The 72,089-nt window shown below is 45.5% G+C and overlaps 2 protein-coding genes across 3 annotated transcripts; both read left to right on the forward strand.

The window, feature by feature from the left end:
* Positions 1 to 17,533: 17,533 nt before the first annotated feature.
* Positions 17,534 to 24,388, forward strand: LOC142568384 (uncharacterized). Of its 2 annotated transcripts, XM_075678381.1 has the most exons (4): positions 17,534 to 17,753; positions 18,717 to 18,785; positions 19,840 to 19,920; positions 22,234 to 24,388. In XM_075678381.1, the coding sequence occupies exons 1-4, from the start codon at positions 17,705 to 17,707 to the stop codon at positions 22,485 to 22,487; spliced, it is 453 nt and encodes a 150-aa protein (XP_075534496.1). In that variant the 5' UTR covers positions 17,534 to 17,704; the 3' UTR covers positions 22,488 to 24,388. The 2 variants fall into 2 exon arrangements, with proteins under 2 accessions (XP_075534496.1, XP_075534497.1); XM_075678382.1 differs by lacking the exon at positions 19,840 to 19,920.
* Positions 24,389 to 31,943: 7,555 nt separating this feature from the next.
* LOC142568322 (uncharacterized) lies at positions 31,944 to 36,130 on the forward strand. The gene is made up of 2 exons (XM_075678329.1): positions 31,944 to 32,015; positions 35,389 to 36,130. Exons 1-2 carry the CDS (start codon positions 31,999 to 32,001, stop codon positions 36,077 to 36,079), a joined length of 708 nt encoding a protein of 235 aa, XP_075534444.1. The 5' UTR covers positions 31,944 to 31,998; the 3' UTR covers positions 36,080 to 36,130.
* The last annotated feature ends 35,959 nt before the right edge of the window (positions 36,131 to 72,089 follow it).

Below are 72,089 nucleotides of genomic sequence, written 5' to 3' on the forward strand. Positions count from 1 at the left end.
GAGAACGCGTATTGTTCAAAATGACTGACCTGATGCGGCCGTTTAAGCTTGGAGAGGACATTGGTTTGTTCCTGGTTAACTTTGAGCGAACGTGCGAGAAGCAGGGGTTCTCTCGGGAAACGTGGCCACAGCGCTTGCTCACTTTGTTACCCGGCGAGGCGGCCGACGTAGTCGCTCGCTTGGATAGAGAGGAAGCAGAGGATTTCGACAAAGTAAAATCGAGTCTGCTAAAAAAGTACCGGCTGTCTGCGGAAGCGTTCCGTCGGAAGTTTCGGGAAAATGAGAAAGGCAAAAGTGAGTCATATACAGAGTTTGCGTATAGGCTTATGTCGAACATGCAGGAGTGGCTCAAAGAAGAGAAAGCGTTTGGTGACCACGATAAAGTTCTGCAGTGTTTCGGGCTAGAACAGTTTTATAGTCGGTTACCGGAGAACGTGCGATACTGGGTCTTGGATAGGCCAGACGTGAGTACGGTGGCTAGAGCCGCTGAGCTAGCCGAGGAGTTTGTGACGCGTCGAGCTCGCGGAGCTAAGGACGGTCAAAAGGGTGAATTTGGCTCCAAGTCTGAGAGGCCAAGGTTCACGCCCATGAGATTTAAGGGGGACACGCGTAGTGAGGATGCGAGTGAAAGCAATCCGACCAAACGTAAAGAGACGGCAGCCGAAGCCGAACGCAGAAAGCGGTTCGAGATGAGGCGAGCGGGCGTTTGTTATACGTGCCAGAAGCCGGGTCACTTTTCGGCGCAGTGTCCGGAAACAACACCAAAAGTTGTGTTTTTTTCAATAGGCAGCACTGACGAGAACATGAAGCTTCTTGAGCCTTACATGCGAGACCTCCTCGTAAACGGGAAAGAGTGCCGAGTGCTTCGCGATTCCGCAGCTACGATGGATGTAGTTCACCCGTCTTACGTAGAACCCCATATGTTCACGGGCGAGTGCGCGTGGATCAAGCAAGCCGTGGAAGCTCATAGCGTGTGTCTGCCGGTAGCAAAAGTGCTTATTGAAGGACCTTTCGGAGCGCTTGAGACGGAGGCGGCAGTGTCATCTATGCTGCCACCCCAGTACCCGTACCTATTTTCAAACAGGTCCGATCACCTCCTGCGCGAGAAGGGGCTTTTGTTTGGTGAAGCTAGTGTTCAGGCCTTAACCAGATCGAAGGTTCGGGAGCTCGCTGCAAAGGCGGTAGTTGCGGGGCCGACGTTATCAAACAACGAAAAAGGGTCAGAGGCGCAGCAAGCTGATATTCAGAGCACGCCCGAACCGAATAGAATTGAGTCTGTAGCGTTGAAGGCGCCAGATACTGGAGAGGAAAATCCCGACGCGGGAAAGTTAGAAGAGCTATCTACTGATTTGCTCATCGCGCCTACGTCAGACGGACTTGATAGGTTGCTAAAAGTCAGCCGGACGGCTTTGATAGCCGAGCAAAAAAAGGATGGCAGCCTGGAAAACGTGCGCTGCCATGTCAAAGAAGGTATCGCCAGGAAAACTGCGCGTTTTGTGGAAAGAGGTGGAGTCCTGTACCGGAAGTATCTAGACCGCCGAGGAGTGGAGTTCGATCAGCTGGTCGTGCCTCAATGCTATCGTCAGGATCTGTTGCGCTTGTCACATGGGGGTTCGTGGTCCGGACACCTAGGAGTTAAGAAAACTAAGGACCGTCTCTTGCAAGAGTACTATTGGCCAGGGTGTTTTCGGGACGCAGACCATTTCGTGAGGACATGTGACACTTGTCAGCGGGTGGGCAAACCAGGGGACAAATCGAGGGCGCCGTTGAAATTGGTACCTATCATTACGGAGCCTTTTAGACGGCTCGTTTTTGATACAGTGGGACCTCTGCCGGTAACAGCCACGGGGTACAGACACATTTTGACTGTGATCTGCCCAGCGACAAAGTTCCCTGAAGCAGTGCCGCTTAAAGAACTCAGCTCAGTTGAGATAGTTAATGCTCTACTGTCCATATTTGCGCGAGTTGGTTTTCCTGCAGAAATTCAATCAGATCAGGGCACAGTGTTTACTAGCGCTTTGACGACAACTTTTCTCGAAAGGTGTGGGGTAAAGCTGCTACACAGCTCAGTGTACCACCCACAGTCGAATTCCGTTGAGAAGCTCCACTCCGTCATGAAGCGCGTGTTGAGAGCCTTGTGTTTTGAACATCAAACTGACTGGGAGCTGTGTCTGCCTGGGGTGATGTTTGCTTTAAGGACCGCGCCGCATGCGGCTACGGGGTTTTCGCCAGCTGAACTGGTGTACGGTCGCTCGCTTCGATCTCCGCTTCGCATGCTTCGAGAATCATGGGAAGGTAGGGGCGACGACCCAGTCGTGGTGGAGTACGTGCTTAAGCTCCTCGAACGCTTAAGAAGGGCACAGGAGTTGTCAGGTGAAGCAATGACAAAGGCCCAGCAGAGGGCCAAGGTTTATTATGATCGGACAGCCAGGGCCCGTCGTTTTGAGGTTGGCGATGAGGTCATGATATTGCGCACATCGCTAAACAACAAACTAGACGTGCAGTGGGAGGGCCCAGCGCGAATTGTTCAGAAACTGTCGGACGTTAACTACGTGGTAAGTCTGCCAGGAAAGCGGAAAGCACAGCAAGTTTACCACTGTAATCTGCTCAAACCTTATAGACAAAGGGAAGCAGTGGTGTGCATGATGGTAAACGTTCCTGAAGAGCTTCCGGTCGAGCTTCCGGGACTAGGCTCAGTGACGAACAGGGAAGACACCGGTCAAGTCATTAGTGACCTTATCAGTAAAGCACCGCTGTCGCCTGAGCAGAAAACCGAACTACACCAGCTATTACAAGAGTTTCAAGGTCTGTTCTCTGAGAGGCCTGGTAGGACTTCTGTACTTACTCATGATATAGAACTTACCTCCACAGAGCCAGTACGATCCAAGGCGTATCGGGTGTCACCCCGCCAGAGCGATATTATGGAGGCTGAGGTAAAGAAAATGCTACAGCTCGGTGTTATTGAGGCAGGTGAGAGTGATTATACCTCCCCTTTGATTTTAGTTGAGGTACCGGGCAAGGAACCTCGTCCTTGCGTCGACTACCGCAGGCTTAATTCCATCACTAAGGATCAAATTTATCCGATCCCTAACATCGAGGAGCGCCTTGAGAAAGTTAGTAGCGCTCAGTTTATTTCCACCCTAGATCTTGTCAGGGGTTATTGGCAGGTTCCACTTACAGAAGAGGCTAGTAGGTATGCGGCGTTCATTTCACCAATGGGAACATTCCGTCCTAAAGTGTTGAGTTTTGGTTTGAAGAACGCGCCATACTGTTTTTCAAGTCTCATGGATAAAGTGTTGCGGGGACAGCAAGAATTCGCTTTACCGTATCTAGACGACGTAGCGATATTCTCCGCATCCTGGTCTGAGCATATGACACACTTGCGGGCAGTGCTAACCCGCCTGCGCGAAGCAGGCTTGACAGTAAAGGCTCCTAAGTGCCAGTTAGCACAGGCCGAGGTTGTCTACCTCGGTCACGTGATTGGTCAGGGTCGTCGCCGCCCCTCTGAAATAAAAGTGGCCGCTGTGCGAGACTTTCCGCAACCGCGCACGAAGACCGATATTCGGTCGTTCTTAGGTGTCGCCGGCTACTATCAGAGGTACATCCCTAGGTACTCTGATATCGCGGCTCCCCTGACGGATGCTCTAAGAAAGACAGAGCCTCAAACAGTCATCTGGGACGAGACAAAGGAAAGAGCTTTTAGCGCCCTAAAGAGTGCCCTAACAAGCCAGCCTGTGCTACGATCGCCAGACTATACAAAAGGGTTCATTGTTCAGTGCGATGCTAGTGAGCGAGGCATGGGCGTTGTACTGTGCCAACGGGAAAATGGAGAAGTAGAACACCCCGTCCTGTATGCTAGTCGTAAGCTGACCAGTCGTGAGCAGGCGTATAGCGCCACCGAGAAAGAGTGTGCATGTCTCGTGTGGGCCGTTCAGAAATTGTCATGCTATCTAGCCGGCTCGAGGTTTATCATTGAGACAGATCACTGCCCTCTCCAATGGCTGCAGACCATCTCTCCCAAAAATGGCCGCCTCCTGCGCTGGAGCCTCGCTTTACAACAATATTCCTTTGAGGTGCGTTACAAAAAGGGGAGTCTCAACGGTAACGCCGATGGCTTAAGTCGAAGCCCCTAACGTAGGAATCAGCCTCAAAATTGTTTGTTACTGATGTTTTTCTTCCTGAGGCAGGATTTTTTTTAACATATTGCTTTTGTTTAGTGTTTCAAAGTGATGATATGCTTTCTAGTGCAATTTTTCAATTTGTGGACGCGTTCTGAGTGATGCTAGACTACTGTAAGGAACTAGGCAGTGGTATAAAAAGGGGAAAGAGCCTGGCAGGGCTTAGTGAGGGTTGTGCCGTGCTTGCTGACTGAGCGGTTGAGTTTTCAGCGTAGTTCTAACGCTTGCCGGGAACGAGAACAAAAATGTGAACTCTCCCGAAGTCACTTTGCAGTGTCCCGTGCGAACCTGAACGAGAGAACGAGGCCTTCTCTGTGCGCTGCGCTCAAGAAACGTCAAGGGACGCCCGACTTCGGTTATGAGCATCATCGAGCGACATCCCTCCGGACAGCGGATGCAGTCCCCTGTCCATCGGGATCTCCTTTCCCCGGCGGGGCGGTCTGTTGCGTTTCGCCTGCGACACGTGGTTTTGCCGGCGCGACGGCGGCGGGGCGGCGGACATTTTGGCCCGATCGTCGTCACCGCAACACTCATCGCCAGGTGTTTCCAGGCGCGTCTGCGGCGATGCGACCGCCTAGGGATTTCGTTCCAGTCATTGTGCCCGAAACAGGCGAGGCCAAAGCAGGGATCTCCTTCCAGTTATTGGGCCCGAAACAGGCGATGCCAAAGCAGGGATCTCGTTCCAGTCATTGTGCCCGAAACAGGCGATGCCAAAGCAGGGACCATCTTCTCGTTACAGTCATTGTGTCCGACCGGCAGCGCCACGACAGTGTGCTGCGCAGCGCCACGACCAGGTGCTACGAGATCGTGCGCAGCGCCACGACATGGTGCTACGGCATCGCTACGACAGTGTGCGTCACCATTAGCCCATTGTACATTCACGTGCTCGTCTTTTGAGGGGTTCCTTCTTGCCCTCAACTGCGAGAGTATAAAAACAGCTGCCCCCGGACGCCAGAGGAGGGCTCCGATTTCTTCTGCTGAGTGATGTGCTCTCCCGTCTCTCTACTTCGGTCAAACCTGACCGCCAACTCTTTGCGATGTTAAAATAAACAAGTTGTTTCGTTGTTACCTGTCGACTCATGCTTTGCCGGGACCTTCGGATGCTTGCAGTTGTACCCCAGGCCGCCAGGCCAACGCTACCCTTGGGGCTTGCGACCCAGGTACAACCACGGGCGTCAGCGCCGAGTTCCCATCAGATCGCTCCAGCGTCGCGATCCAAACAGCACACATGTGCCAGTCAAACTCCGTGGACCGATCTTGCCACCACGGCATGGCTAGTACTCTTGAATCCGAAGTATCCCGCCCTAGTTCTTCTGGTGTCCCAGGAGTGTCTACCATATAATAATTCTGATGTTACTTCCATAAAAACCGATGGGGAGCACCAAAGGGCACGATGCCACGTCCAATCTAACGGACAAATAAGGAAAAATATGCAGGATTACGTAGAAGCACGGTCTATACCAACGCATAATATAGTCGCAGGTTCGCCCGAAATGCCAAACATCGATTGGGATAGCAAATTAGTAGACAACCATAATAATTAATCTTAGTAGCTCTATCTGCCGGGTAAACTTGTAAACACACGCTTACTAACTAAATTAGCCAGCATGGTCGCACCGTACAGGCAAACAGGCACACATCACACCTATCACACCCCGGTTTCTAGCGTGCGACGGAAGGCGGCGCGCTTTCTACCTGCTTTCCTCCCTTGCGCGCGCAAGATTGAGCCACGATCGTCGGCTCGCTCTCGCACGCTTTCACTCCCACGTACAGCATATGGCGCATGGCGATGGTGTTATGGCCCTTGGACTTTATAAGGAACATCACGGCGACGGCGACAAAAATGCGCCTGGATTTTTCATATAATCGTTAACCCCATAAAAGTTCAGATAGTGAGCTGGCGTTGGAGTGGTGTTTTTCTCACCTCAATATTGCCACTGATGCATGTGTTCACCTGTGTTTGAGGACACCATAACATTGCACAAACAGAGCGACGACCGCACCCTCCTTATAGCTGGGTCTGCTCTTATTACACATGTGCCCGACTTATGCGATGCGGGAGCAAGCCGTCATTGTCTCTATCGGACAAGGAAATTCGCTTTCTTTGATGTATCCACGCGCATAAGTCGATAGCAGTGTTGTTTATCGTTTGAATGGTACAAATTCTTATGATATATCACGGACTCGGGGACTAGGTTTGTATGTTTCTACCTAGCAGTTCGCTGGCCTACTTGGGTCACTGGGTAGTGCTTCGTCAAATGGGCAGTGCATCGGTCAACTGTACTCCGTGAACAGAGTCCGAAACCAACCATTGCAACAACGTGGGACACCGAGTATGTTGCAATCTGTAGGTATGTGCCGCTCTTTAACGTACTCCTTTCACGCCGGCATGAGTCACTGTAGATGCGAGACTGGGTAGGTACCGCTCTTCAATGAAACTGACGCCGACATAAATATGACGCTATTATTTTTCGAAGAGTAATCAAAGACGGTTACAGAGACGTAAGAAACAACCTCTCATTACACATGTTCAAAATACTCCAAATGTGTACATGCTTGCTCATGCGAGTTGGGTTGCTCATACAAGTTGGGCTCATACAGTTAGGTCCATTGTTAAAGGTAGCACACACATGGAAAGTTTGAGGGAGCCTGTCAGGATTCGAGCCTCGAATCTTTTGATCCGCACTATGACGCGTTATCCGTGGCGCCGCAGGCGCAGACTGAAGTCACGGGTACTCTGCAATATACAGAACCCAAGCAAAGTGTAAGGCTGGCATGTGATTTCACTTTTGAAATCTGTTTAGTAAAGTGCAGCCTATGATGAATGAACTTTATTGAGAGCAGACGAAGCGGTTGGCTCCTCTCCCTTGCAGGTGGCCTATTCAGTCTAGGGAGCTTTGTCACCTGGCCGCGTGCCTGTCGCTGTTGAGCAGCTGACGCTGGTCGTCATTGCTGATGTAGGTGACATGCTGGTTCTCCCATTGCTCTGGTGTGGGGTGGGGCATATGGGCGATGTCGGTGTTTCAGTCTCATTCCCATATCATGTGGTCTGAAAAAGAAAAACACTTGCACTTATCCTTATTCTTATGAGAAGTGTCCTCGTTTGCGTAACTAAAGCGGCACTCAAGGATAGAGTGTTTGCGGCTCAAAAGCAGAGACCTGCTTTCTCGAGATTCTGGAAATGATAAACCTTCGATCGAGTATACAGACTCAATTCATGTTTCTAGCTGTCAAAAAAAAAACAATCTATCTGTGAAGTGCGTTAAATTTTCGGCCCTCGCTCAATTTTCGCAATAGAAATCTATTCCAGATTGTTAGAAGACTCTCCAAAGTCAAAGGTAGCCGATATTCTGTGGTTGCAGAATATCGGCTACAGAATGTTGGGTATTCTGCAATCTAAGGCAATAATTCTTACCGACGTGTCGGTTTGTGCTGATTTATCCTCTATTAAGCATCCTCGTGTATACGCATGTTTTCAGCACTTACGCCGTGCCGCTGGAGTGGCGTACGCGTTTTGCACTGCTCTGGCCTCACTTTAGTCTCTCTTGATGAGTCGTTTGATTGTCTCGTATTCCTGTAAGTGAATAGCCTGTTGTGAAATATTCCTTCTGCACACGGCTTTAGTTGCATGTGCACGATTAAAACACGTTTTTATTTTTGATGTGCGCTGAGACATAATCCCTGCTTTCGTCCAAGAATTTTCAACACCTATAATTTTCGTGGGACAGGAGAAAATTCCTTTCACGACAATGCGAGGTGATCTTAATAGGATTCTTCTGTAGAATTTGCGGCAATGTTTTTGCCTTCATATTTCTCGTCTATCTGTCACTACGAGGTAGACCAGCACATTTTGTTATATATCATAAACCACTGACCGTACTTTCCTGCTGCCATTTCTTTTTCCTGCGGAGACTGTTCTCCGTGTTCGCTACTAGTCATCTAAGTTTAGCATTATCGACATCGAAACTGTTCTCATTTTTGGTGCATGGTGTTTAGTTCCAGGGCAGGTAAATGTTTTTTTATCAGCTTTCAATAAATTCATTGAAGCCTCGGGAAGGTTGCGCTGTCACGGCTTGACTCCTGGTGCTATTCTTCTTTTCCTTTTATATGGCTAACCTTCCGTAGTTTCTTCGGCGTCCGGCAGCAAAAACGTACTTAGCCATTTCTAACAAATCCATACGGGTGCAGTGCGGCGGCGCAGATGTCAAAATGCGGAGCAGATCGGAACGCTCACTGTGGAGAATAACTTGACGTCAAGGTTATCGTGGTATATAAGCATGAGAGGAAACGGCGCTAAAAAACATCTGTGTTATCAACGGGGCGGACACGTATAGTTCGTGCACCCGAAGAACAACATGCCTACGAGGAGCGCCGGAGGGAACCGGAACGAAAATTTAAACGGCGCCGGCGCTAAACAACCACCGACGAAGAACGTTCCCGCGATGCTGAACGAAAACGACAATCGCGAGCCCGGGCACCTCCGAACGAGCAACTACGCCAGACTCGCAACGCAAAAAACGACAACCATTCCACTCTGCGAAGATGTAATGGCAGCGAAAGTACTTTGCTTTTCGTTTGATAGCTTTGACTGTCGTCAGCTTTCGCTGCCATTCCATCTTTACAGACTGGAATGGTTGTCGTTTTTTTTTGTCAATATACCTAATAAACTTACGTTGTTCCTATGATACCCATTGTTGTCTTCTGGATTCTTTGTGTATTTCAATTGTTTATTTTAAATGCACTACTCGTGTCACCATGCGGGCATCAACGCTAGCAGGAGAGCCCAATACCTGGGACGTTCATTAGTCGCATAGTATAGTGTAATCGAGTGCAGGCAAGTTTTTTTTTTTCATTTAGACGTATTCTATATGCAGCCTCCATATCTTCACAGAAACCTCGCCGCGAGGGAGAATACGGCCATTATTTTAATCCGCAATAGAAAGAGAAAGCAGAGGGCAGAACAGCCAATCGCGCTTTTGGGCTTCGTTTTCATCTTCCGTGTGGACAATTCTCAGCGTGGGTGTGAGTAATGCTTTGGAACAAAACAACAACAAAGAAAACAGTATTCATAGACTTTATCTTATACGAGGAAAAATGGGAAGGTAGACGCCTTTTCTTGCAGCTATCGCGAAATATTAGATGCGCTGCTCGGGCAAAAATAATGAAGCCAGAAAAATATATTTACAAATAAAAAAAGGAAACGACGCACAATAGATGCACCAGCACAAGTAACAAGCACACACATAGTGTTGCTTTACGGGCATCAGCACCGGAAGCTTAGTCCAATGTCTGGCAGAGTTATGTATCAGACATTTATGCACCATCCATATTGGCGCCTATATGCTGAACCTTGCCAGGGACAACATAACCGCGATCTCAATACGTTGAAAAAAGAAAAAAGAAGCGCAATACAGAACAGAAAAATCAGGTTAAATCAGGAAAAATCAGATTAGCGTCCAACGAAGAAATATCGAGAGGCACTTACTCTGCTTATCAGATTGTATATTATTATATGTACCCCGCTGTGCGATTCGCGCTATTTTTGAAAGTTATCCTCATGATTAGCAACACGCTCTTCGCATGACGATTGGAGCGCCAACTTTGTAATTCAGTCAAATAACCGCTTGTTCTGTCGTTGATGTACTTTTCATTATTTCCTACAGATCACTTAGTTAAATTTCTGGATATTTAGATTACCTTAAAGGCAACGCTGCTCATTTGATGTTACTTTGGTCCTGTCCCAATGACGGGAGGAGAAACACGACTGCCACTTTTGATTTGTTATTTACATGTCGTAACTTGCGTTTGCCTCCATTGACGCAAGTCTGAGTGTTGTCAGTTCTCGCGTTCTTCCTCTTTCGTTTGCAGGATTTCTTGATAATTAAGAGCTCAGTAATTGGCGCACTCTGCCAGATTATTCACTGATTTGTTCGCGTTCGGTATCCGCCATTCTTCATGATGAGAACATTGACAACGACTTTACTCGGTTAGGCATTGATGGTCCTTTTCTTTCGTATCTTCATTTATATTTTATATTTCGTAGTTTTTTTTAATCATGAATATTTTTCACATTGCAACACCACCCGGTTTTTATATCTATCCTCCGCGGTGGGTTTGCGACATTTTCGTGAAGTATCATCATCTTCTTTTCTGCGCGTACTCAGCTTCACGAGCACTTCGATGGCGATCGAACCAGGTAGGAGATGAACGAAATTTCTTTCGTCTAGGGTTATGCGCTACCTCAGCTGTAGAGCATTCCTCTCACTTTCGGCACTGAGAGGGGGACGTTCGTAGCCATTAAGTGCCTGGTGTTAGTTTCTTTAACGATTGCTTTGAAGGGTGTCCTGCGAATGCGCATAGCGAGGTTTAAAGAACAGCGAAGCGTCATGTGCCCATGAAATCAATTGTATATTGTTTGTAGTAATTTGAAGCACCCTGGATCATTTGTTTGATTTTACTAAATATTGAGTAAGTAAATGATTTTTAAAGAGTAGGTTTTAGGCCGCGATATAGTTCTGACCGCATTCGAAAGCATCGGTGTCAGCACTTTTGCTGTGCAACGGCGTTTGAGAAGACCTTTTTGACGCATTCAGAAGAAAGGTAGCGAAATGTCAACAACACTGACGCGTTACCCAGCGTGGTAGCTTAACTGCTTGGGCGCTTCGCTGCTCAGCTCGATGTCGCAGTTTCCATACTGGCCGCCGTGGCCTAATCTTACAGCGAGAACCTCGTGTACTTAGATTTATGCGCATGTTAAAGAAGTTAATGAATTCTTGGTTTACGGTGTTTATATGCGATTATAGTGTTGTAGCCTCTAAATTTCTATTCCCGAAGAGCATCGACTGAGTCAGCTGTGGGTGACGTTCTTTGAAGCGATTTCAAGAAATGTCACGAAACCACATACATGATAGATCATATAAGCAATTCACGAAAGCCAAGTTAACGTGACTCGCTCTTGGTTTTCCACGTCAGCGGAACGGAAGCAGCAGCACCAGTGTGGTGGCGAAAGCATCGTATATTTATACCTATAAGCAGGAAGCTGTACGAAACTGCGTGTTTTCCATTCTTTTCCCGGATCGCCATGGGCTCGTTGGGACTGACATGTTGCAGTGCAGCTATCGGTGACATCGCTGGCACCGGCTGCACGACTCTAAAACTTACGGATGGAAAGTGAGGTGGAGCGTTGAAAAAACACGCGCCTATAGTAGCCGTATATTCAGAATACCCGTTTCGTCTTCAATTCCTTTTGATGTTTCGTCATCGGCTCGTGCATGACTCGCACGCCGCTGCTGCGCTGCTATCGCTGACGTCAGCCACCCGGCGGGACGCGTCATAAGAGAAGAATGGAACGTCACTGGCCTGGAAGTTCCCAGCGTACTTGAGAACAGCATTGCTACGGAGAGCCAGCAGGAGGCGTCATTGGCTGGTCTGCTTTTCATTGGATAAGCATTTCCTTGTGTACCCCCGCCCAATTTTGCCAATCCACCGATCTATCGTGCCTCGAAGTTGTGTGTCAGAGTAACTGACCCCCCGTTGCATCCATATTTATAAGTAATTCCCGTTAAAGGCTCTCTGTACAAGCAATTCACCTCTTTAGTAGGTTGAATGGAAAATTTTGAAATTATATTTTAAATTCTAGGATAAATGCCACAGCATTTCTTTCGTTTACACCCGTTACTATCTTGTCCCTGCCTATCAGTAGCTGGCCTCTGTTCTTTGCGAACGTGAATACGAAAAAGTGTCATCGCGCTGCGAAGATACGCGCGTTCTACCGCTACTCCGAAACCGCGTTGCAATATTTCGGACAGAGCTGTGTTGTAAACTCCTACGTACATTTCGTAAAATTGTACGCATTAGAGCTAGCATGAGTACACATGAAAACCGTTTTGTGATGCGCAGTCTACAAAAATTTTACGGGCTGTGGGTAGTTTTAAGAAGCAGAATTTCCGAGCAGTTTAAGCCCGCGTATAGTAAAACCGTGCTGCATCATGTAGGTCGCATATGAAAGGACAAGAAATTCAAATAGTGCGCACACTGATAAGGGTGTGAAATTATCCGCGTTTTTTCTTATCATTTGCATCTGAGGATTCTTTCGACGCCGAAGGTATTTGTAGCGTTAGGCTCAATCTAAGTACAGCAGGTGTAATTGACCACGAATTCACAGACGGTGTACGAAAAATTCATATTAGGAAGATCCATATACTACTTTAACACGCCACGTATACACTTTGTCAAGGGCAATTAATAATCTAGTGAGCACCATAATCGCTCTAAATAACGCCACGTTCCGTAAGAATAGAAACATTCAAACTTATTAATCGTAAAACATGGCCTATTACACAAGATTGTTTCAGAAGTGTTGTCTACAGACACCACTTCTGCAAGTTTTTTTTTCCTGGAGTTTCACATTGCGATTCGTCCAGCAAGTTATAATGTGGGAATATTAAAGCAGTCCGTCTATTGTCCGAGAATGGCGCTAACTGCCATGAACGACAATCAATAAGTCAGTTCCTACTAAAAATATCACTTGGTGTATATCCTACTGTAGGGGTATCACAAGTACTTTGGCAGAACTTCAGATGGTCTAACTCGGAACATACATCGCCGGCCTCGGTAGCTCGCAGGCTAATCACGTTAAAGCAAAATTTCTCTTAACGTTGTTTGTCTCGTTTCTTTTCTTGCAGCTTTAATGACTCCGGTGACTACTTCGACCTCAGGATTGGTAGTGAAGACGAAGAATTATTCGGCGAAGTTTAACATCACGTGCCTTCTCGGAAATCCACGGCCCAGAGTCCGAATTCTCCGCGTGAGTCAGCAGCAGCCTCACGTGAGCCGCCAAAAGAGCGACTGCCCACACCGGAGTTCTATGACCTTGTCTGCACCCGACCACCGTCGCACTTCCTCGAGCAGCCCTCGGCAGGGCATAGTGCCGCAGATGAACTTCCACGCCGAGAGGTGCGAGAGAACATCCGTGTTCTCGGGTGCCAGCGATAGCGACAGGCCGCAGATGGTACCGCAGGTCGTTGATTTCCCACGGGGAGCCCAAGTCGTGAGGCGCCGGCGCCCGAGCGACTGGTGGCGTCAACCTTCGCACCCTTGGCTGGCCGTGGTGCAATGGTGCCGCTGCGCCGTCGAGATTTCTTGCTTCGTTGTGTTCGTGGTGGCTGACGGCACCGCACTTCGCTTCCAACTATTGTGTGCTGCTCACCACGTGACACCTACAGCGGCGCACAACGAGGAGCCCGGTGTGCCACGCAGCGACACTCGGTGCTCCTTTCCTCACCAAGTGCTACGCGCGCGAAAGCAGCTACCTTGCAGTCGTCTGATCGAGAGTGCCTCGCAAACGTCTGCCGTCGCGCTCCCGGTCGCGGAAGACGACGAACACTGTTGCGAGCTGCGGGGCCCACTCGTCAGACGTGCACTGCTGTCTGGAACGCTGCCTGTCAGAAGGCCACCTGCTGCGTTTCTTCTGAAATATGGCGTAGTTGGCAGTTGTGCGTTGTACTGGAACTTGACAGGCTTAGCTAGCACTGGCCCCGAATTTTTGTAGATCTGACGGCGCCGGTCATACAGGGTTGCGCTGCGCACTTTTATGCTGCAACTTATTTTTCCGTGTTGAGGATATATGAAGCTAATTCAGGGTATGGTTATTATGGAGTCGTATTGGGCATTTAGCAGCTTTCGTCGAGTATGGTAGTAACGCTTTCGCACAATCCTTCATTTTTGGCAAGAAGTGATAAGTTTTCTATCTGGTCAAAGAATTGCTTCTTGATTGACTCCGGCATCTACCCAACTGGTGGGTGTCATTCTCAAGCGTCGAGGTCCCGTATTATACACGCACCGGGCCGAAAAGGCGCATGTATCAATTTTGCCGGCATAAGCACACGGCGGCAGCTTCTGTCTGCCTCCCACAACAGCGCTGGGAGCTCTACCTAAAAGCCGTCTCTGGGTAGAAAACTGAGTCTGGCGGTCCCATGCCGCCAATTTCCCTAGAGGTGGGCGTGCTTCTCATGCGTCTGGAACTCCCGCATATTTGTCTAGCACCGGGTCGGGAGCGTGCTTGCAACTATTTTAGCGGTGGGTGCCCAGCGGCACCACTCGTCCGCCTCCCCAAACAGCGGCGGTTGCTCGGCTGTTTCGCCAAACCTGAGGCGAGATACGAGGCACCCTGAGACCTTCGCAAGTCTCTGTAGGGCGCCTTGTCGAGAGCAGTACACATATAAACAACTGAGCTCCTGGTCGGGCTACATCTCTCCCCATTAGAGAAACTGGTGGGGTACCGGAGGCAGCGATAACCCACCGTGTGCCATTGCGCTCGATTCAAGGCTGCTCTCGAATTGGGCGAACTGCGTAGAACACCAAAAGTGGAGACCGCCTCCCTGCCCTCCGGCTGTTGAACGACAACTGGAATTTAGATGATGCAGAGCCTAGATGATTATGCCACATAGCCATTTTGGGGGATCGGCCAATGGTTATTAGGTGTTAGGTATTACAGGTAGTTATCTATAATAAAAAAAAATTATTGTGAGCGAGACAGAAGAGGAATGCACAATGGCAATGAATGAGCTATAACATCAAATGGGATCCCAGTATACTCTAAATAAACTAGGAAGGGTATCGCAGGAGTGAAGCTGCCGGTTCACTCTTCAAAGCGTCGTTTTACTCTCGCAAAATGTCGAAGAGAGTGAAATGCATTGTTCACTCTGTCACCAAGGAGAGAGTGAAATGTGCTTTTCGCTCTCCCCTTCAGAGCTAGAGAGTGAAAAGACTCTTGCGACAATAGAAAAGAGAGACTCTTGCGGCAATAGAAAACAAAACGTAGCGTAATCTTCTGCTTCAACTGTAGGTGGCTGGCCCCGAACATGGCAATGTATCATTCATGCACGCTGAGCAAAGAACACATCGTTTTGCTTCTAAGAGAACAGGCCGCCGCAGTTCAAAGGAACGCGTAGCGAGCGCTCTACTTTTTCACTCGGAGTGGCTCCACCGCGCGCGCGCACGCTCAAGATCGCGGAACAACACAGCACCGGAGAAAGGTGACCCGTCCAGCGAGCAAAGGCCAGCCGAGGGAGATCGTGTGTTAGCCATCTCGCGTCGCCACGAAAACACGACAGTCGTTCGTCATGCCTTGGATATAACAACAAATCCTCCAAGGTAAGTGAATTCTAACTTAGGTGCACATTCTCCGTATATGTCATGCTATCGCCAGGAAGTCGTCGCTGCGCGTAGCCGACGCGATTGACAAAGGACTAGGCGTACGCGCTGTCTCTCGATGTCAATCTAAAAAGCCAGTCGTCGCGATAACTGCATGTGATTTTATCACTTTGCCGTTGTCCGTAAGAGCTTTAAAAATCGCAAACGCTGCCAGAACTATGCTATGTTCAATAAGACGCCAGGCGAGAGGACGCTTAAAATGGTTGGTTCACCAGCCCGTGATTCCGAGCCTATGCGGAGCGTGATTAGCGTGCGTTTTGTGTGTTTGAATTTATTCAGTTTGGCAGTCTACTGTGTACGGAACGCTGTTGAACTAAGGAATCACATAACAGAAGGCGTCATTTTGCTGGCAGCATGCTTTTTTTTATATAAGTAAACCGCGCGCTTGACGGTGTCTCGCGCAGGGGGAATCTGCGACCACTGAAGTTACGTGCAGCACCAGTGCTAGTTAGAAACTTTGCCGCAGGCATTCAGCTGCATGCTGCAAGAGGTCAGTTGGGCGCGTTATCTTGAACTTACTGAAAACGCATGAGGAATCCATGTTTTATGCAGAAAAAAGTATAAACCCCATATAAGCGATCTTGCGCGCGGCAGCTACAAGCGACGCGACGGAGATGGCTGTCGCGTTCGCTCGTCGCCTACAAGTCGTACTCCGTGCGAGCGACGATTTTGAGCGACGCCTCCCCGGTGTTGCCGGCATGAGGGCTGCAGTCACGCGTGACGCGTGCTTTAGTAATTTACGTTGATGTATTTTACTATAAAAAGTAGCATAAAATATTTCCGGAGGTCTTGCAGTACGTTCTTATCCTTGCACGTATAAAAATTGAATCATTTGCTCGTTCCGCGCGACAATCGGTAGTATTTGAGCGATGTATGTACATGTACATACATCCAGTTCCGGCTTCGCGCTATTGGCTAGTCGCTCATAGCACTTCTGGGCGACGAGCGACGATTTCTAGATTTCCAGAACCGAGCCATCTGTTCAAGCGACGGCCCGTTTTGTCGCTCAAAGCCGTCGCTCGTCGCCGTCGCGCACTAAATCACTCTCACAGTGTTTATCCCTAAGACTGAACTGTTTTTGCTCATGTTGAAATGGTGTGATTATAGGTCTGGTTTTGTCTCCTGTTGCGGTTTTCGTGCACGGTGCGAAACTGAAAGGATGCTTATGTCTACGAACTCGGTGAATTGTCAAGCAGCTAGTTACGCATCGGCATCAAATATAACGGCTGCTGTGTAGAATTACAATTGCAGGGGCGCTTTGCATACGCTTATTGTTTTGGACATGCCTGTGCATTTGCTAATATGAGTTGGCGTGTCAGAGTTATGTCATATGAACAGCTAAATCAGCCTTCCTCTGGGGGTTACAAGCGTAATGTGTGCATTTTGCTATAGCATGGCAGATCAAGATGTGTTTATCGCTTGAATATTTTTAGTAGAGAAATAAAATATCAAAATAAAATGTTGCTTTAATTCCGTGTTACCAGTCTGTCGTACGCAGAACAATAGGTTGGTGTAATAAACTAATAACTGCGGTTTAACTGCAACTTTTACATGCCTACAAGAATCTAAAATGCTAGATTTCAAACTGCAGCAGTAGTCGGGTCTGTCAAAAATGAACTCCACTGCGCACCTCATGCATGAAAATAAGTTCATGCCTTTTAGTAAGCTTAGATGCAGGCCGCAGTGAACTTGTTAGTATTGAAATGTGGGTAAGCTTGCCATAACAAGCCTTGTTGCCCTTTTTTATAGGCACATCCATATATCCATTGAGCTGAAGGACAATATTTTCATCCCTACTGAGCATCATGTTTGCAGCTATAATCCTCAAATTATGGCTTCAGCAGTGGCACAACCAGGGATGGTGCGGGGGAGGGGGGGCACACTGGGCACTTGCTTAGGATGTGTCACAAGTGGTGTTTGCGATACACCAGACTCATGACAGACCTATGACGTCTGAAAATGACCAATATTCTATTCATTAGCAGGAGTATTCTAACATTCATGAAAAACAAGGATGAACTGTGGTTTGTTTGTTTTTTTGCTTAAATCTAAAAATTGAAGTTAGTTTAGCAGTTGACTGTTGCAGTCATTTGGATGTTTTGCATGCATTTCACTAGGAAGACTAAGAGCTAAAACTTTTTATTGCCATGGCCTTGACTGTCTTGATGTTGTTTTGCACCATGCCCTTGTGTTGACTTTTGCATACGATATTTTTCAGGCACCCGCTTTATATAACGCAAGAAGGCAGCTGCAAGGACACGAGGATGTGAAAGAGCCAGTGCAGCGCGACTTCACGTAGTGCAGAGGAGCCAATGCCAAAAAATCAAAATACATTGGCATGTTATTTGGACAAGAAAACTAGTATGTGGGTATATTGGGTGTACCATTTGACCAAATGTCAACAAAATCAAGATACAGTATGTTACACGAAGATGAAAATTCTCACGTGCTCCAGGCAGTCATCTTAACATGGTATATTTATGTAATGTCTCTGATTGGAAAGTCAAATCAAGTATGCTCTCTGGAGACAAACACATAGCAGCAAGTGTCATTGAAAAGTTAAAAATGTGTTTTAAGAAAGCTGATTAGTTCTGAGAAGTGACTGCTTTTTGTCTTGCCTCTCAACAAATATATCCATGTGATAAAAAAATAGTGATACAATGAAATTGCATATTTGCTTAGCCACATGATACATACTTGCAATGAGCACGATGCCTGTGTTTACAATAAAAAGCAACAGCCCATGCTTGGTTAGGTTAGGCCCACTACAACACGCAGGCATGGGTGATTGGTGCTTTTTTTATTTCTGTGTCGTGAGGTTTATTGACGTGCGTATAGGTGCAGTGGCACGCAGTATGGCTAGTACAAAAAGGGGGGGGGGGGCAGATATATGTAGCTCACTGTACACGACACAGGGCAAAGGAAATCAGTGTTCAGCAACTATGTTAAATGCCATGTACGTAAATTTTACAACGCTACTCGTTCGAAGCGCGCACAGGTGCATATTGAAGAAAAGTTTCCAGGGTAGATAATTTAGTTCGTAATTTACACTAATTTTGCTCTAACCACGAGACATAATAATTTGAATATACTGCACGGAAAAACCTAGAGCGAATTAAATTGTGTCAGCTTCGTGTGTATACATATAGTCTTTCCTATGCATTAAGTTTTTTGCGTAATGCATTAACACTTGACAGCCTATCTTATGATGTGTACTCTGTTTACATTACAGTTGTTTATTAGTTTACTCGTTTGTTTTGCGACTGATGAAATGCCAGCATATATATATTTTCAACATTTGACATAACCCTGTATGTTTTGCAGGGACAACCCAGGATGTGCATTTCTCAGCACCCAGTCAACTGCCAAAAGTGACTCAAACACAGGCCACCAGTAAATGGACATCAGTTGCAATTTCACATTATGCAGTTGGCGGCTGCCTTGTACGGAGGCTTTTTCTTTTTAATGAGATGGTGATGTCGTTCTAATGTACATTTTGACCACAAAGGTGCGATCATGTCTCACAGAGGCATATATGGTTGCTATTCTCTGCGAGGGACGTGTTCTCGTGTTTGTGAAGCATTTGTGTTTGGCAGTATTGTCGCCCAATGAGTCGGATATAAACACTAACTCGCCACTGCCGGCAAGTAGTTGCGAGAAACGCATTATGACGCTGTAAAGTTATTTCATTAATTCGAAGGAAAGTTTTGCAGCAGGAAAAAAGGTTGCCATTCCAGGTAAACATGTCTTTTTCTCACAGGTTATTTAGCCAAACTGTGGATGCATGAAATTCGTGACTTATGAATAGATTTTAATTTATTCTTTAGTAATGCTTCTAAAAGAGACTAGAAATAGCATGTGACTACCTCTGCAATCAGCAGACCATACATTTACAGTCATAAGTGGCAGTTCCATGCAGTCTCGCACTCTATATAACCTTTCCTTTCAGCAACATTGGAACTGGTGGCTGCGTTTTCAGAAGGAGAAGTGTACTTGACACTGTATGTGTGTGTGAATTCGGTTTTCTTTGTATGTGTCGGCTCACTGACAAACGGTGCAAAAATCTGTTGTACCATGACCCTGACGACGCCTTCTGCTGGTAGAAATGCGGCACTTCGTATTTTATAGTACTGCATGACATTTAAATCAAAGCTACCACATAAAATGATCAAGAAAACTAACCGCTGTTATAGCTGTTTTCCTCAAAGAACGCTTGTCCTTTATGGGCTGTGTTAATCTGAGCTCTCCACCGATGTTTCAGTAGTATTATCCCTTAGTGAGTGAGAGATTGGGGGCAATTAATCGTGTTAGTGTTTAAGTGGTGTCCTAATTATGTGCATTTGTTCCAACAAAGTTGTCTAGATTACTTTATTGTGTAGTGTAAAGCTTATGAAACCATCAGCAACTACTGAGTTGCTAACACGCATATGGATTTGTCACTATACAGGTGGAACTCGGCTGTACCACTGCAGTGCTGCGGAAATTGCCTTCACCAGCGGCTTTGCAACAGCTGTTTCGCAGCATGTCGGTATGTGTTAATTTATAATTATGTTGGGATGGGCTAGTATTATGGACCACTGCTACTCTGTATTGTGACAGATCCATATGATAAGGGATGTAATGGGCACAGCGAAAGCCTTTGAATTTTTTACTATGGTACATAAACAGGCTCTCCTTTTCGTCACTGGAGCAGGAGAGAAGGGCATGCAGGCACTCCTGAATGTACATATATTTCAAAACATGAGAGAGACATATACACACACACACACACAATTAAACTAAAGGGAGGGACGTTCCATCTTTCATCTTGAATTGAATTGTGCAGCGCAAAAATACAACACAGACCACAGAGAAGCACACATGTTAACAGGTTTGATACACACATTAGTTCAACAGATTTGATACTTCAAGTGTGCTATTTTACACAAGGGGGAAGGGAAAGGGGAGATAATCTGAAAAAAAAAAGTGGAGTGGAAAAAAAGGAATCGTGCCAAAAAGCATGAGAAGCATCGCGCAGCCAGGATCACCAGCAGGACATCTAAAAAGCACTCTGATAAAATTACATACAGGACAACCTTACGTATAGTTTGTTTCAATCAACTCAGATCACATGCAGCCATTACTGCAATCATGTTGTTTCCTTATGTCATATGGGGGAATGATGTGGGCCCAAAGAACTGTTTAGAGCTGAAGGATTATGTTCCATTCTAGCCTCATTGCCTGCTTTTTTATCATATTGTTATCAGCTGCTTATGTTAGGGACAAAAAGTAAGAGTACGAACTGTTTCCCGATTCGCCATTCCACACATGTCTTTGTGACTATATGTACATGCAGATGATCCATAGTTGAAAAATATTCAGTACAGAAGAATCTCATTACAAGATGCACTTGGTTGTAAGAGACATCTGAAAATGGTTTGGTTGGTTTTCCGATGTTTGCCACGTTAACAATACTGTATACAAGAGACACCTTTGTTACTAAGGATGACTTTTTAAGTATTCACTACTTCGAAGGGACACAACCCAGACACATTCACTTTGTGCACCTTGTGTGCTCCGAAGGGCGTAAAGATCACGCAATCCTTACACAAGTCAATCGCGCATGTCTCTTTTAGCATGAACCAGAAAAGGAGGGCAACGAGGACAGTGCAGGGCAGAAAGTGTCGGCAGTTGAAGCTGACTAGCGTCTAAGAGCACCTCAAAGGTACTGCGAGCAACAAGGCTTGCAAAGTGAAGCGTTTAAATTCCAGAAGTTGGGAAGGAAGCTAACACAATCTACAGTCACTAAAAAGCTGTGAATGTCTTCTTTAAAGGGCCCCTAAACCACCGAGGTTGAAATTTAGTTGCGGTGTTGCAGTTCTACACAATAAGGCAATAAACAGGTAGCCACAAGAATTTTTCGAAACGGTGCAGTAATAGTGGAGCTACGTGTGTTTGATTATCGAAAAGTAGTCCCCACTCATTTTACTCTTTCATCTGGTACACGCCATATAGACAGTATCGTATTTTCCTTGCCTAGTACACCTCCAAATGTTACGGGACAGGCCAACACCAACGAGCTCTATTGCTGCCGCGCTGGCCCGTCGTCCTGCGAGGGGTGGCGCTAATACAATGGAACTGTATGGTGACTCGTGTTGAAGAGCCTCATAGGGAGACCCTTCTGTTGGCGTTTCTGTTCTTTGCCCCCATTGGCTGCCCACAATAGCATCGCGCGCAACGCGACGAGGAAGAAGGAGTGTGTGTATTTGCTTGCAGGCCTTGCCGGCAGTCGTACACTTTCGTTCGACCAATCGACAGCACCGGAAACTGGTGACATCATCAGAGACAGCCTGGTGACGTCAGGACAAACTGGGGGGTGCAGGATAGGTCCAGAGAGGCGCACGGGGTCATTTTCTTCATATTGTGGTGCTCCGGCAGTGCTACGCACTCTGGCATTTGGCTTCGTCGATCGTGACGGCATTCTGATTTCGATACGCGTGTTTACTTGAAATGTTCAAAAAATGTCGAGAAGTGGTTTAGGGGCCCTTTAAGCCACCCTGAGCATTTATTCCTTCAGATATATCAAAACATACTTTAGTGATGATGCATAATAAAGTGATCTAGTCTGGCTCCTCAGTGTCTCAAAATTTTTGGTTTCGAGAGACATGTTTCCCGTGCCTCTTGAATATCTTCTGATGAGGCTTTACTGTAATATACACAAACAATTGTGTAACTCCTCCTGCAAGTATTATTCATTAAGCCCGGTCACTTATGTGCAAAGCTTGTGGTTAAGTCTTGATGTCCGTACTTTTTAGAGCTATGTTTATTAATTCATGCTGTTCTTATTGGTTCTTTGATGCAGGAGACAATGCCTACGAAATTATTGGCCCTGATCATGAGAGCCCTCAAGGGGCAAACAACATCTCTGTTGCAGAAGTGAGCCCGATACCACCTGAAGTTACCATGACAGATGACACGGCAGCAATAGATACAGAGACTGCCATGTCTACTGCAGCTGCAACAGTGTACGAGGCAAGCAGCAGCGCGTCAGCATCAGCAGCAGTGTCAGAAGGAACCACACCAGGCCTGGTAGAGCAACATGTGTGCTATCACTGACTTTTTTTGTAGTGGATACAACTCATTTGCTCAACACACAAAAGCTTTTCACCACGACTGTGAGCCAGTGTTATTGTGGAGCAAGTACAAGACTAAGTTAGGTGTTATAACACAGTACAAGCATCACTTTAATATATGCAAATGCAAACATATTACAGTTGTTGCCTCCCCAGCCAGCCCACATAGTGACAACAATGTGGAACACATGGTGGGACACACCTCTCCCCCATTACAAGATAGTAGAGACTGTCAGTGTTGTTGCTAGATTGACTGGTCTTTGTAGGCAACTAGAAGGACAACACAGGTGTCATAAGATTGTTGTTGATGTTGTTGTTGAAGAGGTAAAAAAGAAGTTTGATGGGAGCTGAAGTGCCAACTGATATTGAGCAAATCAAAAGCAACCACCTGAGAAAGCAACACTATCGAAATTTGGGTATCTATGTGCCGCCAACTCTGGTAAGAATGGCATAGGACAGAAGTGTGATGAAAATCACACAGACACTGCTGTTGCATCACTGGCCACAGTGAGCAGCGACTTGTAGGGCAAGAGAGTCAACTGAAACTAACATTATGATATAGTGTCATGATCCCATGTGACCACTTTTCAAGTTATTTTGCAAGATACAGCTCAACCTCCAGAAACGAGACTGCAACTTGTCTGTAAAAAAGCTTTCACAAAAAATTATTCATAACACTATTAACATAGCAGTATCTTTTTTTTTTGTGTCGGTTCGAGGTTCCCGGCTGTCCATTAATGCAAAAATTGAGGAAAAAAAAACATGTCGTACTTACACCTTTTTAACAAATACGAGGGGGACAGAACTTTTCTAGTCATGCATCTTCATCATACTATCAAGTTTTTAAATGCCTTTTATAATTATTATTACCAGTTATATCTGAGTGCATTGTATGCATGTAGCAGGTGTAAAATCAGGTCAGTTGGATCAGATGCCTTATCTGCAAGCGAGCCCTATATTCAAGAAATTTGAATTAAAATAGTTACGTTAGAGACGCAGTCTTTCAGCACTTTATTGCCTGTGGTTTAAGCATTGCTCAATACTTTTGTGGGTGGCAATTTCAACCGGCACAGCACTGCGCTTTGCCACAGTCACATTTGTCTTCAAAGCGGTGTTTACCATTTGTGTTGATCTGTTTGTGTATGCATAGAGCAAGTTTTTAATTTATATTTTTCTGCATTCTTGTGCTTGCACTAAGCTTGTATAAGGCAGTTACAAAATGTGCGTCACTATAACGAACTGTTCTGTTGAGCTTACACTTGCAAATAATCGTGTTCAGATGGCCGCACTTCTATGCGGGTGCACCGCTAGCTTTGTGTATGTTCTCATGTTTGTATAAAGCTTATATAAGCTAGTTAGAAAATGTATGTCACTAAGCATTGTGATATTCTCTAAAGAACTGCTTGGTTGGTTTTACACTTGTGAATTAGTATTGAGGCGGTGGTATTCCCATGTATGCCCACTGCTAGCTTTCTGTGTCCTCACGTGTTTGTATTAAGTTTCTACAAGGGAGTTACAGCATGTACGTCACTAAGCGCTGTGATATTTTTTAAAGAACTGCTTTGTTGGTTTTACACCTGTGAGTAATAGTACTCGGGTGGCACTAGTCATGTGTAGGTACACAGGGACCATTTGTATACATTATGCTCATGTAAAGCAGTTACAAAGTGTATGTCACTAATTACTGTGATATTTGTTGAATTGCTGTGATGGTTTTACACATGTGAATAATAGTGGTCAGGACACAGTACTTGCAGTGTATGGTTGAATTTATACACTGCCAAGACATGGGCTGTATACGTACCAAAAGAAATGTATGTCATTATATTGTTGTGATTATTACTGTTTGGATTTTATTAAACTGTAATAAAATTGTTTCTTGTATCTATTGAGGTATGGCAATTTGTCATGCAACCAAACTGAGGACCTGAACTTGTGCATACAAATAAACAGCTAATTTAAGAGTATACTGCTCATATTCTGCTAAACCAGTTTAACAAATCTTGTACTACAATGCTGGAAAAATGACAGAGCTGGCTCGGATGTACAGAAGAAGTTCTGCACTGGCTGAAGGACTGCCCCACACTGGAGTTCGTAATGTTGCGTTTATTGGAGTAGAACAGAAAGTGCACTTCTATTAAAAATGCGACAGTCGGTGAAGAAACATAAGGCAGACGAGCGGATGTGGCACATTTTTTTCAGGGCCCTCCATGCCTACTACTGCATTTCTAGTCTTCCTGTGCTCTGCGTATAAGCCCCTGTTCAGCCAAGGTTTTTACTCCATGACAGTTGTTCTACTGGGTTCGTAGCAATATTGAAGAAAAAAATTCAACGGTTTTCAGTTACTTTCGAGGCCCCGACACAGTAACTTCAAGGACCTCGTGCAATGTGTGTAGTAGTTTGGACAGGCAATAACTTGTTCAAGAACACCGTTAACTTTAATGCAAACAAAAGAAAACAAAACAAATCGCATTTCAGTGATTTTAAACATTTCAAAGACTGCTAATTTGCCTTTCACCGCCCACCACTAAACACACACAAGGAAGCATTTCAAGAAAGCGCTCAGTTTTTCTGCAATAGCACAATTAACTACTTGGACCTGCAACATTTGCAGTTTTTGAATACTGTTTGGTTTGACAGTGTATGGGATGTCATCTGTTGCCTCAGCTTTTCACCACCAAATAAGCAATAGTCATTTGTAATTTCCTTTTATTGTGTCTGTAGCTCTCAATTTACTCATCACGGCTTCTCTTCGAATGCCTCAACTGTTGAGCTTCCTGCTTCTGCTCCTCCAAGCACATTTGTCGCCGGTTCCATGTGCTTAAAACTGGTATCTGCAGCTCCTTTGTAATTTCAACTTTAAGGATGTCGCTTTCCTTCTATTACCTCCAGAGACAATTTTCTGTGACATGCGAAAGAGTGTCACAGAAGGGAAAAAAAGCGCTTGGCAATGTCTGCTAAGTCTAGCCAAGTGTACAAGTTTAAGGACTTTCCAATACTTCTAAAAATTCAAGGGTTTTCAGTGCCTTGAAAAATGGCATTTCAGAAATAAAGGATTTTCAAGGATCGCTACAAACCCTGGATTCCAGCACCTAAATAATTTTACAAGCTTATTTTGGCATGGAGTTAGGAAATTCATGCTTTCTAGCTAACGGTGCACTATCTCTGTACAGTGAAGCCACGAGAGCGCAACTATATTGGAGTAAAGAAAAATACTGAAAGCTTTTAATACCACTCTTCTTTTTTTCTATGGAGCTTCGTAATGCCTAGTTAAGTTTACGAATGTGCCTGGTTTTGGCGGGCGTTTCTTCGACATTTTCTGGAAGAAGCAGATGTCTAGCCCCCGTATTCAGAAATGTATCTTAATACAAAGCTCATGCTTGACTTGATATAAACGACGCCTGGTGCGAACGTCCCCCAAGACGCTCACTGCCTTTCTTTTGGTGCGTTCACGACTTGCGTCGTTTAGATCAAGTCAAGCATGGGCTTCAAGTTATGATGCATTTCTGCATATGGGGCTAAGCGTGCACAATTCCGGGCAACGCACTGTGCCATTGACACTGAGAGAAAACGGGGAAAACAGAGTTAACCACTTATGCTCCTAAACTTTCGCGTACCTGTGGTGTGCGTGTATCGTGGAAGAAGAAACAGCGCAAACACAAGGACGAAAAAAAGCATCAACCACACCAGCGCTTCGTGGTGTGGCATGTTTTAGCGTCGTCTTTGTGTTGCGCTGTTTCTTCTAAAATGCTCAACCGACTAGCCGGCAAGTCCATCCTGTGCATATATAAGTTGAACACACGCATGAGTGTAGATGGTCTTCGAAGCTTTTAGAACGAGCACTGCCACAGGATACGAGCAGTTCACGCGTAACAAGTGGACACATTAGTCATTTAAACATGCGTGCCAATGCATTTGACGCCGCTATCGGCATAAGCAGTCTCCAAATGCTGGAATGCATGCGCTTCAAAACGCTAACGATCCGCTGCTAATGCAGGACAACAGCTCACAGCGGACTGAACCAAACTCCAAACTAATGCACTTGAAAAGAACGCCTACACGGCAGCGTGAGGCACGTCGAAATGCCTGGTACTGGCGTCGCAGTTGCTCACCAGTATACGCGCGAATTAAATTCACATACGTGGATGGTTGGCGCAATACTTTGTATCCGCGTATTTTGGAGAACATGGACTGGAGAAGCACTCGATCATGAGCTGAACGGCACATTTGTTATTTTCCTGCGGTGACGACAAGCCGTGAATAGTTCTCACGTTGTCGTCTACGTTGTCTTCCTTCGTTAGTCGTAGCAAGGAATGGAAATGATGCAAACGCACACGTATTCCAGTACACAACAGCACAGCACACTGCAGAGAAACCCCACCCACCGCAGCCGATTCATCAAATACGTTTGGTTTATGTATAACCTCTAAAGGAACACGACTGGGCGTGGCGGCGCTGTGGTGTAATGGTTATGATGTGTGTTTTGAATTGTACAAATGCGAGTGTACGCGGGTTCGAATTCAAATGATTTATAGAGCATTGTGATTCTTGATAAGTATGTGATTCCCTTGACAATTGTATTCTAATTAGATTGTGTGACTGTGAAATTTGCGAAGATATTTGCAGATTAAGTGTTAATTCGCTTTTTTTTCTCCTCAGTGGCGTTCGTGACGCATACGCATAGGCCGCTTCAGAGCAGTCACGCCTCACGGTATGCAGCAAATAGCCAGGAAAAAATGACTTTAAAATCCTGCATAACTTTGCTCACGCCTATTCTGAAGGCCGCTTGGAATCGGGCCAGTGTCTCTGAGGAGCCGCCTACGGAACAGTATATCAGCGGCCCTAATTTGATCTGATTTCCTGCCTGCATGCGTGACCAGGACTTGGCTAAGAGGGTATTGGGAAGAGTACTAGCACTCTGTTCTGAAGGAGTACAAGCACTCTGTTTGGGGGAGTAGAAGTACTCGGTCTGGCGGTGTACTATCAACCCTGCGGGGAGAGTATTAGCACTCTGCGGAAGAGTACTAGCAATCCCTTGCGGTGGAGTAACAAAACTCTGTCAGGAGGAATTGACCTACTCTCTCTCAAAGAGGGTCGATCTACTCTCGAAAAGAGAGTGAAATATGGGACAAGCAGCTACTCCCTCAAAGAGAGTGCCCGGCACTCCCTTAGTTTTTAGAGTGTAGTCTCAGATGCTTTCTAAATAAACGTCAAGAGCAGAAAAAAAAAGAGATTCACCGTTGATTGGTGCTTATGTATTGTTTCCATTGGCTTGCCGGCGTGGCGCCAGATAATCGTTCACCGTTTTCCATGCACTGTTTCCGCGCCATATTTTTCACCTTCTCCTTAAAAAGAAAAAAGTAGCTATTGCTTTTCTAGATGCGAAACGAAACGCGTTTTAGTGAAGCACTTCTAGGGTTTTTACCTCGATTAGCTGCTGCATGTCAGCCATTATGGCGTTCGTATTTTTTTCCTGCTAGTTAAACGAAATTCCTGATGACAGGTGACAGGGCAAGACGTTTCTCTGGCTATTTCAACCTTGAGGCAGTAGATGAGAAAATAGAAATCGCTTCTTTCGTCACCGCTTGTTTATCTAAAAGAAACTAGTGATCGATGCCTAGGATTACCAGGCGTGATTACAAAATTATACTGGCCAACTTCACTGTTCCTCAGTAAAGTCAATGCATGTGGTCTTGAATATGGCGTGCACAAGGCGTCTAAATTTGGCTTCGTGTTATCTTTGTGACTAGAAGAGACTGGAATGCACGTAGTCGTTTTTTTTTATACGTAGAAACATGGAAAGTTGTGTACCTGCTGTCGATACCAAAGCCTTTTCAGACGCGGCGTGTAGTTATGTGTCCTCGTTGTGTACTATTTATTGGCAGTTTCCCCTTTTGTTTCCTTTTGCTGCGCTAGCATCTAAACAAACACGTTTAGCCACTTTTTAATATTGGCACTACTATTGTTTTGGCGGTATACGGTGAACGGGCGAGCACGGCCGCGCTTGTCGGGCTTGTAGAAGAGGCCAGGAAATGGAAGTTGCCAAAGTGAGGTATGCGGTGACTTGCCGTGAGAGCATAGCCTCAACTACAGACGCATGATGTGAAATCACGATATCGGGTAACCGCGCTTCTTTCATTCTCTGTCGTTCAGTACGAGCTTTGCTTCCTCCTCGCTCTCATACGATGTCGTAAGTTAACTGCGATGACACTTCAGTGGCACTCTTATCTTAGCGTAAGAATTTTTTTCACTAAGAAAATGCGTAAGAACGGCGCAGCTTAGTGAATTCTGCCCCACATTACCATAATTTTTTGCTCAGTGCACGCATCAGACAGAGAGGAAAGAACATTTCGTAAGAATTTTTTAAAATATTGTAATTAATTAAAGTTTGCACCTGATCATTCGTAACTCTTACATGGCATGCTACTTCAAAAATTACTGGAAGATGATCACTGCTTGTCGCACACTCAACAGCCGACCAAGAAGATACGGAGAGACTCGGGCCACATAATGTAAGATCTATTGCAGAGTAAGATCTATCCCGCATAAACGTAATAGATCCGGAGTTTACAGACGTTAGCCCATTGTCCAGCGACCAGTTCCATAATCGAGTGCCGCACAAATCTGTTCATGATATATGGAGAGAATTGAAGTCATTTCACAGTAGAATGTCCCGTCCACAAGAATTACGAACCCTATCCAGTGTTAGTGTGTCCTGCACGCCAAAAGGAAAATATGCATTTAGAATGGTAGAGGAGCAACATCCACGGAGATTCAGCTCTATTACTAGGATTTCACACTCGGGAGTTGAAAGTTTTGCCTTATGGCAAACTTGAGACGAAATAAATGTAATTAATCCGCCACCTATAGTAGGGCGGTCTAGACAAAATGATCTGTAAAACTTTATTTGAGAATTTTTTGCAGTAATTTACCACGTTTCGTTTAACATAATTAAATTGAGGTCAAGTTGAGCAGTTAGACAAGATAAATCTACTGAAGCAGAATTTAAAGAGTGGCAGTTGCACTGAAGTACTTTCAGACACCTTATTGTTTAGAAAGTTGCACAGCCGAAACTCCTGTACAATGCTTTCTTTTGGTATAGCATTGGATTGACTATTATTAGCTTTTGAATGAGGACCGGAGGATGAATCTTCATTGATTAATTACATTGTTCTTCTATACGCTCGAGCGTTTTCTTCCACATCTGTCATTTCCAATTCTGCATTAACCAAATTACCAGTAGCAGACTCCAGGGAAGGCGAAGTCGAAGGTGCGATACCGTTACTTTAAGGATGGGTACCTGAGTTTCTATCACTAGTTTGTTGCTTAGGATCCACTGTTTGAGTTGTTGCAGGACTCGGCCGGTTAGCTTGCATCAAATGAGATAAGGAACTAGAGATGGGCTGTTATATACATTCCCCAGGGCTCATTTAGAGCCGTTCCATAGCTTTTGTAACTTCCTTTCCCACAGCGGGCATTATATTTGCAATAAGCAATATATCCGAACTAAGAGTTTGTCTACCTCTAACACGCGCATAGCCAAGCGCCCTTTCTTTCAAAATGTTTATCGCGTCCTTTCTAGAGCACCGTCGTCTGTCGACCATTTCAATCACTTGTATTTGTTGGGCCCTAACAGAAAAGTCAGAATAATCGGCTGGGTGACTTCCACCACAGAGGCAGCATCGCTCATCTACAATCATTTTGAGCATGCTTTTAGCCACGTGTACAACAACGCTGACTTGTCTTGCACTCTGCACTGCTATGGCCGTATCGCCAGCAATTACGACATTGTAGCGGGTGCGATGCCAGAGGTTCAACTCTGAATACGAGGGGCACACCTTTAGTTCTGATGGACAGGATGTTCCTGCGAATGTTCCAATCACCGGTTCTATTGGGACCCTCTTAATGTCTACCACTCGATTGCATAAACAGCAATTACTCCAGTCCCAGACAATCTCTCTAGTGCTTCTGATGCAGATAGATCAGCATCGACACCTCTGACTATTCCCTTAGTGCAAGTGAGGTGATCAGGGATGAAGGCACTCACCGGCAATGACGCAAATGATGAACACGTAACTAAATCCGTGGCACAGGTCTGGTCTGGTGATCTACACACGATAACTCCTCGGCAGAACTGTCTCAATTCCGTGATGGTCTGGTTTGAATAAGTAGCAGCACGTAGATATTTCTGGATATATCCTTGGTGTTGGTCAGCCGTATCGAGCCTTCATTGAAAGGAACCAGAGCCACCGGGATGCTGCTCACACCACCGCGGATGAACGAACCCAGAGGTAATTGATCTATCGGAATAGAGGCCGCCCAAGGGGATAAACCGTTCCCGGGGGAGTTTTTGGACATCAGCCTAGGATGAAGCAGTCGTAACAATAATTAAGAGCTCAATATTTGCTGCTGGTGATTGGTCAAATGTGTACGGGCTTTTTTGGTGAAAGCGAATGCTTATGCTACTGCACATCACTTCGTTCTTGTACTACCGCTTGTTTGCTACTTTATTCCTTTCCTATTTTTGTAACAGATTCCAATCCTTTGCCTGGTTGTTCTTCGCCTTTGTATTTTTTTCAGTATTATTTTCTGGTGTTTGCACATTGCGCATGATTGATACAGTGTTGATTCTCTTTGCTTGGCAAACTGGTTGCAATCTTTCCTCGGTGGTTTTGCTTCATTTCGTGTGTGCAGCATTTATGTTTTCGAAATGATAATTTTAACCTGTGTGTGACATTTGCTTTAAGTACTCTGTCTAGAAGCTTATTGTTTCGTGATTAATTTTTCTTTTTGTTGCTTTTTCTTGTAGGCACAATGCGCTTGACTGTACACTGTTAAACTTTCTTACGATATTGACGTTCCTTGTAAGAAAAACTGCTTAGACCGCATTCATGGCTTTAGACCTACCCTAACGGATGTGGCTTGTTTGCTTTTTTTTATTTTTCTGTATTTTTTGTGTGTACGTGCGTGTGCACAGCGCACATGTTTACATAATGTCGATTCTTTTTTCTTTAAAACATGATTATACCTTTTGTAATGCCCTTCTGCTACGATCTCAGCTGAGTGTGGCAGTATTGAAAATAAATAAATAACAAATAAGACTAGAAAAGCCTAATCCCCCCCCCCCCAACCCCAAAACCTGGCCAAGTGACGTTCGCAGCGAGCCAACATGTCGGATTTCAATTTGCCGCCTTCCATTTTTCCCCTTCGTCGTCTTTGTGTTGCCTCTGTCTTTCTTTCGTGTGCCGATTCAGTCCTGCTTTGAGGCACGCGTGCGTAACGTCATTCTAATGTAAGTTGCTGGCCTCTCTCTGGCTCTTTATGTTTTTTTTTAATATTGAATCCCATGGTAAGTATAATAATAAACGCCGACAGCACGCTACCACCAATAATTTTGGAAGTAGAGAGCAGAGGAAGAAGAAACTGATGCCACGTCAAAGAGCGAAGAAGCGAACCACTTTGCACGGTTAGGGTCAAGCCTCAGTTCGATTTCAATGAGCCATCGTGCGAGGTAAGTCGTGCATGATCTTTTCCTTTGACTGGACCAGCGGCTAATTCGCACGCGGCTACCGTTTTGAATTTTCTGCTTGCTTTTCGAGTTCTCAGGTGTACCGCTATCACCATTTAACGTCATGTTTCTCCCAGAACTCCCGCATTCATGTTATAGATACATGTTATAGGGCGAGTCAAACATACGCTCATGTGTTTCATTAGACATATGTATAATCACATGACAACGTTGTATTACTGATATGATACCGCTGGAGAGGTAATAATTCAGACTAAAGATTTAAAATACAATATCAAAATATTTCTCTCGAACTGCTCACCGCTTGAAAAGCAGCATAATTCGCGACGCTTTCAAAATTTCGGCATATACTTCTGGTACGTGGACACTGCATTGTCGTGGATACAATTCTATCTCAACGGTTGTTTTCGACATTTCGATGCCTCGCAATTTCCAAGAATGAACATTTCCCTTCAAAGATCCTCACCATCAATATTCGCAGGTTGTTAGACCAGGGAAAGAGCTTGCAATTTTGTCGGCCCCTTGCTTCCCACCCATCTTATCACAATTCACTATTCAAGATTTCCCTCGCAACAATGCAATAATCATGGGGTCGAGAATCACGCTAGAGTAAATAGTGCATGCCCTCAACTCTTTTCATCACTGGTACCCCCACGGGCTCATTAAGGATTTAACAATATCGCTTACCATTGACAGTCTTACAGCTTCACGAGCACGACTTGCACGCACTCCCGCTTGCTCTGATGGTGGCTTGCTGCTGTATGTTCAGCGTTATTTTGGGTAGCGACGTCAAGTGAGGCACGTGACACTTGCCTGAAGTGCAAAAATGAAGCTCATGTGATACTATCTAACAATTTTGGGCACAGTGTATAGTAAGATGTTGACTTTATGCGTGCAGCCATATTTCATACTCATGCGCGTGTGTGCGCGTGTGTGGGTGTATGTGCATGTGTGTTCGTGTGTGCGTGTATGCGTGTGTGCATGTGCCTGCGTGTTCGCGTCCCTGTGTGCGTGCGCATGTGTGTATCTGTGTGCATGCGTGTGCGTGTGTGTGTGCGCGCGTGTGTGTATGCGTTGTGGAGTCTCTCACACCGTGCTCTTGGGACAAAGGAACGACAACACAGTAGTGCAAACAGTCATAAGGGCATTTATTGCACCTTTCATAGATCAATGCCTGCTAGCCGAGTTGCTATCCACAAAACATGCCCATGGGCGCGCGACAAATCTAGAAGTCCGACTCACCGCGACCGGAAAACGAGCGAATATGTTCGCCCCATGCTGGATCCCAACGCCTGGTCGTTCGCGCGTACCGTCACGCGAACGGTGTCTAAGGTAGCCACGCGAGACGGTCTCGCAGAAGCATGGGTCGCTGCACGCGCGGCACGGCACGTCCGTGCTGCTTGCTGTCTCGAACCCCCAAGAGCGCAAGCGCCTTCCTTTCGGCGCCCAAGTAACCTCGCCTGTCGGCGGCGTTAGCAGCGCAACACTCGCGCCATCTCTCGCACTGCGCCCCAACCACATCGACCGCCGCGGGTATCACGCAGGCCACGCGGCGAAGCCGCACTACAGGAGGCGCGCTATGCGGGAAAAACATCAGGGGACGCGCGAGAGTCGCGCATCCCCACAGCGTGTGTGTGTGCGCGCGCGTGTGTGTCTGTGCGTGTGTATGTGTGTGCGTGTGTGTGTGCGCGTGCGTATGTGCATCTGTGTGTGCGTGCGCGTGTGTATGTATGTGTGTGTGCGTGTGTGTATGTAAGTATGTGCATGTGCGTGCGCATGTGCGCGCGTTTCTGCGTGCGTGCGTGTGCGCGTGGTATCTGCCTGTGCGTGTGTGTGCATGTGCGTGCGTTGTGCACGCATGTGTATGTATGTGCGGACGTGATTGTATGCGTATGTGCGCATGTGCGCGCATGTGTACGCGTGTGCGTGCGCGTGGGTGCGTATGTGCGCGCGTGTTTTCGTGCGCGTGTGTGTGCATGTGTGCACGCGCGTATCTGCCTGTGTGTATGCGTGTGTGTGCATGTCCGTGCCTGTGAGCGCGCGTACGTGCGTGTATGCGTGTGTGTTTGTGTGCTTGTGTATGCGTGTGTGCATGTGCGTGCGTGTGTCTGAGCATGTGTGCGTATACATGTGTTTGTTTGTGTATGCGTATGCGTGTGTGTTTGTATGTATGAGTGTGTGTGTGTGTGCGCGCGTGTATGTGCGTGTGCGTGTGCGTGCGTGTGCGTGTGTGCCATGCTTTAAATCCTTTGAACTGAACAAAACGCAGGCGAATGGGTGCTTGCGTGCTGTGATTAGTGTTCTCAAACCGAGGCCAATACGAAGGCACATTGCTTTCAACCTAAACTAGGGGCATGGATACCCGAATGACACACGACCCCTGATCTTGGTTTATTGCATGTAAAGATAGTTATAAGGGTTATCTTAGATTATATAACTATCTTTTCTAAAGTCGATATCGGAGCAGGGTGCTTGCATGCACCCATGCCCCGATATAAGGCGCGACGGGTATTGTCGTATTATTCGGTCCGTGCTCACTGAAGATATTCGCCTTGTCCCAGGGTAGACCTGGGCTCTTGGGTGAGGCTGCCCGAATATGTAAGCACCGATACATTTTCAGCCTCTTACCTGCATAGCACAAAATATCAAGTATATTTTAGTTCATGGCTCTCCAGTATCAACAAACGGGCCTCAAATCAGAATTTGCCCTCAGGAACCGCGAACTTGTGACAATGCCGCTGCTCGACCGAAGGAGACATATAGTTATTAACGGCTCTCAGCGATTTCAATATCAAGTTTCACTGCGAAGATACCTCTACTCCAGTGCCTTCTACCGAGAGCTGCTTGCCTACTTATGAAATTTTACCTGAACAATAGCTACAGAGTGTTTTTATAAGGCGGCGCCAACACGTGAGTTCTAAAGCCAGGATAGAATTTAAAATAGGGGAAATTTCAGTCATTTCATTACGTGGGCTCAGTAGGCGGAGAAATTTTTCGCGTAGTTATTTTTTTATATACTTACGTTTATTTAGTACGCTTGAATTACGGTAGCAATGAAGAGATACCGAAGTACCTCTTAAGAAATGTATTTTGCATGCGAACACGCATGTTGTCAGATCGCTTCTCGCGACGGTGTTTCCCAAGTATTGCCTGTGCCCTGGCTATTAGTATAACTACACTTTTAACAGTAACGTCATATAATTCAGGCATATTTCATGCACGTAGGCCTGTTCTGACAATGTCATTGGCGTCGCTATTTCGCACCATAACAACTCTGACTCCTCTAGTTAGCGAAAGAAACACGTTATCAGCGTATTCTAATAGTTGGTATCTTCCTTTTTTCGTTCGCATGAAGCTCGTCCAAGCCAGGAGACGTCCTCGATCTTGAGATCGGAAGTGATGACGATGACTTTCTCGGTGAAGTTAAGTCCCCCGCGTGTTCAGCGAAACCCGCAGCCCAGCTTCCACAGCCGCCTTCGCTAAGCGCAGCGGGTGCGGCGCGCCCGCTTGACGCACCATCGCAGCCCGACCTCACGGCTCAGCTTCAGGGGGATGGCAGCAGCGGCACCGCTTCGCCCTCGCCAGAGCACCGGGCGAGGAGAGCTGACGCAGATCGTCCCGGGCATCCGGACCTGCGGGATAAGTTAAATCTCATCAGGTGCCACCGACGACGGAAGTCCAAGCGCCGGCGATCGCGCTCCGGCGGCGATCTCCGCTCACAGCTCAGCGACCACCGAGAGCGCGCCGATCACGACGCCGACGAAGAGCCAAGAGCGCCAGCGGTGGGGGCCCCGTCGGGAAGGAGGCGAGCAGTGTTTAGGGGCGGAAGCAGGGCAGGAAACGGAGGACGCAGAAACGGGCGCCAAGGATTCGCCCGTCGAAGAAAGGCCTACATAGACCTGGACCGCCCCGCGGAAGAAGACATGGACGACATCCTAGCTGCGGGGCCTCACCATGCGTTCACCGCTACTCATTACCGGCAAGTTGTGTTCCGCCAGAATCCCGGGAGCAGTGCACCGGCTCCTTGCGCGCATGAAGGGCCGTGAAAGACACATCTCAGTTTTCTTTTAATTTTACATGTACTGGAAACCGCCCGATTCTTGGCCACTCCCGAGTAGTGGCTATGCGCCAGTGCTTGGAAGACAGGACAAGACTTGGACAGTCCCACATAGTAGGTAGGAGCCACATGCGTTATAGGAGACAGCACCAATAACCTCTCTAATACACCAAGGATATGAGAAGGCTGTTTTTTTCTCTAGGTAAGACAGCCTGTTTTGCTTTTCTTTTTAGATGCGCAGCGCACTTTGGGTGGCTGCATGCCCTTCAGTTTGCATGATTCAGGAGTGATAGAATATTTCTAGTACTCACTGGCGCCAACTGTTCGGTGCTCCTATTGGCGATAGAGTCATTGAAAGGTATCTGTAGAGCGCAACAAAACAAAGACACAAGAAGAAACGAAGACGAAGACAAGACATACAGTACACTGCAATTTAGGCAAAATCCCACTTTTGCTGCCCAAGAGTCTGAGCAGTTGGTTACATTAGAAATGGTACGCTAATCTCAGGTAAGTTTTGAAAAGAACTCCGCTTAATTACATGATACTTTGTCACATAACTTTATCGCACACGTCGCATTCGCGGCATCGAGGACAGCCGGTGTTGAAGCGAGACCGCACAGCAGCAATGCCGAGACTGTAGGGCACCACTTGCTGCATATTGGTTCGAAAGGTTGCTTAGAAATGTAGTGGCGTTCCACTTACATTACCGGAAATCCATTCTGAGTCTGTTTCAGAAAGGACTGCGTCTACAGTAGGATACAACTTGGAAAAACAGCAGTTGGCAACCAAGGCACACGGACCGCGCGAAATTGTGTTACTCCGCCGACCGAACACAGAAGCAAACAAAAGTCGTCGTCATGCGACCTTTTTTGAAATGGCGTCGTACTTGATGCCTCCGTAGCGTCTGCTGTCCTTGAGTCTTCATCGGCGGAAGCGATGAGGTGTGCAAGCGACATAGATGAAGTGATGGAGTCTGACAATTTCAGTCTTCAAAAGTCTGCGGTACAGCTCGTTTTACTGCTGAGCCCGTTTTACTCGTGGAACTTCGCTGCCAACAGAAGTGAAGCTTGATAATAAATAGCTGCAGCGACGCAAGTGTTTTCTTTATATTCAATAAAAATTTGGCTTTCATCGTTTCACTATAGTAAACGAGTGAAAACATATAAAATTACGAAATCGTAATTTTATTTTTGCGGCTACCGCCTTATTTAGATAACAAGGAAAATTTAAAGTACGAGCTATTTGCATCCTTGCGTAGTAACAGTGGCGGGCTTATGAGGGCGTGGGCGGGGCTTCATTGCAGACTTAAGATGTATCCGACTATGGTCATTAAACACCAGGAATACTAGGCTAAATGATATTTTGGCTGGTGAAGGTTCATGCCAGGAGTGGACAAATTTGAGGGGTCATTTAGTAGCTTAATTAACTACTGTGCACCTAATTACGTTTTACTGATTTAAATGGTATGTCTGCAGTGCAGATTAGACATTTGTAACAAATGGTTAAACATCATTAACACGTCGCCACGAAGCCTTTTCTCCCGGTTCACGTGCGAAATCTAAGCTGATCACATCATGAGCGTGCGTCATGAGCGCGTGTAATCACGTCATCTAGATTTACGTCACTTTGTTGACGCATCGGGATACGTGCTATCACGTGACATGCCAACCAGAGCGCCAAGCGGGTCTGCGCTTGCTTTGCTTGCGCTCGTTACCCGAAAGAAAAAAGAAACGAAGAATCATTGTTGCTTTTCGACAGCGAACGAAACTTCGCATTACTTTCGCCGCTATAGGTGTTCTAGCTTTATGGCATGGCTTTTTCTGCGTCACATAGCCTTAAAAGGCGTGGTTATGCGCAGTTGTTGTTTACTAGCGCGAACAAGGAAAACGGAAAAAGACGTTTGCACAGCACAGAGCGACGTAGCTGAAATCTAGCGCTCTGTCCCGTCCCACCCTTCTTTCCGTTGGTGTTGTTTGCGCTAGTAACTACGTCACAGCAACTGTTCAACATTAACTTGCCCGAATCTTTGTGTTAATTACTTCGGTTATGCGCGCTCTTCACTTCGACGACTTCTGTATCCATCGCAAATTGAGAGGAACTCTTAACACCGATGTTTTTCAAATAAGGAGATATTATCAATTTTAAAAACTTAGTTCTTAAAATTTCACTTAGTGAATATTGCTGAAATAGCCTTCCGAACGATCAGTTTCTTTACCCTTGCCAAGAAAATGCATCACTGTGTCTTTTATTAATTAGATGGCGTTGAAGTTGGAGCGCTGGTAGGTATACGTAGTGTCCCCCCCCACACACAAAAATGGCATAATCAATCAATAACTGTGATATTGTCCAGAATTTTTTCTATTTCAATAGTTAGACACAGCTTGTCGCACGCGCGCACGCACGCACGCACGCACGCACGCACACACACACACACACACACACACACACACACACACACACACACACACACACACACACACACACAAACACACACACACACACACAAACACACACACACACACACACACACGCGCGCACATGCACACGCACACACACACACGCACGCACGCACACACACACACACACACACGCACGCACACACATACGCACACGCGCACACGCGCGCACACACACACACGCACGCACGCACGCACGCATGTCCAGACGTCATCACCGGACATCGGGAAGCCCATACACATTGTGTCCGCTGTATGACATCCTGCGCTATGTGAGTTGTGATTGAGCTATCATGACAAATTCGTGAGTTTATTCATTTTATTCATTCATTCTAAGTGATGCTTTCTTTAGGAAGAGATTTTGGAACAATGTGTCTAATTCGAAACATTGCACTCCTACTGGTATAAGCGACGTTCCTACAGTATAAAATTGGGGTTTGCTGAGCATTTGGCAGAGCAGTGAAATGTGGCCCTGGTACAAACACACTACGTGATTCCAAAGGTCACTGAAGAAGCTGCAGACAAATGCTGGCTATCTGAAAGTTGCACCCATAGGTGTAAAGAATATTTATGCGCTTTCCTGTTAAATGAAGTTTCGTGTAGTAGAAAAAAAAAACTATATTCTTGGAACGTAAACAGCCGATTGAAAACAGTCTGGTTAGAAAGCAATTGAAATTAGACTAATTAAATAAACACCAACTGACTAGGTTTATTAAAGTGAACCTGACTTTTATGAATCCTTCCAGTTTATTCTTCAGGGTTGGGTTCAGGAAGCTGCGGCACATCATTACTGATCCGGCTTGAGACCCACGATGCCGTCCCGGCGGTTGACTGAGCCTGCTACGACTGGAGGCAGAAGCACTTCCGGTCTGTTTCCCTGACGACGGCAACGGAGCAGTACAAAGGAAGTGAAGGTATGCCACTGCGGTCTACTTTGGGTTGTACAAGTACGAGAAATTGGCCAGAGGCGAGTGATTTGATTTGATTTGATTTATTGATTTCCATTTACACACACACACATACAGAGGAGTGGTAAATGGAGGTGGATGAGGGACAAAAGCCGCACACACGCGGCTTGAGGTAACCTCACACCCTTAGGTACAATATGGCTGCATGGGGTAACACATCAAGCGCCATATAAATTACATTTATGTAGTGGCCATAAAATATTGCAGTTATACAATATATGAAAGAACAGTGAAATATTTCCACAATAACAATGCAAAACACACTGCGGCATTGAAATAAATAAATGATATACTCTTGGTAACATAGACAAAAAAAGAGGAACATAACATACATTATTAATCATTAACAAACGCGCTCTAAAGAGGTGAAAGCAATAGAGTTTTAAATTCTGACAGTGATAAATCCTGTAAATTGAAGCCTGCTCTGTCGTATAAATTCAGTAATCTTGGAAGGTTGTTACACAACATTTGACAACCGTAGTTAGTTCTCGAGCGCGGAACCTTCCAGACTTCAGGTGTACGAGTTGAATAACGGTATGAATTGACGGATAGATTTGCAAGTTCCACAAGTAAAGTACTGTTACGTTTGGCATTAAAGTAATACTCGCGTAATAGTCTGCAGTTATAGATGTTATGGGCTGTCGCACTGTTGTATTTCTTGAACAGGTTTTCAGTATGGGCGGCAAACGGTACATTAGCGATGACACGCAATATTTTCTTCTGCATGCGAAATAATTTACTCAAGTTACATTCAGTTGTGGTGCCCCATACAAGATGCCCATAATGTATGTGAGACACGAATAAGGCATTATAAATTAATAATTTTACAGAGACGGGTAAAGTACATCTGTAGCGATTTAAAACACCTGTTATGCGGCTAAATTTTTGGAGTACAAAGCTTACATGGTCGTCCCATTGCATGGTACTCGTGAAGTGTACCCCTAACACCTTTGCAGAAAGAGTGAGTTCTATATTTGTGGATCTATACGCTAATGTTAGATCTGGAGGAAGAAGACTCATGCCTTTGGTATGAAAAATTACGGCCTTTGTTTTCGCCGTATTTACTATTAGACAGTTCTCAGTGGACCAATAGGATAGGCAGCACAAGAAGTCATTTGCCATAGTAATTAAATTGGTGCAAGAACCGGACGAGATGAAAACACTTGTGTCCTCTGCGTAAATTATAAATTTCGCCTTTTCGTAGATGGAAGCAATATCGTTAGCGTATAAGTTAAATAGCAACGGGCCCAAAATGCTACCCTGTGGGACGCCACAAAATATTTCTTTGGTTACCGATGTATTGTGGCCTACAGAAACAAACTGGCGTCTGTTATTAAGATAAGATTTGAATAATTGAAGTGGAATGCCTCTAATCCCATATTTCTCTAGTTTGTAGAATAAGATGTTGTGAATAATATGATCAAACGCCTGTGTAAAATCGACAAATATGACTATTGTTAATAGCTTATGTTGGAAGTTTTGCAATATAAATTCTTTTTGATCGAGAAGAGCTAATTCAGTCGACCTGTTTTTACGGAAACCATATTGAGCATTTGAAATTATCTTCTACTTTTCACAGAACGAAGACAACTGACTTAGAAGAACTTTTTCAAGAACTTTTGAAAAAACAGAGAGGATCGAGATCCGGCGATAATTTTTTATATCTAATTTATTACCCTTTTTAAATAATACTATTACCTTAGCAACCTTCATATTTTCTAGAAATACGCCTGTGAAAATGCACAAATTATAAATATGTGTCAAAATAGGGGCTATATCATATATAACAAATTTTATAGGTTGAATCTGAAGACCATCGGCATCGCAGCTGCGAGATGTTTTGAGTCTTAGGTATACTGAACATACATCCGAAGGCATGAGTGGCTGAAAAAATATTGTGTTTGCGTTTGGAGTAATGTGCACATAGTGCAGCATGGGATGATTGAGGTCAACGTCTCTGTGTACAAAATAATCATTGAAGGCGTTTGCCAAATCCTCCTTTACCAACAATCTACCGTTTAGACTAATTTGTTCAATTGGATCACTCCTCTGATTTCTATTCATAAGAGCATTTAGTCTATTCCATAGTTTCTTTGAGTCATTCATACAAGGCGAAAACATCTGCAGAAAATAAGCATCATGTACTTTCCGTAGCTCTTTGCTTAATTTGTTACGAAACATTTTAAATGTTTTTAAATCCAGAGGCTCTCGAGTTTTGATGAATTTAGCATATGGTTTGTCACGCTTCTTCATTTTTTTACAAAGAGCATTCATTAACCATGGCTTTCCTGTATGGAACGGTGGCGACCTGAAGGGGATGAGGCCCGTCATCTCTGATCAACTTGTGCGTGCGATGATGTGCTTGGCCAGTGTTGGATTTGGTCGCATTTCATATTCAGAACTGTGAGTCTCTCTATAACCATCCGCCTTTTGCAAGTTTCACGTAGCCGTGCCCACGGCGAACAGAGCACGGTGCTTCATTAAAACTTCTTTCTGGGCGAGTTGGTGCATACTTGACATAAAAATTGTAACAGCGCAAACACATGCAACCACAAAGTACCAAGGACGAGACACAAGCGCTTGTGTCTCGTCATGGGTACTTTGTGGTTGCATGTATTTCCGCTGTTACAATTTTTATGTCAAGAGCACGGTGACGTGCGCGAGGATCCGCGGTTGTCAGAGGTATAATGAAACACCCTAACACTTGAGCTCTGGGCAAACTACGATTTTCCTTTGGAGACACACGTAAAGCGCAGAAATGCTTTCGTGAGGCAACGAATGGACCCAACTTAACTTTCTTTGCAGCATATGATACGAAAAGTGAACTTTAGTGATCTTAGTACGCATAATTTTGATGTAGGCCTCACGTTGTTCACAATAATTCCCGAAAATTGGTAAGTGTCTGAAAAAGGGAAAAAGGAAGTTTACAAATCCGTATGGATTCACCATAAGGAAACGTCACTGTTATGGGAAGTCGCCTAATAGAGTATTTAAAACACCGAAATTTATAATGAATTGACAGTGTAAGAGACATTGTAGCAGTGTTCACGAGGTTTTCACTGGTATAGACCTATTACAGAGTAATGTATAATACACGAATCTTGTCTGCTTTGGATATCGTAATGGTTGCATTTGTACGATTGCGATACTAAATACTTAATACTGAGGTACGGAGTCGAAAACATGGTTCTTCAGTTTTTATTGATAATAAAATTTTCAACACATATTTGTAAGACAGAATGATGGTCTACTTAACGTATCTCCTTCCCATACGGTCACTAAACTTCTTTTCCTGTATTTGCAACAGACCTTATGAAAATATGTGCCTGGTTTGCGCAGAAAAACATTTCTCCGTTCCTACGTATTTATTACTCACTGCCGCGCTAAATCTTGTTTTTAAGACGAATCTTTGGTCCAGAATACAGACGAAAACAAATTTGTATTCACCGGGTCAGACATGTTCTCCATTAATACTTTAGGAGATGTCGCACAGAAACGACATTTGTCACATGTATAGAGTTTTATATAGCTTCACCAATGCCAACGTGCAAAATAGCAAAGCTCCTTGTAGTTTGTTTGGAAACTAGTGCGAACTATGCATCTATGCAACTATCTCAGCCCAGAACCTATGAAAGTTCAAAGGGAGGCCTTCAGTCGGGATTGACGGCAGAGAGCTGGGATAGTTGGATGGCATTCCTTAAATTTCCAGCGCTTAAGCGTTAACGGGAAATACTGAGAGAAGAAAAGAGGACTGGACAGGGAGTACGCCGGTATTAAACTAATTTTACGGTCAGTAAATTACACCCACAGGTCACGCAGCAACGGACTTAAATCGTGGCCCATGTGTGAAGCCACTCGTCAGAGATGTGTCACGCACGAGTTGTGACGACACACATAATCGCACCTTTCAATGTCAATTTGAAGGACGAAGTGCTGACACATTTGTCATACCTATTTATTCATGTTCTGGGCTTGGATAATAAGTCTGCATTTTTAATCCCTCTACTTAACCAGAATTCGTGTGTTCAGCGGCTGGCCACAAATATTCAAGTGACAGTAAAACGTCTGAGTCAGCAGAGCTTTCCACAACATATCATTGCCTCTGTGCTCTAAAAACTAGGAAGGGTATCGCAGGAGTGAAGCGGCCGTTTCACTCTTCAAAGCGTCGTTTTACTCTCGCAAAATGTCGAGGAGAGTGAAATGCATTGTTCACTCTGTCACCAAGGAGAGAGTGAAATGTGCTTTTCACTCTCCCCTTCAGAGAGAGAGTAGAATGCCCGTTCTACTCTTGCGGCAATAGAGAACTAAACGGAGCGCAATCTTCTGCTTCAACTGTAGGTGGCTGGCCCCGAACATGGCAATGTATCATTCATGCACGCTGAGCAAAGAACACATCGTTTTGCTTCTAAGAGAACAGGCCGCCGCAGTTCAAAGGAACGCGTAGCGAGCGCTCTACTTTTTCACTCGGAGTTGCTCCACCGCGCGCGCGCGCTCAAGATCGCGGAACAACACAGCACCGGAGAAAGGTGATCCGTACAGCGAGGAGCACAGCAGCCGCGAAGGCCAGCCAAGGGAGATCGTATGTCAGCCATCTCGCGTCGCCACGAAAACACGACAGTCGTTCGTCATGCCTTGGATATAACAGCAAATCCTCCACGGTAACTGAATTCTAACTTAGGTGCACATTGTCCGTATATGTGATGCTATCGCCAGGAAGTCGTCGCTGCGCTTAGCCGACGCGATTGACAAAGGACTAGGCATACGCGCTGTGTCTCTCGATGTCAATCGAAAAAGCGAGTCGTCGCGATAACTGCATGTGATTTTATCACTTTGCCGTTGTCCGTAAGAGCTTTAAAGATCGCAAACACTGCCAGAACTATGGTATGTTCAATAAGACGCCAGGCGAGAGGACGCTTAATATGGTTCGTTCACCAGCCCGTGATTCCGAGCCTATGCGGAGCGTGATTAGCGTGCGTTTTGTGTGTTTGAATTTATTCAGTTTGGCAGTCTACTGTGTATGGAACGCTGTTGAACTAAGGAATCACATAACAGAAGGCGTCATTTTGCTGGCAGCATGCTTTTTTTTATAAATAAACCGCGTGCTTGACGGTGTCTCGCGCAGGGGGAATCTGCGACCACTGAAGTTACGTGCAGCACCAGTGCTAGTTAGAAACTTTGCCGCAGGCATTCAGCTGCATGCTGCAAGAGGTCAGTTGGGCGCGTTATCTTGAACTTACTGAAAACGCATGAGGAATCCATGTTTTATGCTGAAAAAAAGTATAAACCCCATATAAGCGATCTTGCGCGCGGCAGCTACAAGCGACGCGATGGAGATGGCTGTCGCGTTCGCTCGTCGCCTACAAGTCGTACTCCGTGCGAGCGACGATATTGAGCGACGCCTCCCCGGTGTTGCCGGCATGAGGGCTGCAATCACGCGTGACGCGTGCTTTAGTAATTTACGTTGATGTATTTTACTAAAAAAGTAGCATAAAATATTTCCTGGGGTCTTGCCGTAGGTTCTTATCCTTGTACGTATAAAAATTGAATCATTTGCTCGTTCCGCGCTACAATCGGTAGTATTTGAGCGATGTACATCCAGTTCCGGCTTCGCGCTATTGGCTAGTCGCTCATAGCACTTTCGGGCGACGGGCGACGTTTTCTAGATTTCCAGAACCGAGCCATCTGTTCAAGCGACGGCCCGTTTTGTCGCTCGTCGCCGTCGCGCACTAAATCGCTCTCACAGTGTTTATCCCTAAGACTGAACTGTTTTTGCTCATGTATTGAAATGGTGTGATTATAGGTAGGTCTGGTTTTGTCTCCTGTTGCGGTTTTCGTGCCCGGTGCGAAACTGAAAGGATGCTTATGTCTACGAACTCGGTGAATTGTCGAGCAGCTAGTTATGCATCGGCATCGAATATAACGGCTGCTGTGTGGAATTACAATGGCAAGGGCGCTTTGCATACGCTTATTGTTTTGGACATGCCTGTGCATTTGCTAATATGAGTTGGCGTGTCAGAGTTATGTCATATGAATAGCTAAATAAGCCTTCCCTTGGGGGTTACAAGCGTAATGTGTGCATTTTGCTATTGCATGGCAGATCCAAATGTGTTTATCGCTTGAATATTTTTAGTAGAGAAATAAAATATCAAAATAAAATGTTGCTTTAATTCCGTGTTACCAGTCTGTCGTACACAGAACAATAGGTTGGTGTAATAAACTAATAACTGCGGTTTAACTGCAACTTTTACATGCCTTCAAGAATCTAAAATGCTAGATTTCAAACTGCAGCAGTAGTCCGGTCTGTCAAAAATGAACTCCATTGTGCAACTCATACATGAAAATAAGTTCATGCCTTTTAGTAAGCTTAGATGCAGGCCGCAGTGAACTTTCTTGTTAGTATTGAAATGTGGGTAAGCTTGCCATAACAAGCCTTGTTGCCCTTTTTTATAGGCACATCCATATATCCGTTGAACTGAAGGAAAATATTTTCATCCCTACTGAGCATCATGTTTGCAGCTATAATCCTCAAATTATGGCTTCAGCAGTGGCACAACCAGGGATGGTGCGGGGGGCACATTGGGCACATGCTTAGGATGTGTCACAAGTGGTGTTTGCGATACACCAGACTCATGACAGACCTATGATGTCTGAAAATGACCAATATTCAATTCATTAGCAGGAGTATTCTAACATTCGTGCCAAACGAGGATGAACTGTCCGTTATTCTTTTGTGTAAATCTAAAATTGAAGTTGATTTAGCAGTTGACTGTTGCAGTCATTTGGATGTTTTGCATGCATTTCACTAAGAAGACTAAGAGCTAAGACTTTCTTTTATTACCATGGCCTTGATTGTCTTGATGTTGTTTTGCACCATGCCCTTGTGTTGACTTTTGCATATGATATTTTTCAGGCACCCGCTTTATATAACTCAAGAAGGCAGCTGCAAGGACATGAGGATGTGAAAGAGCCAGTGCAGCGCGACTTCATGTAGTGCAGAGGAGCCAATGCCAAAAAATCAAAATACATTGGCATGCAATTTGGACAAGAAAACTAGTATGTGGGTATATTGGGTGTACCAAAATGAAGATACAGTATGTTACACCAAGATGAAAATTCTCACGTGCTCCAGGCAGTCATCTTAACATGGTATCTTTATGTAATGTCTCCGATTGGAAAGTCAAATCAAGTATGCTCTCTGGAGACAAACACATAGCAGCAAGTGTCATTGAAAAGTTAGAAATGTGTTTTAAAAAAGCTGATTAGTTCTGAGAAGTGACTGCTTTTTGTCTTGCCTCTCAACAGATACATCTATGTGATAAAAAAATAGTGGTACAATGAAATTGCATATTTGCTCAGTGACATGATACATACTTGCAATGAGCACGGTGCCTGCGTTTACTATAAAAAGCAACAGCCCATGCTTGGTTAGGTTAGGCCCACTACAACAGGCAGGCATGGGTGATTGGCGCTTTTTTTTATTTCTGTGTCGTGAGGTTTATTGACGTGCGTATAGGTGCAATGGCACGCAGTATGGCTAGTACAAAAAAAGGGGGGGGGGGCAGATATATGTAGCTCACTGTACACGACACAGGGCAAAGGAAATCCGTGTTCAGCAACTATGTTAATGCCATGTACGCAAATTTTACAACGTTACTCATTCGAAGCGCGCACAGGTGCATATTGAAGAAAAGTTTTCCAGGGTACATAATTTAGTGCGTAATTTACACTAATTTTGCTCTAACCACAAGACATAATAATTTGAATATACTGCACAGAAAAACCTAGACCGAATTAAATTTGTGTCAGCTTCGTGTGTATACATATAGTCTTTCCTATGCATTAGATTTTTCGTGTAATGCATTACCAGTTGACAGCCTATCTTATCATGTGTACTCTGTTTACATTACAGTTGTTTATTAGTTTACTCATTTGTTTTGCAACTTATGAAATGCCGGTGTATATATATTTTCAACATTTGACATAACCCTGTATGTTTTGTAGGGACAACCCAGGACGTGCATTTCTCAGCACCCAGTCAACTGCCAGAAGTGACTCGAACACAGGCCACCAGTAAGTGGACATCAGTTGCAATTTCACATTATGCAGTTGGCTGCTGCCTTGTACTGAGGCTTTTTTTTAATGAGATGGTGGTGTCGTTCTAATGTACATTTTGACCACAAAGGTGCGATCAAGACTCACAGAGGCATATATGGTTGCTATTCTCTGCGAGGGACGTGTTCTCGTGTTCGTGAAGCATTTGTGTTTGGCAGTATTGTCGCCCAATGAGTCAGAGATAAACACTGTAACTCGCCACTGCCTGGAAGTAGTTGCGAGAAACACAATATATTGTGACGCTGTAAAGTTATTTCATTAATTTGAAGGAAAATTTTGCAGCAGGAAGAAAGGTTGCTATTCCAGGTAAACATGTCTTTTTCTCACAAGGTATTTAACCAAACTGTGGATGCGTGAAATTCATGACTTATGAATAGATGTTAATTCATCCTTTAGTAATGCTTCTAAAAGAGACTAGAAATAGCATGTGACTACCTCTCCAATCAGCAGATCATACACTTGCAGTCATAAGTGGTAGTTCCATGCAGTCTCGCACTCTATATAACCTTTCCTTTCAGCAGCATTGGAACTGGCGGCTGCGTTTTCAGAAGGAGGAGTGCACTTGGCACTGTATATGTATGTGTGAATTCGGTTTTCTTTGTATGTGTTGGCTCACTGACACAAACAGTGCAAAAATCAGTTGTACCATGAGGCTGATGATGCCTTCTGCTGCTAGAAATGCGGCACTTCATATTTTATAGTACTGCATGACATTTAAATCAAAGCTAGCACATAAAATGATCAAGAAAACTAACCGCTGTTATAGCTGTTTTCCTCAAAGAAAGCTTGTCCTTTATGGACTGTGTTAATCTGAGCTCTCCACCGATGTTTCAGTAGTATTATCCCTTAGTGAGAGAGATTGGGGGCAATTAATCGTGTTAGTCTTTAAATTGTGTCCTAATTATGTGTATTTGTTCCCACAAAGTTGTCTAGATTACTTTATTGTGTAGTGTAAAGCTTATGAAACCATCAGCAACTAGTGAGTTCCTAACATGCATATGCATTTGTCACTATACAGGTGGCATTCGGCTGTACCACTGCAGTGCTGTGGAAATTGCCAGCACCAGCGGCTTTGTAACAGCTGTTTCACAGCATGCCGGTATGTGCTAATTTATAGTTATGTTGGGATGGGTTAGTATTATGGACCACTGCTACTCTGTATTGTGACAGATCCATATGATAAGTGATGTAATGGGCACAGCGAAAACCTGTGAATGTTTTACTATGGTACATAAAAAGGCTCTCCTTTTCGTCACTGGAGCAGGGGAGAAGAGCTTGCAGGCACTCCTGAATGTACATATATTTCAAAACATGAGAGAGACATATATATATATATATATATATATATATATATATATATATATATACACACACACACACACACATACAATTAAACTAAAATCAGGGACATTCCATCTTTCATTTTGAATTTACTTGTACAGCGCAAAAATACAACACAGACCACAGAGAAGCCCGCATGTTAACAGGTTTGATACACACAATAATTCAACAGATTTGATACTTCAGGTGTGCTATTTTACGCAAGGGGGAAGGGAACGGGGATAAAACTAGAAAAAAGAGTGGAGTGGAAAAGAAAGGAATCGTGCCAAAAAGCATGAGAAACATTGTGCAGCCAGGATCGCCAGCAGGACATCTAAAAAGCACTCTGATAAAATTACATACAGGGCAACCTTACATATTGTTTGTTGCAATCAACTCAGATCACATGCAGCCATTACTGCAATCAAGTTTCCTTATGTCATGAGGGAATGATGCGGGCCCAAAAAACTGTTTAGAGCTGAAGGATTATGTTCCATGCTAGCCTCATTACCTGCTTTTTATCATATTGTTATCAGCTGCTTATGTTAGGAACAAAAAGTAAGAGTACGAGCTTTTTCCTGATTCGCCATTCCACACAACATGTCTTTGTGACTATATGTACATGCAGATGATCCATAGATGAAAAATATTCAGTACAGTAGAATCTCATTACAAGATACACTTGGTTGTAAGAGACATCTGAAAATGGTTTGGTTGGTTTTCCGATGTTTGCCACGTTAACAACACTGTACACAAGAGTCACCTTTGTTACTAACGACTTTTTAAGTATTCACTACTTCGAAGGGACATAACCCAGACACATTCACTTCATGCACCTTGTGTGCTCCGAAGGGCGTAAAGATCACGCAATCCTCACACAAGTCAATTGTGCATTTCTCTTTAGCATGAACTAGAAAAGGAGGGCAACGAGGACAGTGCAGGGCAGAAAGTGTCGACAGTTGAAGCTGACGAGCGTCTAAGAGCAACTCAAAGGCACTGCGAGCAACAAGGCTTGCAAAGTGAAGTGTTTAACTTCCAGAAGTGAGGAAGGAAGCTAACACAATCTATAGTCACTAAAAAGTTGTGAATGTCTTCTTTAAAGGGCCTCTAAACCAAGGAGGTTGAAATTTAGTTGCGGTGTTGCAGTTGTACATGTTAAGGCAACGAACATGTAGCCACGAGAATTTTTCGAAACGGTGCAGTAATGGTAGAGCTACGTGTTTGATTATCGAAAAGTAGTCCCCGCGCATTTTACTCTTTCATCTGATACACGCCATCTGGACAGTATCGTCTTTTCCTCGCCTAGTACACCTCCAAATGTTACGGGACAGGCCATCACCAACGAGCTCTGTTGCTGCCGCGCAGGCCCATCGTCCTGCGAGGGGTGGCGCTAATGACCTCGCCAATACAATGGAACTGTATGGTGACTAGTTGAAGAGCCTCATAGGGAGACCCTTCTATTGGCGTTTCTGTTCTGTGCCCCCATTGGCTGCCCACAATGGCATCGCGAGCAACGCGACGAGGAAGAAGGAGTGTGTATTTGCTTGCAGGCCTTGCCGGCAGTCGTACACTTTCGTTCGACCAATCGACAGCACAGGAAACTGGTGACATCATCAGAGACAGCCTGGTGATGTCAGGACAAACTGGGGGTGCAGGATAGGTCCAGAGAGGCGCACGGGGTCGTTTTCTTCATATTGTGGTGCTCCCACAATGCTACGCACTGTGGCGTTTGGCATCGTCAATTGTGACGGCATTCTGATTTTGATGCGTGTGTTTACTTGAAATGTTCAAAAAATGTCGAGAAGTGGTTTAGGGGCCCTTTAAGCCACCCTGAGCAATTATTCCTTCAGATATATCTAAACATACTTTAGTGTTGATGCATAATAAAGTGATCTAGTCTGGCTCCTCAGTGTTTTAAAATTTTTGGTTTCGAGAGACATGTTTCCCGTGCCTCTTGAGTATCTCTTCTAATGAGGCTTAACTGTAATGTACACACACAATTGTGTAACTCCTCCTGCAAGTATTATTCATTAAGCCTGGTCACTGATGTGCAAAGCTTGTGGTTAAGTTTTGATGTCCGTACTATTTAGAGCTATGTTTATTAATTCAGACTGTTCTTATTGGTTCTTCGATGCAGGAGACAATGCCTACGAAATTATCGGCCCTGATGACGAGAGCCCTCAAGGGGCAAACAACATCTCTGTTGCAGAAGTGAGCCCGATACCACCTGAAGTTACCATGACAGGTGGCACGGCAGCAATAGATACAGAGACGGCCATGTCTACTGCAGCTGCAACAGTGTACGAGGCAAGCAGCAGTGTGTCAGCATCAGCAGCAGTGTCAGAAGGAACCGCACCAGGCCTGGTAGAGCAACATGTGTGCTATCACTGTGACTTTTTTTGTAGTGCATACAACTCATTTGCTCAACATACAAAAGCTTTTCACCACGGCTGCAAGCCAGTGTTCTTGTGCAGCAAGTGCAAGACTAAGTTAAGTGTTATAACACAGTACAAGCATCACTTTAAAATATGAAAACCTATTACAGTTGTTGCCTCCCCAGCCAGCCCACATAGCGACAACAATGTGGAACACATGGGGGGACACACCTCTTCTCCATTAGAAGATAGTAGAGACTGTCAGTGTTGTTGTTTGATTAAGTGGTCTTTGTAGGCAACTAGAAGGACAACACAGGTGTCATAAGATTGTTGTTTATGTTGTTGTTGAAGAGGTAAAAAAGAAGTTTGATGCAGCTGAAGTGCCAACTGATATTGAGCAAATCAAAAACAACCACCTGAGAAAGCAACACTATCGAAATTCGGGTATCTATGTGCCGCCAACTCTGGTAAGGATGGCATAGGAGAGAAGTGGGATGAAAATCACACAGACACTGCTGTTCCATCACTGGTCACAGTGAGCAGTGACTTGTAGGGCAAGAGAGTCAACTGAAACGGAACATTATGGCATAGTGTCATGCTCCCATGTGACCACTTTCCATGTTATTTTGCATGATACAGCTCAACCTCCAGAAATGAGACTGCAACTTGTCTGTAAAAAGCTTTCTTAAAAAATTATTCATATCACTATTAACACAGCAGTATCTTCTTTTTTTGTGGGTTCAAGGTTCCCGGGTGTCCATTAATGCCAAAATTGCGGAAAAAAAAAACATGTCTCGTACTTACACCTTTTGAACACGTACGAGGGGGACAGAACTTTTCTAGTCATGCATCTTCATCATACTATCAAGTTTTTAAATGCCTTTTATAATTATTATTACCAGTTATATCTGAGTGCATTGTATGCATTTAGCAGGTGTAAAATCGGGTCAGTTGGATCAGATTCCTTATCTGCAAGAGAGCCCTATATTCAAGAAATTTGAATTAAAATAGGTACATTAGAGACGCAGTCTTTCAGCACTTTATTGCGTGTGGTTTAAGCATTGCTCAATACTTTTGTGGATGGCAGTTTCAACCGGCACAGCACTGCGCTTTGTCACGGTCACGTGTCTTCAAAGCGGTGTTTACCATTTGTGTTGATCTGTTTGTGTATTCATAGAGCAAGTTCTTAATTTATATTTTTCCGCATTCTTGTGCTTGCACTAAGCTTGTATAAGGCAGTTACAAAATGGGCGTCACTATAACGAACTGTTCTGTTGAGCTTACACTTGCAAATAATAGTGTTCAGATGGCTGCACTTCTGTGTAGGTGCACCGATAGCTTTGTGTATGTTCTCATGTTTGTATAAAGCTTATATAAGCTAGTTACAAAATGTATGTCACTAAGCATTGTGATATTCTTTAAAGAACTGCTTGGTTGGTTTTACACTTGTGAATTAGTATTGAGGCGGTGGTATTTCCATGTAGGCCCACTGCTAGCTTTCTGTGTGCTCACGTGTTTCTATTAAGCTTTTACAAGGGAGTTACAGCATGTATGTCACTAAGCGCTGTGATATTTTTAAAGAACTGCTTTGTTGGTTTTACACCTGTGAGTAATAGTACTCGGATGGCACTAGTCATGTGTAGGTACACAGGGACCATTTGTATACATTATGCTCATGTAAAGCAGTTACAAAGTGTATGTCACTAATCACTGTGATATTTGTTGAAGAATTGCTGTGATGGTTTTACACATGTGAATAATAGTGGTCAGGACACAGTACTTGCGATGTATAGTTGAATTTATACAGTGCCAAGACATGGGCTGTATACGTATCAAAAGAAATGTATGTCATTATATTGTTGTAATTATTACTGTTTGGATTTTATTAAACTCTAACAACATTTTTTCTTGTATCTATTGAGGTATGGCAATTTGTCATGCAACCAAACTGAGGACCTGAACTTGTGCATACAAATAAACAGCTAATTTAAAAGTATACTGCTCATATTCTGCGAAACCAGTTTAACAAATCTTGTACTACAATGCTGGAAAAATGACAGAGCTAACAGGGATGTACAGAAAGAGTTTGCACTGGCTGAAGGACTGCCCCACACTGGAGTTGGTAATGTTGCGTTTATTGGAGTTGAACAGTAAGTGCACTTCTATTAAAAATGTGACAGTCAATGCAGAAACATAAGGCAGACGAGCAGATGTGGCACATTTTTTTCAGGGCCCTCCATGCCTACTACTGCATTTCTAGTCTTCCTGTGCTCTTCGTATAAGCCCCTGTTCAGCCAAGGTTTTTACTCCATGACAGTTGTTCTACTGGGTTCGTAGCAATATTGAAGAATAAAATGCAATGGTTTTCAAGAACTTTTGAGGCCCCCGACACAGTAACTTCAAGGACCTCGTGCGATTTTTTTAGTCGTTTGGTCAGGCAATAACTTGTTCAACAACATCGTTAACTTTAATGCAAACAAAAGAATACAAAACAAATCGCATTTCACTGATTTCAAACAATTGAAAGACTGCTAATTTGCCTTTCACCGCCCATCACTAAACGCACACAAGGAAGCATTTCAAGAAAGCGCTCAGTTTTTCTGCAATAGCACAATTAACTACTTGGACCTGCAACATTTGCAGTTTTTGAATACTGTTTGGTTTGACAGTGTATGGGATGTCATCTGTTGCCTCAGCTTTTCACCACCAAATAAGCAATAGTCATTTGTAATTTCCTTTTATTGTGTCTGTAGCTCTCAATTTACTCATCACGGCTTTTCTTTGAATGCCTCAACTGTTGAGCTTCCTGCTTCTGCTCCTCCAAGTACATTTGTCGCCAGTTCCATGTGCCTAAAATTGGTATCTGCAGCTCCTTTGTAATTCCAACTTTAAGGATGTCGCTTTCCTTCTGTTACCTCCACAGACAATTGCCTGTGACATGCGAAGAGTGTCACAGAAGGGAAAAAAAAAAACGCTTGGCAATGTCTGCTAAGTCTAGCCAAGTGGACAAATTTAAGGACTTTCCAGTACTTCTAAAAATTCCAGGGTTTTCAATGCCTTGGAAATGGCATTTTAGAAATAAAGGGTTTTCAAGGATCGCTACAAACCCTGGATTCTAGCACCTAAATAATTTTACAAGCTTATTTTGGCATGGAGTTCGGAAATTCATGCTTTTTAGCTAACGCTGCACTATCTCTGTACATTGAAGCCACGAGAGCGCAACCATTTTGGAGTAAAGAAAAATACTGAAAGCTTTTAATACCACTCTTTTTCTATGGAGCTTCGTATTGCCTAGTTAAGTTTACGAATGTGCCTGGTTTTGGTGGGCGTTTCTTCGACATTTTCTGTGTGAAGTAGATGACTAACCCCCGTATTCAGAAATGTATATTAATACAAAGCTCATGCTTGACTTTATATAAAGGACGCCTGGTGCGAACGTCCCCCAGACGCTCACTGCCTTTGTTTTGGTGTGTTCACGACTTGCGTCATTTAGATCAAGCCAAGCATGTGCTTCAAGTTATGATGCATTTCTGAATATGGGGGTAAGCGTGCGCAATTCCGGGCGACGCATTGTGCCATTGACACTGAGAGGAAACGCGGAAAACAAAGTTAACGCCCTATGCTCTTAAACTTTCGCGTACGTGTGGTGTGCGTGTATCGTGGAAAAAGAAACAGCGCAAACACCAGGACGAAAAAAAGCATCAACCACACCAGCGCTTCGTGGTGTGGTCCATGTTTTTGCGTCGTCCTTGTGTTGCGCTGTTTCTTCTAAAATGCTCAACCAACTAGCCGGCAAGTCCATCCTGTGCATATAAATTGAACACACGCATGAGTGTAGATGGTCTTCGAAGCTTTTAGAACGAGCACTGCCACAGGATACGAGCAGTGCACGCGTAACAAGTGAACACATTAGTCATTTAAACATGCGTGCCAATGCATGTGACGCGGCTATCGGCATAAGCAGTCTCCAAATGCTGGAATGCATGCTCTTCAAAACGCTAACGATCCGCTGCTAATGCAGGACAACAGCTCACAGCGGACTGAACCAAACTCTAAACTAATGCACTTGAAAAGAACGCCTATACACGGCAGCGTGAGGCACGTCGAAATGCCTGGTACTGGCGTTGCAGTTGACCACATACAAATGGAACTGGCGGAAAAAATAAACAGAAATGCTCACCAGTATACGCGCGAATTAAATTCACATACGTGGATGGCTGGCACGATACTTTGTATCCGCATATTTTCGGAGAACATATAATGCATGGACTGGAAAAGCACTCGATCGTGAGCTGAACGGCACATTTATTTTTCTGGGGTGACGACAAGCCGTGAATAGTTCTCACGTTGTCGTCTACGTTGTATTCCTTCGTTAGTCGTAGCAAGGAATGGAAATGATGCAAACGCAAACGTATTCCAGTACACAACAGCACAGCACACTGCAGAGAAACTCCACCCACCGCAGCCGATTCCTCAAATACATTTGTTATATATATATAACCTCTAAAAGAACACGACTGGGCGTGGTGGTTCTGTGGTGTAATGGATGGGATGTGTGCTTTGAATTGTATAGATGCGAGTGTACGCGGGTTCGTATCCACGTGATGTATAGAGCAATGTGGTTCTCCATAAGTATGTGATTCTCTCGACTATTGTATTCTAATTAAATTATGTGTCTCCTGATTGTGAAATGTGCGAAGATAATTGCGGATTAAATGTTAATTAGCTTTTTTCTCTCCGCAGTGGCGTTTGGGACGCATGCGCATAGGCCGATTCCGAGCAGTCACGCCTCATGGTAGGCAGCAAATAGCCAGGAAAAATGACTTTAAAATCCTGCATAACATTGCTCACGCCTATTCTGAAGGCCGCTTGGAATTGGGCCACTGACTCTGAGGAGCCGCCTAGGGAACGGTGTATCATCGACCCTAATTTGATCTGATTTCCTGCCTGCATGCGTGGCCAGGACTTCGCTAAGAGGGTATTGGGAAGAGTACTAGCACTCTGTTTGGGGGAGTAGAAGTACTCTGTCTGGTGGAGTGCCATTACCCCTGCGGTGAGAGTATTAGCACTCTGTGGAAGAGTACTAGCACTCCCTGTGGGAATAGTATTATCACTCTGCAGAAGGGTACTAGCAATCCCTTGCGGTGGAGTAACAAAACTCTGTCAACAGGAGTTGACCTACCCTCTCTCAATGAGGGTCGATCTACTCTCGAAAAGAGAGTGAAATATGGGACAAGCCGCTCCTCCCTCAAAGAGAGTGCCCGGCACTCTCTTTGTTTTTAGAGTGTATAGAGCATCCCCGCTGATCCGATATGCTTGCTCTCTCTCTCTCTGACGGTAGGAGAAAGAGGACCGCCACTTTCGCTTCTTTATTTACTCGTCATGGCGTGTGTTTACCTCTAGACGCTCAGGTCTTAATGCTGTCAGTTCTTTCGCAATTCCTTTTGTTTTGTACAATTTGTTCAAAAATTAGAGCCCTGTAAATGGCACACTCCGCCACATTATTCACCGACTTGTTTCAGTGGGTATGCGGCATTGTTCTTGAATAGAACATTAACAACCACATTGTGGTAGACAGTTAGATCGTTTTCTTTCGTATTTTCAGTTATATTTGATGTTCCAGCGTTCTTTCTTATCATTCATATTTTTTGTCATCGTAACACCTCCCTGTTCTTATACCTATCCTCAACAGTGGGTTTGTGATATTTTCGAAAAGTATGATCATCTTCGTTTCTGCGCGTTCCAAGCTTCACGAGCACTTCGATGGGTGATCGAACCAGGTAGGAGATCAACAACCTTTTTTTCGCCTGGAATTGTACACTACCTCAGCGTAGAGCATTTCTCTCACTTTCGGCACTCCGGGGCGTGTTCGTAGCCATTTAGTGCCTGGTGTTGGTCCCTTTAACGATTGCTTTGAAGCGTGTCCCTGCGAACGCGTATAGAGAGGTTTAGCCAACAGCGAAGCGTTCTGTGCTCATGAAATCAACTGTACATTGCTTGCAGTCACTTGAACCAGCCTCGATCATTTGTTTTTCTTTACTAAATATTGAATAAGTAAATAAGTTATAAAGACTACATTTTATGCCACTAATGGCTTTGACAACATTCGAAAGCATCGGTGTCAGCATTTTTGGTGTGAAACAGCTTTTGAGGAGACCTTTCTGCCGCATTTCAAAGAGAGCCCGCGAAATTTCAACAACACTGACGCGTTATTCGCCGCGGTTGCTTAAAGGCTATGGCGCTTAGCTGCTCTGCTTAAAGTCACAGGTTCGATACTGGCCGCAGCGGCCTCATCTTAAAGCAAGAACCTCATGTACTTAGATTTATGCGTATGTTAAAGGAGACAGGGCGTTTATAGTTTATAGTGTTTGTAGTCGTTTATAGAGTTGTAGCCGCTAAATCTCCTACCGTAGAGCATCGACAAAGGAAGCTGTGGGTGATATTCTTCGAAGCGATATAACCTATATCGTTTCAAGGAGTGTCACGCAACCATATATATGATAGATCATACTATAAGCAATTCACGAAAGCCAATTTAACGTGAAACGCTTTCGATTTTACAAGTCAGAGGAGAGCAAGCAACAGCACGATTGTGACTGCCAAAGGTAGCATCCTATATGTATGGCTATCGGCAGGCAGTTTCGCGACGAGCCGTATTTTCTATTCTTTTTCATATGGATCATTGGCTCCGACAGGACTGGCATGTCGCAGCCAGCGCAGCTGTAATCGTTGAGATCGCTGGCACCGGCAGCACGACGCTACAACTTGCGAATGGAACGTGAATCCGAGCGTGTGTGTGTGAAGTGATTTTAAAGAGAATGGAAGAGATAAGTGCAGTGCCGTAACTGCCTCTCACAGGAGGACACCTCAACAGCACTGCCCGGGGAAAGGGGTGTGGGGAGAAAAAGATGAGAGAGGAAAGGAGGAGGCGGTAAAAAAAGAAAAAAACACCAAGCGAATGCGGAGCTCAGAGCCGCGCTCTTAGTTGTTTCGCACTGCAAAAGTCAAGTAGTGCCGCAACCGCACTCTTGACGATAGACTAGTGGGCAACAGGAAAAGGCAGCGCGTTGGTCGTGTCGCAAGGCAGTCCCAAACGCCGATATGAATCCGAGCGTGGCAGCATACGCTCCCATAGGAGTAGTGTTTTCAGAAGACCCATTTCGCCTTCAATTCCTTTTGTTCTTTCGTCATTGGCTCGCACACGACTCGCACGCCGCTGTTCCGCTGCCATTGGTGAGATCAGCCACTCGGTAGGATGCGTCATAAGAATGGAACGTCACGGGCCAAGAAGTTTCCAATGTGCTGGAACCCTATAACGTAAACCTATTCCAATTTGCTTTTATTCCAATCTCCTTACGTCAGATTTACGCACCTGTTTGCGCAAGCATCCGGAGGTGACCCGCAGCATTGTCTGAACAGTCCAATCAAACGCTCTCCTCGTTTATAGCAGGTATAGTTTTGTTTGCTTCCAAAACGAATAACATTGCATACATTCAGCTGTTTTTCTTATCTAACTGGCTGACAAGAGGCGTGGAGCGCACAAATGTGGAGAGGGTTTCGATGGGGCCAAGCCACCGCAGTGAAGATAGATAACCGGATGAGGAGGATGGTGGCCGGCGTTTGCGATTGGTCCGCTTCCCCATACTTGGCTTGTGGTGGCTGGTCGAAAATAGCGGCGGCATGTAACTGAAGGTCAAGAATGCTGCTAAAACGCATCTTTGGCAAAGAAGAAATGGCAGTGCGATGTCACATAAGCGCCGAAAGAGATTGATAACTTTAAAATTCCACACAAGCAGTTTTATTATACGCAAATAAATCAGTGCTCTCCGGCAGGTACGAGTAGCCAGTGCCTGAACAATGGGCGGGCAGCCATCTTCTATTCCTTTCGGCACTGGGCAGTTTCCAGCTATTCAGAAAAGTATTCTGTTCGGCATATTAATGCGTCTTTAACGCGTACAGGGGCTCTATAACGTAAAGTTATTCCAAACTTTTCTTTTCCAATTCTGCAATCAGTCCTCCAAGATTGGTCAAAAATGTTTTTGGACCACCCCCACTTCGCCTGTCTGTCACGCAGCGTCACGAAAACCACAATAGCTTCCCATTTGAGATAACGTGCACACACTAATTATGCATGATTGTACTGAACAAAATAAATATAGTTATTTCTGATTCGACGCATTTTCGCCATTAGCCCTCTGCCATTGGTCAAAAGTTTTCTGGCTTCACCCACTTCACCCGCCTGTCACGCGACGTCTCAAAACCTCGAAAACTCACCGCGTCAAAGTGACGTGAATGCGTTAAAGATGCGTTAATAGGCCGAATAAAACTGAATTTGTTTCTGAACAGCCGCAGGATGCCCCGCTCCGAAAGGAATAAAATATGACTGTCGCCGATCGCTCAGGCACTGGCTACTCGGACCTGCCGGAGAACTTGGGTTCATTCGCGTATAATAAAACTTTTTGTGTGGCCGTGTAACGTTTTCGGGCACTTTTGGCACACTTACGAACTCGCTCTGCCAACTCTGTTGAGGATCCGTTTTAGCGACATTCTCAACTTTCCGTTGCATACGGCCGTGATTTTCGACCAGTCACCGTGAGCTAAGTGGCTGAATCGCAGGCGCCGGCACCACTCTCTTCATCCGGTTATCGATTTTCATTGCAGTGACTCGGCCCCATCGAATGCCTCTCTACTTGAGCTTGCTCCTCGCTTCTTGTCAGCCAATTAGATAAGACAAGCAGCTCAGAGTAGGCAATGTTATTCGTTTTTCAAGCAAACAAAAGTGACCTCCTATGAACGAGGAGAGCGTTTGATTGGTCTGTTCAGACAATCCTGCGGGTGACTGCCCTAAGCTTACGTCTGCGGTTACGCAAATTTGACGTCAGGAGATTGGAATAAAAGTACATTGGAATAGTTTTACGTTATAGGGCCTTTGGACGGCTGATTCCTGAATTGGAATAGAAAAGTTTGGTATAGCTTTACGTTATAGTGTCCCTTGAGAAAAGCACTGCTGCGGTGAGCACGCAGGAAGCTTCTCTGCTAATGTTGCTCTTCATGTGATATACATTTCCTTGTATAGCCTCGCCCAAATTTCGCCATCTTGCGATCTACCATGCATCGAAGCCGTATCAGCGTAACTTACGTTGCAGTCCTTTTTTTTTATAAATAATTCCCGCCAAAGGCACTAAATCAAAATAATTCACTGCTTTAGTAAACTGAATAGAATTTTATCAAGATATATTTGAAATTCAACGATTAATGCGATAGCAGGTCTTTCATTTACTCCCGCTACTCTCTTGTATCTGCCTATCTATAGCTGGCCTCTATGCTTTGCAAACGTAAATAACTAAAAAAAAATTAATCCCACGCCAGTGGTTCGGGCGTTCTATCTGCCACTATAGTCTGTAACCGCTTGGCAATACCCCCAAAAAAGTTGTGTTGTAAACTTATACGTTCATATCGCAAAATTATACGCGTTGCAGGTAGCATGAGTAAACATGAAACCCTATAGTTCTGTGATGTGCAGTCGGAATAAAATTTTACGGGCAGTGGGTAATGTGAAGAAGCAAAATTTGCGACCAGTTTAAGCCCGCTCTCTATAGTAAAACCATGGTGCACGTCGTTGGTCGCATATAAACTGACTGGAAATCCGAATACAGCGCTGCTTGCCAGGTTGTCAAAATATTCACTTTTTTTTTCTTGGAATTCGCGTCTGGAAAAATCTTTGAGGCCGACTGTATTCAAAGCGTCAAGCTCAGTTCAAGTGCAAGAGGTGTAACTGTTCACGTATTCAGACGGTGCAGAAAACATACAAATTAGCAAGAAGCGCATAGTACTCCAGCATGCAATGTATAGAATTTGTCAAGGACAGATAATCATCTACGGAGCTCCATAACCCCTCTAGTCATTGTCTAATTCATTAACAAGAAAAGTATTCAAACTTAATAATCGTATCACTATAGGCCTATAACTCAAAACTGTTGCAAAAGTGATCTCCGCAGGCGTGACTTCTGCAACAGTTTTTTTTCCTGCATCGTGCCACTGTGATTCGCCCAGCTAGTAATCATGTCGCACTCTTCAAGTAACCCGCCTATTATTAGAGAATGGCGCTTTCTGCCATGTATAACAATTAATCAGTCAGTTTCTACTAAGATCATTTCTTGTATGTCCTACCATGGGCTCATTACGAATACTTAGGCGAATCTTCAGGTAAAGTAGATGGTCTAACCCGGAACATACATCGCCGGCCTCTGTAGCTGGCGGGCTAATCACGTTAGAGCATGTTGTTGAACATTTCTCTCAACATTTTTTGCTTCATTTCTTGCAGCTTTAATGACTCCGGTGATTATTTCGGCCTCAGAATTGGTAGTGACGACGAAGAATTCTTCGGAGAAGTTAGCCTTACAGCTCCTGCACCGAAATCCACGTCCCAGAGTCCGAATTCTCCGCGTGAGTCAGCAGCTGCGTCACGTGACCCGCCAAAGGAGCGACTGCCCACGCCGGAGTTCTAGGACCTTGTCTGCACCCGACCACCGTCGCACTTCCTCGAGCAGCCCTCGGCAGGGCATAGTGCCGCAGATGAACTTCCACGCCGAGAGCTGCGAGAGAAAATCCGTGTTCTCGGGTGCCAGCGATAGCGACAGGCCGCAGATGGCACCGCAGATCATTGATTTCCCACGGGGAGCCCAAGTCGTGAGGCGCCGGCGCCCGAGCGGCCGGTGGCGTCAAGCTTCGCACCCTTGGCTGGCCATGGTGCAATGTTGCCGCTGTGCCGTCGAGAGGTATTCCGCCGTTGTGTTCGTGGTGGTTGACGGCGACGCACTTCGCTTCCAACTATTGTGTGCTGCTCACCACGTGACACGTGCAGCGGCGCACGACGTGACGCCCGGTGTGCCACGCAGCGACACTCGGTGCTCCCTTCCTCACCAAGTGCTACGTGCGTGAAAGCACCTACCTTGCCGTCGTCGGAGAGTGCCTCACGGACTTCTGACGTAGCGCTCCCAGTGGGGGAAGACGACGAACACTGTTGTGAGCCGCGGGGCCCACTCGGCAGACGTGCGCTACTGTCTGGAACGCTGCCTGTCAGAAGGCCACCTGTCCCGTTTCTTTTGGAAATGTCGCATGTATTTGTGAGCTGCGCGTGCCAGGTAGGATTCCCAGACGTAGCTTAGCACTGGCCCTCGATTTTCATAGATCTGACGGCGTCGTGTAGCCCGGGTTTCACTGCGCAGCTTGATGGTGCAACCTATTTTGGTGTAGGGGTCGCGTCAAGACTTACCCGAACCAAATCGAGGGTATGATTACTATGCATGCGTATTGGACATTTAGCAGTTTTCGTCGAGTATCGTAGCAACACTTTCGCACTATCCTTTATTTTTGGCAAGAAATTATAAATTTTCTATCCGCACAAAGAATTGCTGCCTGCTCGATTCTGGTAATTCATCTGGTGGGTGTCATTCTCAAGCGTAGAGGTCCCCTATTAACCGAGCACCTGGTCGGGAACGCGCCTGTACCAATTTTACCGGTACAGGTACCCGGCGGCAGCTGCTGTCGGCCTCTCACAGCCGCGGTGGATGTTCGACTGGAAAGCCGTCTGCGGTTAGAAAAATGAGTCTAGCTGTCGGAAGCCGCCACTTTCTCATCAGGTGAGTGTCCTTCTAAGATTCTGGAACTCCCGTATATTTGTGGAGCACCGGGCCGGAAGCGCACTTGTAGCTACTGTAGGTGTAGGTACCCAGCGGCGCCACTCGTCTGCCGCCCGCAGCAGCGGCAGATGCTCGACTATTTCGCCAAACCTGCGAGGCGCCCAGAGACGTTAGCAAATCTCTGTAGGGCCCCCGTTCGAGATTAACAACCGAGTGCCAGGTCATGGTGCATCTCTACCTGTCAGAAGAACCGGTGGGATTCCGGCGCCACCGGCAACCCACCCGGTGCTTCAAGGCTGAGCTCGATTCGAGTGAACCGCCCCGGCTGCTGAATGACAAGCAGAAATTGGATGTCAATGTACAGCCGACTTGTTTGTGTCACATGCCTGCTCTGGGGGATTGACCAAGAACCGTGTAGTTCAATATAACCATAACTTAAAAAAAGGATTATTGTACGCGAGGCACATGGCGAACGCACGGGTGACGGTCGATGAATGAGCTATGACGCCGAAGAGTCTCCCAGCAGGAATTGCGCAAAGTATATTATTCTCAGTGCAAGACATTAGCAACAGATGAGCAGCACCAAGCTGATAGATGGTGCCGCATCCTAACTTGCTTTATATAGAGCATTCACGGTGGGCAGCCACCTTCAAACTGTGATAACTCTCCTACCATTTCACCTTCTGATGATATTAATGTTTGTAATTTACACTTGCAAATGAAAAAAAATATTGCTTTTGTCATCCCGGTGATTCATCTATACATATGAAATCCGACTATCAGACTATTGCTGAAGAAGGCGCGTATAACCACACGTTTAAAAGATACATCATGTAAAGATCGATTCCATCTAGCTATTTCGTTACTTGCAGTTATGACTGCTCTAAGCGCGATGGTTGTCCTCTCAAAGAACGTCCCATGCATTTTGCGTTACCGTTTCTCTGTCGTTCTTCGGAACAAGCAATCAGCTCTAGTCAGCCGTATCATGGCCGCTGGAGAAAAACCCGCAGCTTTTATCCAGCGGCCGCGGTAGTACGTCGCGCGTCCTTAACTATCTCCAGGAACCGTGTCCCACTTGCAGAATCTCACATTTTACGTAACGTCCTGAGGATTTCACCAGAGAGGGCTTTCTGCTATAGCACCCCATCGTGGATTTTACCAGTGCTTTAAAGGGCCCCTCACCAGGTCTGGCCATTTTAAGCTGACAAACGCAGCGCTTACAACGCGCGCTGACAATCGTGTCTGTTAAGAATTGCATCGCTACGCGCCGCGGGAAGAGCTGAAATTTCAAACTAAACGCCGTTTGCTCTACCTGTCACCGTTGCCGAACTACAAGACGACGGGGGTGAGTGGAGGGGATGATGTACATCAGCAAGTGGGTCTACGTGCATGTATATGCTGTGACGTCGCCCATAGTTCTGTTGCTTCAATAGACGAATTAAGGCTTAGAGAAATAATAAAACACACAAAGCGAATGTCTGCGTGTTTTTCTTTTACGCGTTTTTTTTAAGTCCGCGAGGGTGGCCCAGCTACCGCCGCCCCTAGCGCCATCTCGTAGGCAAGAACGGTAGCGACTGTTGAGTCTTGTTCCGTGCATGGGCGCGCCGTGCAGCCTCGTCAAAATAAAGCTAGGGCCATGACTAGGGTACGTAGATGTTTTAACGCGATAGCGTTAGAGCGCACGCTCGAAGAAAAAGCCGTTCTGGGTCAAAATTAAAAAGCAATTACAGCAATCATAGAAATTGGAGCTTCTCGTCTTGCGCCAACGAACGCGAGGAAGAGTGCTTAAGCAACGCCCCATCGCGAAGTCGCGCCACACGGAGTGCTGACCAAGAACGTGCCCACTCTCCACGACCTCGGACTGCCCCTACAAAGAGGTGGTGCCGGCTTATCAACAATTAATCCACAAACTTCAAGGGGCCATCACCCAAGTCGTGCAGTTGGTGAAGAGGGTGGCCCACCGGAAACCCGCCTCAAGGGACACGACACGCTCGGCCTCACTCGTCATCAGCCGCGTCACGCACGTGCTGCCTTTGCTCGGCTTAAAGAACAACGAAAGAGAGAAGCGGAACATCCTCTTACGCAAGACACCCAAGCTCGCCTTGGGCCGCTCTCGTCACCATGTCCACGGAGAAATTCCTCCCATTTGGCGCACACAACGCGTTGGAGCAACTCACCGAAGCGCAACGTACCAGCAAAATAGAACGCCTGGAACTCACGACAACGAGCCGAACTATACCTTACGCCGGCTGGGATACGACATTGCAGACGAATTGAACCATAAGAAGCGCATTCCACTGCAAATCCGGCAATAATTAGAAGTTTCGCCCACCCACTGAAACATGCACCCAGGACAGCACGCAGCAAGAAGAGAGGCGCATACTGCTGCGTTCCAGCGGGAAAGAGGAGATAGCCAGGCGCACCGACGCAGCCAAGTACAGAGGCAGGTAGGCACACGCCCACAGTGTAGTTAACAACCTAAAGGAATAACTTGCAGCGGCCCCTGTACACGCTGCACACGCAGACAATACGGAGGAGGTAGCAACAGCCCCAGCAGCCTTCACGGCTAACCCAACGTACTACGTCACAATAATGACAGACTCGCGAACAGTGTGCCGCATTTACACGATAGGCCGAATATCGGCAGCCGCCTCACGCATCCTCGAACGCGCCAACGCCTTACCGGAACTGTACAGAGTCTGCACGCCGGGACACTCTTCCCTAGCAGGCAGCGATGGAGCCCGCGCTGCAGCCCGAAAACGTACTCGCCGGTCAGTCGCGTTAGGACACATATCATCGGTGCCTCCCGATGATCCCGTACCGCGAAGATACACGGACATACTCCCACACCACAGACTCGGGAGAACACTCTGTACCCCTCTGCACCCGAAGCTGTCGAAAGCGGACAACTTACAGACAACTACAAACCAACCATTTTCCACACGGCACAAAATACAATTACATTTACCCCACCGTTTACTAATACAACTGAAAATTCTGTCACGCGCCAAGCACCCTGTACCACATGGTTATGCGAATGCGACTGAAGCACCAACATCCCCCCTATCCTCCACCCCCCAATTTCGACGAATCGTATCTGATGTGCTCTCGAATTTCGCTTCGAGTGTCAGTGGTTCAAGCATGTAAGCCTTCTCGCGTAATATATCATGGTGATGTCCAGCACCCGGTGTGTGCATATCGTATTTTTTCTTCTTCTTCCTCTGCTCTGTAGACATGTTTCATCATAAACTCCCGCACACGGTGACATTTACATATGAAGAACATTGCAATAAGCATACGATGATTTTCACGCTGCTTTACGTAATGCGTAATTCCCGGCTCTTACGAACCGGTTGTGACCAGTAAGGAAATATTTGCCCACAAAGAACGGATGTCAAGCAAGCTCTTTCATATAGGTTAAGAGATAAATACTAAAACAGTTAAACACAATAAAAACACAAAAAGCTTACATCTTCAGCACAATTGACAAAATGTGCATATTTAAATATTTTACAAGTCTTGACATAAGTTTACGGTATGTGCATTAAAATCAAATAGCAAATGAAATAAACGGGGGCATACAAGCATGAGATGGTTCAGAGCAGCCTGTGGCAGACACATGCCGGTGTCACACGAGGCATTTTAGGCAGCGATCGAGCCTGGTTAGGATCAAATTTCTAGATCGCGCTTGGCTCCCGTCTGCAGCTTGCGGAAAGGAGCCAATTGGGATCGAGAAATTGGTTCCTGATCGGGGCCGATCTCTATTGAAAGTGCCTCGTTTGACACCGGTAGTGGCCTGTGCGGTGCGCTCCGAAATGCGTTGATCCGTGAGATCGTTGCTCGGAATTGCTTTTTGAAGTAGCAGTAAGAACGAACAAAACAAAAACGAAAGCGCATCGATTAGACATGCAGTACAGCTGGCGTCAGCAGAACGTCTCTTAGCATCAGTTTCACTGGGTGGAGGCTGCAGAGCGCTTTCATAGGAACTGTTTTGTCTCGTGCGATGTACCTGGACGTCTGCAAATGGCGGAAAATAAATCCAATGCAGCTGTTACGAATAGGTACTCTGCCTCCTCGCCATCGGCACACGCGTTTATCCCACCAAAACGTAAATATTTAAGATGGGCTTTTCATGCTTTCAGGTTTGATGCAGGGAGCAAACACGCGAGTGCCCGATGGAATATCAGTGCTCCTGCCACGCTGGTTTTCCCCGGAAAAAGAAAAGCTGTGTTATTCGGGTAGCCCTTCCATTATTAGAATTAGCAGTGAACTTGACGAAACAACACGGAACAACACGCAAAAGCACTGAACATAGCGATTTTCCCGACATGTAATAACTTGAAATTGGAGCACAAGCGGGAAATAATGAGAAAAGACTCCCAACATATTGCAGACATCAGCGGTTAAAAATGGTTGGACAAGGGAAACCTCGATCAAAAGCTAGTGTTTCGACGAGGCGACTTTTCAAAACGTTGGCTGCCGAGAGAAGCGTCCTTTGTTCGACCGTTGTTAATCTCAAGTAGGAGCCATTATCCTTCCTGGAATTTCGGCAGTGCGCCACAGCGAACAGCGGTCGAACGCACATATGGAGGTTCACAGGCCGGAAGCGCGCATTATTCCCACTTTGCAAATATCGCACGGGTGCGGCTGTAGTTTCCTCGCAAAAGGAGCGCCGGATCCGTACTGATTTGGAAACCAATGAGCTCAACCTGATCGAATAAATGAACACAAAGACAGCCCTCACCCGTGAACGGCACCTGTTCGTGGTCAGTATTTTTCTAACGATGCGTTTCATTTTCCCTTCTATTCGCACTTCGTCATTGTTTGGAATTTGGCTCGGAGCTTGGACTCTTGGACCCGCGGTCACCTCCGCATCGCTGCGACTCGTGGTAAGAAGAGGAAACGAAATCCATTGTCGATGCGGCGTCAAGTCTCGAAGCACCACTGCAACTACGAGAGACGCCGTTGTGGGGGACTCCGGATTAATTTATAGCCACCCGCTGTTCCTTAACGTGCACGTAGATTTAAGTGCACGAATGTTATTGAAATGCGACCGGCCGCGAAATAACATGAACAATAAGCCTGCGAAAAAGAAACGTCTGTCGCTAAGGGTCCCGGTGCCGTCTCTGACTTTGGGACCCTTGTCTGTACACCATTTCTTGTAGCCAATTGCTATGAACGAATAATACACTGAAACTGAAAACTGAAACTTACCAAGAAACGGCGACCGAGCAGGCGCGACCGCAGTTGGCTCGAGGACGATCTCTGGGCGCGCATTACAAAAGGGCGAGCTAGGCGACGGTCGCGCTGCGAGACGCGGCCACACCACCGCCGCTGGTCGCAAGGTTTTATCGAGAGCGCTTTGCCATTTTTATCGCGCTAGCTTCTTATTTTAGCGTAATAAAAAACCGAATAACGATCCAAACTCCATTTCTTCTTCAATGTGAAGTCGACGCGCGGTCAGTCTGCAAACTCGAGACGAGCCGCGAACCGGCTCGCACGTGTCAGCGGCCGTGCCAAATTATACTCCGACTTTCGTTGCTGTGCTCGCCCGACCGCGAGGCGTAACCTGTTGCGTAACTAAAGTCGGTCTGATCTGGGCGTAACCGTTGCGCTCTTGCACAGTCAATGCTTTGGTTATAGATGCTTCGTTATAGATGCTTTGGTTATAATGCTTCGGCTAACGAGATTATAGGAATCGCCTTTTTCGACTTTAAGGTTGACCCGACCTTCACGTGTACTTGTCTCATTGCTATCGCCAGATCGTTATAGAATATATGCCTCAGTTGTAAAACAAATACTATCTTATCTTGACTATATATTAGGAATTTCGAACGCATCTTTTGAAACACCCTTCATATAACAGAATGTGCCTAGGATGCCCTCGCTCTGGCTTTGCCCTAACCACCGCGGGTGCAGTTATACTTGAATGAGCGAACACTGTACTGCTCGGTCCTCGAAAGCTTTGCACGGCGCCTGTCACACGTTCATCAGTGCGAAACGTGAATCGCTAATTAAGAGCATGCTGTTTTTTTCTCGCTTGCTGGATGGGAGTTTCAAACACTGTTTCAATTAAAGGGCAGGAAACTAAAGCAGCGACTATAATTTACTCAGTGCTTTATGGCTCTGGCACAACTCTCGGCCCACGTTCAGAAGTTCTTAAGCAATACAACTGTTTGTGAGACCAGGTCCCAGCCAATCGCGGTGTTGTATGTACATGATGGCTTCCGTTTCTTCAACGACCCAAGAAGCAGCCCGCAACGCTACAGAAGGAACGCATATGCTTCTTTATAAGAAAAGCGACGGCGTGAGTAGCTCTAACTATACAGTGGCTCATTGGGAATGCCACTGTCCTGCTGAAACATCTCTCTGGATAAAACTGATCAACCGTGACAAGACCGTGACCTGGGGAAACTTCAGGGAGCTTAGAGGTGATTAGTTTCCGAAGTTTATGCGCAATAAACAGTCAAATTTTCGATGTTTCGCAATTTTCCAATTTTTGACGATATAACTCAAGATCATCATCATCATCATCATCATCATCAGCCTGGTTACGCCCACTGCAGGGCAAAGGCCTCTCCCATACTTCTCCAACAACCCCGGTCATGTACTAATTGTGGCCATGCCATGCCTGCAAACTTCTTAATCTCATCCGCCCACCTAACTTTCTGCCGCCCCCTGCTACGCTTCCCTTCCCTTGGGATCCAGTCCGTAACCCTTAATGACCATCGGTTATCTTCCCTCCTCATTACATGTCCTGCCCATGCCCATTTCTTTTTCTTGATTTCAACTAAGATGTCATTAACTCGCGTTTGTTCCCTCACCCAATCAGCTCTTTTCTTATACCTTAACGTTACACCTATCATTCTTCTTTCCATAGCTCGTTGCGTCGTCCTCAATTTGAGTAGAACCCTTTTCGTAAGCCTCCAGGTTTCTGCCCCGTAGGTGAGTACTAGTAAGACACAGCTGTTATATACTTTTCTCTTGAGGGATAATGGCAACCTGCTGTTCATGATCTGAGAATGCCTGCCAAACGCACCCCAGCCCATTCTTATCCTTCTGATTATTTCCGTCTCATGATCCGGATCCTCAAGACAACGGTGCACAAGAAAGACTGACTGTACTTTGCTGTGTGTTCTGAAGGCACCAAGTTGTGCACAGAGAAACTCACTGGATGAACGCACTGTTGCAAGACATAAACAAAAATTGCTAAAGAAAGAGTAAATTTTTCACCTTGTTCAAAACCTAAGTTTGCGTATGGTCATTCATGCTGCGAGTCTCATCAAAATTCGAATTATTTTGATTTTAATTTCCGCAGTTCTGTAATTTAGGTGTAAAAGTATGAAAACACAGAAACTTTTATCAGTTTGTTTACACTTTCTCAAATTCAGAACATCGTGCAATTGTAAAAGCCCATTTGGAAGCTTCTCTCAGTCAAGTTCTTTATTTTGTTTTATTTTCTCATGCTAAAAAATAAGGCTGGTTTCGGTGTATGGGTGGATTGTGCTATCACACATAAAAATTTACTTAACATGAAAAAAATTGTCGGGACCCTCTGTGACTATTGTCTGAATGCACAGCTCCTAGCAAACCAACCACACGAACGCCCGCTGCTGGAATATACCGTATTTGCACGATTCTACCACGCCACTGATTGTAATGCCCAGTTATATTACCACCCAAATATAAAAGAAAAATGACTTTGTGCCGATTCTACCACGCAGATCAAGTAACGAAACGTGAGTGGAAGGTCTTCAACTGGAGTTGGAAGAGAATTTTAGCTTCCTCATGAAAGGTGGTCCCCAAATCCTATCACTGGATAAATACGCAAGCCTCATTACGTCCCTTCGTCGCATAGCATCGCTCCAAAGAAACTAGGGACCTTCGTGAAAAATCAATTGGGGTAGCTGCAAGGGCTACTATATTCAAGATGAAGTTTTGAAAGTGCTGAAACACCAATTCCCTGATGTCAGAAAAAAAATGTCTAGTTTTCCGACGGTGCGTCATCACAGAAGAACGCGCAAAATTTTGTAAATTGGAACTGTTTCGCAACGTCTCATGGCAAGATCGCGCGCGACTGCACTCTAAGAAAAAAGAGAGTAAAAAGTGAGTCACGGCTACTTGACTCTCTTTTTTCTTACGAAGACCCATTTTCACGCGGGTAGAGTCACAAAACAAGAGTCAACATTTGTGTATGGGTCGTTTGACTCTTAATAGCACGCGAAGAGTCGTCGTGGAAGATCCCGACTCCTCTGATATTCGAGATGAGGCTGGCGAGAGAAAGATTAAAATGCAGGAGAAGAAATACCAGATAACGTCTTCTGTTTGAGGCGGGCCCTCGGGTTCCTGTCCTGGTTGTAATGCGGTGTATCATTCTTTCGTCCTTGTCATGTTCTGCAATTACATCAAACTCCAAATATCGATTTTCCTTGAACATGTTTGTTAATATCTCACACGCTTAAGTGATAGCTGGCTTCTTCTATACAAAGGAAGACCCGGATTTGTCACACTGGATTCTGACTATAAGTAAATCTAAAAAAAAAAGCATTGGCTACTAAAGAGAGCACTGCAACGAGATAAGTTCAGTAGGCGCACTCAACAGTGTCGATTGCAAATGTAATTGCGCTACGTAAAATTAAATTTTGAGGATATAGGTTCCAAAATCAAGATCTTGTTATGAGGCGCACGGTAATGGAAAACTGCACATTTATTTTCAGCAGCTCGGGTTATTTAATGTGCACGGAATGCACAGTATACGCGCGTCTTCGCATTCTGCCCCCATTGGAAAGCGACTGCTGCGGCTTGATTGGACCCGTGACCTCGAGCTCAGCAGCGCAACACCAAAGCCACTGGGCTACCGCAGTGCGTTGCGTCCCGCGACCAGAAACAACCATTAGCGTACGCAGCACTGCTTTTGAACCCCCTAGAAATGTAAAAACAAAAATGTAGCAGTTTTCCCCCAATGCTGCGTGAACCACTGCACGAACAACTGCACGAACCAAGCTTCGTAGTTTCATCGCCTGAATAAAGTGCAGTAAACAATCGCTTACTCCGTAAATTAGCAAGCACGGGGTCACGCGCGCACGTGCAAACATGAACAGATCTCACTCAATGACCGCGACCACT

Source organism: Dermacentor variabilis, unplaced genomic scaffold (assembly GCF_050947875.1).
Source record: "Dermacentor variabilis isolate Ectoservices unplaced genomic scaffold, ASM5094787v1 scaffold_18, whole genome shotgun sequence".
Classification (NCBI taxonomy): domain Eukaryota; kingdom Metazoa; phylum Arthropoda; class Arachnida; order Ixodida; family Ixodidae; genus Dermacentor; species Dermacentor variabilis.

Excerpts from the sequence above, each read along its gene's own strand:
- LOC142568384 (XM_075678381.1), top strand. The coding sequence starts at position 17,705 with ATGCCAAAAAATCAAAATACATTGGCATGTTATTTGGACAAGAAAACT. Across the intron at positions 17,754-18,716 it reads TTATTTGGACAAGAAAACTA|GGACAACCCAGGATGTGCAT; the intron begins GTATGTGGGTAT and ends TATGTTTTGCAG. Across the intron at positions 18,786-19,839 it reads GACTCAAACACAGGCCACCA|GTGGAACTCGGCTGTACCAC; the intron begins GTAAATGGACAT and ends GTCACTATACAG.